The 72,089-nt window shown below is 42.6% G+C and overlaps 1 protein-coding gene across 4 annotated transcripts; it reads right to left on the bottom strand.

Annotated features, from left to right (window-relative positions):
- Nucleotides 1-34,565: 34,565 nt before the first annotated feature.
- ERG (ETS transcription factor ERG) lies at nt 34,566-68,111 on the bottom strand. 4 transcript variants are annotated; one of them, XM_086481842.1, is made up of 9 exons: nt 67,957-68,111; nt 53,672-53,823; nt 50,513-50,716; nt 49,473-49,553; nt 47,326-47,397; nt 40,146-40,214; nt 39,724-39,780; nt 37,887-37,934; nt 34,566-35,086 (listed from the first exon to the last, which is right to left on the bottom strand). In XM_086481842.1, exons 1-9 carry the CDS (start codon nt 68,094-68,096, stop codon nt 34,566-34,568), a joined length of 1,344 nt encoding a protein of 447 aa, XP_086337968.1. In that variant the 5' UTR covers nt 68,097-68,111. The 4 variants fall into 4 exon arrangements, with proteins under 4 accessions (XP_086337968.1, XP_086337974.1, XP_086337990.1 ...); XM_086481848.1 differs by lacking the exon at nt 47,326-47,397; XM_086481864.1 differs by lacking the exon at nt 49,473-49,553.
- Between the last annotated feature and the right edge of the window lie 3,978 nt (nt 68,112-72,089).

Here is a 72,089-nt window from a genome sequence, read left to right as displayed (position 1 = left end):
GAGCCCCATGTCCCTGTGTGTACTAAGTGCATGAGTGTATCCATCCATTCCAGTCACTAGATCATTCAGAAGAAAATAGTTGTAGTAAATTAAGCTTTACTTCTTTAAAATTTACTGAGGAATATGACATATTTATATTTATTTTATTCATGAGTTATCAGTGACCAGAATATTTTTAGAGTAGTTTTAATTGTTTGGCTTTGTACAATACACAGCTGAATGGGAATTTATTTCAGCTCATGACTGTTTCTGAAATATTTGCTTTGGCTTTGGCTTCAATACTTCGTTGATCTTTTTTGGATTTTTTTTTTCTGCAGAGGTAGGTGATGAAGAAGCATAATTTCACTTCTGTTGTTTCTTTGCAATGACTTAGGAAGGGAAGAAATGAACCCTCAGAGACTGCACGCTGATTGTGCCAGGGTCATATCCACCATCCTTCACAAATGTTTCACTTCATCTTCCAAAGTGATGACAATATTTGTGGAAAGCCAAGTATTTGACAGGGGAGCACAGTGGTCTGCAGAAGAATGTGGTTATCTAATTTTCTGAGTAGAGGTAGGAAAGCAAATAGCCGTTAGGTTTAAAAGATACTGGGGGAGGGGATGCAGAATGGAAAAACAGAGAGAAAAAAAAACCCAATCATGCACACTCATGCTCACCCATATGACTGAATATTTGGCACTTCCATAGGATGTCAGGTTAGAAAAAGCCAAGCAACTCTCAGATTTGCTGAGATGACGCAAAGGACTGGGAAAAGTGAATGCAAGTTTTGTATTTGAACAAATGTTCCCGATGACTTCTGATTGTGTTTGCTCAGTGTTAGTCTGATGACAGCCTGATCTTGAAAGAGAACAGGTAAGACTCTGTGATGATTCTGTTAAATCTATGCTGGAGAGAGAGAAGCTTAAAAAAGCACAGTGTATGCTCTAGCTTTTGCTTATTCGTTGCTAATATACCATTTGGCTGCAAAACAGTAATGTCCTGGTCACCTTCATGTTGTTGGGATTACCTGAATAAAGGAATGTTACCCTGAGTTGCCTGCTCAGCCTTCAGCAGATACTCACTGCAAACATTAGATTACCAGAACAGAGGTCTTTCAAGTCAATAGGTACTGGTTGAACATCCCTTACATAAATGGCTTGAAAGAGCTTTTGGAGCATTTCCAGGACATCATATATTCCCTCAGCAGAGACTGTTCAGAGCTGCCCTGTCCTGTGTTAGCACATAGCACACACAGCAGAATAGCATAATTCCACAAGTAGCATAACATACACATGCTTTTTGCATCTCCTCTTAACAATAATTTCCACAATCGTCACTGTGCACCTCACCATGATGCATGACTGTTAAACCCATTCCTTCTTTACCATCCCCTGTAAATGTTTATCCAGACAAAATATGACATGATGACTGACATTAGTGATACTGAGAGGAGGAAAGTGTTCAAGGACATAGGATTTATGTCTCTGATAGACAAGTTGCTGTGAATCTTTCACAGCGGACAAAGACTGTACTTCTCTACCTGCCTGCTCCTCTCCTTTGCTCAAAATCAGCATCCTCAGGACCAACAGCAGAATGGAGCATTGCCTGGCACTACCAAGGCTCCAGCTGAGATTCCAGTGTGTGGCGGGCTCTGATGAAACTAAATCCGGCTCATGGAGGTAAGTTGGTGTTAAGATCCTGCACTGTAGAGGTGAAAGTTGTGTGTTCTGTTCTGCTGATTTTCATGCAGAGCAAAAGTGTCCAATGGGGATAGCAACATAAAGCTATCTTGAGCAACCCTCACTGTATATCTACTCTGTCTCTCAGGAACACGCCAGCCTCAAACTAAAATGCAGCGAGTCTGAGTTGCTATATATTAAAAAGGGCTGAGGTGTCTGAGGAAAAGACTTAACAGAGATCAGATGGCTTCAGTACTCACTAATGGCTTTTGCAGTACAAATTGTTCACCTCTCATAGACCTATTTCTACATCTTTTCCCTTCTACTGCTCATATTAAGCATTTGATTACCTAGTGCTGGTTAGGATCATAATTTATTTATCTTTCCTTTGCAACAAAGATATATACTTGAATCATAAGCAGAGTAAGATTTCACTTAACAACTGCGGTTAAAAAACAATTTTCAAGTTAGGGAATTGTTATTCATTCTTTACCCAATGAAACTGGTAAAATGGTCTGTGAAATGTACCCTTTGCTGTGCTCCAAAATAAGAAATATCTCAAAATAAATATCAAAGTCCAAGATCTGGAATGAATTAGGTGATTCATGCTAAATGGACAATCTTGCTAGCTATTGGAAAAAACCAGATTCTTATTTTCAGAAAAAAGTATCATAAATGCTACCCTGATGGTAGACAAAGTTCAGAAAGAACAATACATACCATAGTAGCCTATGAAAGATTCTCATTTTAAGTCAGGATCGTTTTTCATTGTAAAGCTGCAGACGTATAGCTGCTTTCCTGTGAGAAACAAAAGTTTAGGCAATGTTCATTTCCCAAAGCGTGTCCAACTGATATTCATGTGACAGAATCACCCACTTCAGTCTCAGTGCAGTACCATCAGGTGTCTGGGGAAGGTCAGAATGCAGGTTAAGCGTAATTCCCAATGAGATCCCCACATTTCTTCCTCCCTCCCTCTCTCCTCTGCTCTCTTCCATAAATCCATTTTGAGAGGATCTGTTTTGTACACCAAGTGCCCTGAAATAGCAGTGAATAACAAATGGCATCCCTACAAGTTCTGTATGAACATGAAGCATCTCTAAAAGGTGCAGACTTGGGTGCATATTATGACGGTTTATGACTGGCAAAAAAATAGGTAAAACGCTTACCGAAAGATAGGCAAGCAAAACAGGAACAGATAAATGCCTTCCCTAAGTGTGTAGCACTTCAGAACTAAGACTTGTTTTCCTCTTCAAATAAGCTGTACCTAAGTATAAGGCAAGTTGGGATTTGTTTTTCTAGCAAATTGCCCTAAAACCGTATTTTGACTTACATCTGTGTGAATAGGATAGATGATCTTTTCTCCTTCAACCAAAGTGCTTGAAATCTAGAACTGACACTCACAACTTATGTTTTGAAAACCAGAAATGGTTGTCTTGCAGCTGATACATTGAAAAAAAAGTTTACTCAGCTGTAAAACGTCTATTAATAAAACACTGATTCCTTTATGCTGGCAATTTTATTTATACTAACCTCATAAACCTGTGCAAATCTTTTGTACTGAGAGGAAATAAACAAACTGAATTTATTCCCTGATAGACTTCTGCCTTTACCCACTCCTAGAGAAAAATGAGAGCTTGTCTGCACATGGAGTTATTCCAGCACAATCATTTAACAACTCCAAGTAACTCAGTCTGGAGTGATAGTACACGTGGATGCTGTGAGACTGGAATGCGGGTGCCTTTCCCTGCATCAACTTCACTGACTTTCATGACTGACTCCATCAGAAACAAACAAAAAAAATTGCATTGCCACATGATTTACTCCATTTTACCACACTCCCACTTTAAATTTACAACTTCTCTTATTCCAGATGCATTTATTTGCATGTGGAGACAAGACCCAGACTGCAAGGAATGGCTGAAGTTTCAGTCATGGAAGTGGTTCTTCCCAGGAATTCTTTCTGGGTGTTAATGTCACTGAAATCCAGAGGCCAAATTCTTGGCTCCACGGTTCCCATTTCTGCAGCAGCCTGGCGTTACAAAGAGGACGTAAAGTTGATCCAGGAAGCCAGCTGAACCTCTTCTTTGGCACAGCAAGAAGCATCGTCAAGACTGGTTATTTCCACTGGAAAAATGAGCCTCATTTTATTCAAGAAATGAATGTGCTGTAATGAAATTTTATAACTCCCATAATAAGCCCATTATCGAGGTTGTGACAAAACATGAAAAAGCTTTAAACTTCCAGTAGTTTCATGCTAACCCAGAAGAATTGTAGCCAGCTCTAATTCTGTTTTGTGATGATCAGTTAGTGTCAGATACAGGTTTGTTTAAACATTATATTTTACAACGATAAATTTGGCTTTTTATCTGGAATTTGAACTTAGCCTTCATTGCTAATTCATGGTCAGTGACTGAACTGCTATTTCACAAGTTCATCCGTGGACTTTCATATTCTGAAAGTGTCTATTTTAAACCTGCAGTCTGATATCACCATTCCATTACCTACTATCCGTCTCATACCTGAACACAGCTGCTAAATGATACTAACTCTGCCTATTTTGCAGTTTGTCCATTGAGATAAACACCACTGTTATTGGCACAATTTTTGTTCTCCTCCTCAATTGTCTTGGTCAGCCCGTGCTGCCATTCCTGCCTGTTAGGACAGCCTCTCTGGTTATTTTTCTATATGTCTGCTCAGGCTTTGTCTCTCCTTGACCTCTCTCAAACATTCTCTCACAAACATTTGTTGTGCTGAGATGGACAAATAAAAATCCATTTACTCCTTCAGCCTGTCAATAAGAAAGGTGTATTGGTGCTGTTGAGACCTGTGGCTCAGTCTCCAGGCCCAGGATGGACAGGACACAGGTGTGGCTGACAGCCACCCAGGTGATGCATCCTGAACCTGTCCAGAGGTGCTACCTGAGGCACCCCACCAAGTCATCGGGAAGCAGAGCCTATGAAGAGATTCGTGTTTCATTGGACTTCTGCATTTCTTTAGTTATGTGACTACTGGAGTCACTACATTGCTCACATATATCTTCTCTACCCAGACTGGACAGTATTTGACAAGAGCAAACTCTGCTACTTAATGCTACTAACTGGCGGTTAAATGCATGATCTTGCTCTCTGTCATCCTTCTCCTACCTAACTTCTGCCGGAGAGCTTTCTTGAGAAAATTATGTTCACAGCTAGGTTTAGAGAATAGACAGCTGGTGCAGGGCAAGAATATATTAGCTTATAACCACATCTTTTCTGATGAAGCTTCGTCTAAAATAGCTTCAATTTTCAGGCAGTTACTGAGTGATTTGAGGGGGTGATGGAATAACATGCTAGAAGGAATTAAACTGCAAACAAACTGAGGGGCTGGGCGCTAAGTGGAAATATTCTAAATGTGAAGAGACCAGCTCCAAATGTGGCTTGGGTTACAGAAATAGAGTATTTGCTGCTAGGGATGCATTTCCAGTCCCACTCCTGGGTCAGTACGTGTCATGACATGGAATATGTATGTACATGGTGATCTGCAGTATAACTAATTCTGTTGCTGGCAAAACACATGGTACACCAGATATGATCCAAAGTCCGTTGAAATCAAGGACCCTTTCCGCTGACTTCAAAGGACTCTGGATCCATGCTGCAGGGATGGCGAGCCAAGCTCACTGCTGGAACAAATGATGACAACTCCGTGGAAGCCAGTGTAACTCTCTTTGCTTGTGCCAACAGTGAATCTGGCCTATAAACTTTGCTCTGTAGCGATCAGAGGCTGCATAATTCATTCAGTGGTTGAGAAGGCAATTAAATTTTCATGGCCATCAGCATATCGGCCATGTTGTGTACACAATTACATTTTGACTATATGAAATAGTTCTTTTCCGCAATCATCTATTTAAATGCTCCCTCTTGTTGTTGAAACAGTCACGGTTAGCTCACTCTCTTTATCTAAAATGCTGCTTAATCTTTGAAGCCTTCCTTTTCACACAGTGGCAGTGTAATAAAATTGATTGTATGATTCTAAGTCTGGTTTTCATTTACTAGAGAGTTGATAGAGGAGAAATGAAATCACATGACTTGTAAAAGAGCAGAGTAGAAATAAATCTGGACATTACTAGCTCTAGTAAATGTAGCAGTAATTCTGAGCTGGCTCAATACTGGCCATTTTCAATTCAGGCGTTTGAATTCAGAGGAGACCTTCAAAGCATTGCATTTTGTCTTCTCTTTACTAGGAGGTCTTGGTGATAAATCCATTGCTCAGTGATATATGCAAGAAAGTCCTGTAGACTGTAATGGCAACATTTATGGTCGCAAGACCACACAGACAAAAATAATAAATAGGAGAGCATTATGGAGGAAGGCCTGGTATTTCTTCCCCTTTCTGTTGTTTTATTTAAGTTCATAAGCTGATTGCTTGTTTTATTGGATTTGTTCATCTTAGCAACCTGACAAATGACCATCATCTGTGGATTGTGACAAATGAAATGCTCCACAGATTTCCATCACTTTTTGTCCAGCCAAATTAATAACCTTAATTCAGATAACAGATGTCAAATGAGTATAACTTTTTATGAACACATAAAACATATATGAAAAAAAAAATATATTACATGTTGGCAAGGGGAGGTAATGAATATAAACAAGGCCCCAAGAGCACTTACAAGCCTTATGTTAATTTCAACCTAGGCAGGAGAAATTTTCTGGTAGTGCAGAAAAAAGGCACTTACAGGGAAGTAAAGGAATTTTGCACCATTTCATTCTTTTTTGTTCATTTGCCCTTATAAGCACCATCAGTGACCAAAGAGGAGGCAAAACCCTATTAAAAATCCTTATTGCACCTGCCTCTCCTTCAGTTTGGAGACGACTTCTCCTTCAGGCAGACAGCAGCCCTGTAAAGGGTTAATGTGGCATTTGGCACATCTAAGGGATCTGTGGTGGAGGAAGGAACAAGTTAGTGATAGGTGGAAATTTCTGATAATGCCAATAAAAAGGTAGCCCCATTACTTTTCGTAAATGTGATCGTCAGCAAGCTGGCAACAGTTTAATAGCCGTACATGGAGCTATGCTAGAGTGATTAGGTGTAATTAATACAGAGTGGTTTATCAGAAAGAAATGATTCAGCCTGGCGATTTGTCATTCATGTCTTCATGAAGGGGAAGGTGCATGCTCCAGCGTGGCTTTGTATCATTTCCTCTGCTTCCCGTTGCTTGCGCAGGAGTGAGGCCTCTCTTGCGTCGTGGTTGCTGTACTGCCCGGAACCGAGCTTGCTGGAACATCAGAATGATAAATGCTTATATTTGAAAAATGAAAATGCTTTCAGACTATTAAGGATCTTCACAATTGCATTTGTAGTAATATCAGTCTGTCCTGAAAAGGTTTTAGATCTGGGAGTTTCATAAGTCAGGATAAAATCTGTCTCACATTTCACCTATGTGGTGAACCGTGCTGTCCACATTTCTGCCACCCTCAAGGTAGGCACCTATACAGACAAGCTACTATGAGGTCGGTTTTGTGTGACCATCGCTTCTTCAGGAGCACAAAGCATGGAAACAAACGCGTGGCAATGGTTCGGACATTGTACTGAATGTCAAATGTAATTTAAAGCATGCTACTGAAGGCGGACATTTAGTCTCCCTGAACACAGGTTGGGATACAGGCAGTGACATAATCCTGCCTGCAGTCTTCTGCTGGCTGACGTCACATGGGTGGCATAAGCCCTACAAGCACATTTTGGCCTGCATGACATAGTGGCTAGGAGCACATGTGGCCTTTTGCTACCACCCCTCCATTTCACAGCCCAGTGATGGCATTAAACAGCCAGCTCGAGCCTTTGCCTCTTCAACCACAATCAGTTCTCCACTAGTCTTATTATTTTGCTCCAAGGGCAAGCATTACATCACAGTAGCTTTGACAGCAGTAATCAGTTTTTGGGCTGAATGTAGCTCTCACAAGCCTTTCTAACAGCAGTTTGATGAGACTAGTGAAGTCTCATCTGCTTAAGAAAAGCCCCCCGAGCACAGAGCGACATTGGGAAATATTTTTCGTGCCTGTGACGAGTCAGTTGGAATTTCTGATCTGCAGCTTCCCCACAGCTGCAGGCACCCCTCCAAAATGGGTCTGTCTTGAGGTATTTATAACATGTCTGTCACCAGGGTAGCCAAGCACCACATGGAAGTGTGGCACTCAGGTTTGCAGCTGATGCAGCTCGTCATCATTTTGTCTCTCTCCCAGGTTCCCCACCCTGGCATGTTTCCCACAGCGTTTGCTCCAAAAGAGCTCGTTACAAACATTCGTTCCTCTGAAAGCTCCCTCATGAGAATGGTGGGCAAGCTTAGCACCTGCTGCCCTGCCGTGCAGCATCCCCTCCACAGAGAAAAGGCTTTTAGGGCTTTAATTTTTCTGTTCAAGAGTTTGGTCTAGCATGCAACAGACTTTGGATGCTACAGCGATCAGCCACATTTAGCTGAGCAGTATTTATACTAGTTCTTCAAAATCTTTCTGAATTAACTTTCAGTGTCTAAATCTACTGAGCTTGCAGGTTAAATACTTTGCAAGGATCACAAAACAATGTAAAGTACTGCACTTGGTCCTACAAAGACATGAACTCTTTTCCCCTCTAATCTCATTTCTGATGGATTCTCAAGGAACTTCAACCTGAACGAACTACCTAATAGCTTGATCACCCATTTCCTTTTCATTTTGTCTGCAGGTTTGATCCCTTGTCTTATGCCCAATATTTACCCATAGGAGAGTAATCTTATCTGAAAGATGAAGTCTCTGCTCTTCAAAGTAAATATGCGGCTTAGACTGCTAGTAAATTATCTGTAAAGTACCTGATAAAGGAAAATCACTCCCAAGCAGTTCTGGTCTGATCCAGATCTGAAGCCAAGGTAAAGACCTGGGACTCCAGAAAGCAGCCAAGGAATTCGAACGTTTGTGCTGTCTAACTGAAATGTATGTCTGAAACAGTTGCTAGGCAAACTCACCCAATGCTTTCCAAACCAACTCCACCACTGCATTTTGCACACACTTGTGTGTCTGAAAGTTTACAGTTTTGCAAAACATGTTTGGGAGAAAACACTCTAAGTGGCATTTAGGTTACAAACAACTGAGAATTCACAGGGTAACAGGCATTCCTAGGCAGTGAGTGCCCACCCAACCAGTCACTCAGCCCACCAAGTAGGGCTCAAATCTCACTGAGCTTCAGTGGCTAGGTAAGCCTTTTGTGTAAGCCCTCTGGACAGGACAGAGTTTTCACCCACTTTGAATAGTTTGCCCCACTTTGGCCAATGTTCACAGGGCAAATTCTCCTAAAGGCAGACAATCCGAAGGATGGGAACCTCAGATAGAAATTGCTAACACGCCCTTTCTTTTTTCTTCCCTGATGTTTCAAATCTGGAGAAAACAGGTCTGCAGTGGGCTAGCAGCAGTTCCCCTGGTGCTCCCTGCTAGCTCTGCCTTTTGCACATTTGCTGAACCCTGTAGTTACAGAAGGTTATAGACACAGAGCCAGATTCTGCCATTGAATACCCATATTTTCCCTAGAGAGCAGCCTCATTGACTTCCAAGGTATTACCCACAAAGCAAACAACTGCTTCCACTCATCTGGCCCTCAATACCCATGTTACGTGCTTGCTTTGCCCACACACTGCTCCACAGAGACTATCACAAACCATGGAAAATTCCAAAATTTGCCTTTGGAATTCCTGTGTGTTTTGAACAGGGAAAGGGGCTGGGTCTGCATCCAGATTAAGTTTCGGTTTGGTTTGTGGCTCAAAACTGACCCAAGACTAGAGTTCATATTCATAATTGAGGAGTGGAAAACTCACGAATTCATCTGATGAGGATTCTTATCAAAACAGCTGCTATCATTGGAATTGGGGCACACATGAAGCAGAACAGGACACAGAGTATCCCCTTAGCATCCACTGATTTCTGTGGTACGACCAGAAGTCCTTGCGCTCAAACCCTAAAACCAGACTATGTGAGCTTTATGATTTTCTAATTCTTATACTAAACAGTATCCACTGAAGCAGGTTTGCTTGTGGGGACCTAAGTCCTTGATATTCAAAAGATACTGTGACTTCTAGCCTCCATGTGATACCTAGACTATGCCTAGGACTGAGCTTTGTCCTAATTTAGCTGGTGGGAGTGCAATTCCACTGCTATGGCTTATGGAGGTGAGCACGCTTGCTGCAGAGGCCAGGGCACTGGGATTGGACTAAGGCACTCGCACCAGCTGGCAGATTTGTACCGTAAACACAACATTGCTGCTTACTCTTTGAATTTGATTCTGCAGTAGCTTATCATCAGAGGTTTTTATTCACTTCTGGGAGACCTCCTTCCCCAGCCTCTTACAACACTACATCCGACAACACACTCAAAAAGAAGATGGAGTCTTCAAAACTACTGAGGGTGGCAGCTCCCTTAGCTTGTAGAAGGAACATACTTTTTGTCAGGAACAACACAACCTGCCCACAGACCAGCAGAGTTAGATGAAATATGTATCAGATCTTTCTAGCTGACATGCTTCTGCATCACTAGAAATGAACCTGATTGTTCTTTTATCAGTGCAGCACATAGTACCAGTTTTCCATTCATTCCATTGCTGATCCAAAAGGGAAAGAAGCCAAACCTTTCACTTTTCCACTGTTGTTAGAGCACAAGCATTTTATTTCAAGACTCTGAGAACATAATTGTTTAAAGTCTTAAATGAGATTCCTGTGCTGCCAAAGATATCCATTCAGAAACCACAAATCAGGCCACTAGAGTCCTTAAGACAGGCATAAACATCATGAGACCCTTAAAAAACCAAGAAAATATGGATTCTTTCTTTGCTTGTTTGTTTCTATCTCTTTCCCCTTCTTTCTTCCCCTCTTTCTCTCTCTCCTTCTCCCCCCTCCTATTTCTCTCTCGCTCTCCACCTCTCTCTATTCCTCCAGAATTAATATTTTAAAGCTTTTCTCTGGACCATTAGAAGTAGAAAAACTTAGTTTTCAGTGGAAGATGAGACTGAGCTGTAACTATCTACCTCTAGGACATGAAGTTTTCACAAAAACTCAAATATTGGAAAGCTTTTACTGCCATTACAAGAACCTGCCACATTGACTGGCCATAGGAGCTCCACGTAACTGAGACAACTAGCGAAGTTTTCACCGACATGGAAGCTCAGATGCCTGCCATTTATTTCACCTCTTTTTGGTTCACATCTGGTGATAGCAATTTAATGGATACTTTTATTACTATTTATTGTCTATATTAGAGTAACACCTACGGGCCCTGGCCAAACTCAGGATACTCATACAAGCTATGAGAAACAGCCATTAACCTCAGAAGCTGCAGTCTTAAAGGACAAGATGAACAAAGGGAGGAAGAGATGAGAGACTATCTCTCCCTCCCCCCTTCACAGACAGCCACTGTGTGGCTTGGCGAGATGAAGTGACTTTCCCACACTATCACAGGAAGTCCATGGCAGAGCTCGGACTGAACCTAGACATCGATTTCCAGGCAACCATCTTATTCCTTTCAACCCAGAGCCAAAGAAATGGGAGTACTAACACTCAGACAGCAACCTGAGGCGACCTGCCACCAGATGAGCTGTTATCAGGCTCCACTCTGACTACCCCACAGCTGCCACTGCTTGTGCAGGGGAGGCACCCTGGGGCAGTCGGACTCCCTGTTGGGGCGAGGGCGGGTGCCTGCTCTGGTGTCCTCAGGTGCCAAAAGGCATGTTTCTGCAGCACAGACCCTGGCAGGTGAGCTGTGACCCGAGGGTGACTTCAGGACTTGTCCTGACACACAGCATGAGGAGGCACCACCGGTGCTGATGTGCAGCATGCACTGCAGTGCTCAATCACCCCCATCCTCCTAAGGGCTTCCTGCACTGTCCGAGGTGATGGCCAGCTGCTGCCTCTTGGGTGGTCTGTTTTGGTCCAAAAGGAAAGAAAAACATGAACAGCTTCACTTACTGTAGCATGACAGGAACAAAGGAACAAAGTACACTATTCTTGAAAGTCAACTCATTACAGGGAAATATCTCAGAGCTGGCAGGAATATTACTTTGATTAAAAAGAATTGATTTGCTTGTAAACTTCCTGTATTTTAAAGAATCCATCTGACCTTATCAGAACACAGGTTGGGGGTGCTGAATTACTTTCCACACACCTGGAAAACTATCTAATGTAAACAAACTTTATGACTCCCAAGTATATATTATTAGGTAATAAACTTAATGACTTTATGAAGGTTATTAAGAGAAACTGTATAAACTGTATCAGCGTCCAGGAATAGGTGTTGTATGTTTTAATTTAAAGGAGTCTTTAAAACAAACAGGGAAGTAACCAACTGTTTTTCTGGATAAGGTGATTTAAGGTTATATCAAAAGATAGTAAGCAGTGCTGTTGGGCTCAGAGTCTCCAGTGCATTGAATATTATATATTAGTGGAGCTTAGGATCAAAAAGAGATTACAGAACTAAAAACTCTTTCTGGTGGAAGGTAAGAGGATGCGTAAGTACAAGCAAGTGACAGGTTTGCTTTTGCAAAGGAAGAGGATGAGATGGTCCTCCCCAGAATCAGGGAAGGGTCAAGCCTTAAGAAAAGGCTAGAATCAGGTTTTGTTTTTTTCTTTCCTCTGAAGTGGATCTGATGTAAGTAAAAGTCATTGGCTCTGCAGGTTGTGCCTGCTACTGAAGAGCACTGTTGCTCCAGTGTGACTGAAGTCAGAGTGGCTGACATAAAAAAGCCCAGCTGGCCGGAGTGGTGCGGGCAATGCAGCAAGTGTCTTGAACTGCAGCTGGCAGTGCCTGGGGACCTGGGGGATGCCTCCCCTAGAACAGGGAGGGCTGGGGGTCAGGGCACGGAAAAGGGGTTCTGAGAGGATGTGGTTCGCTCTGGGTCAGAGATGTTGTTCGTTTGCTAACTCTGGCAGCAATGGGGATGTACTGAAAAATATTCCTCTTCTGGGTGCATCTCGTGGAGCAAAATGAGCTCCTTGTCGCCCTACGCCCCAACACGCACCTGCCCCTGCCATGGCAGCTCCGGGGGCTGTGCTGTGACTTGTCAACACAGTGGCTATGGCTGGGTCTCGGCAGCCACATGGCTCTGCCTGCTGACCCTCTCCTCACCGCCATCCCAGGCATGAGCTGCTGCCATCACCGGTCACACAGTCACATGGCTCTGTGTCTTGAAAGAAGAGAAAAGCTTTGCTGTTTACTTTGGAAGACATTTACAGCCTCTTTTGTTATTGGAGATCACACACAAAGGACAATCTTTGTCAGTTTTTCTCTGATCCTTGCTCAGATATTTTTCCAGGGCTGATACCAATCTTGCTGGCTGCAAATGCAGGTACCCTTTCCTTCCTGCTCTGCTCTCTCCTTTCCCATGGTTACCAAAGTAAAACAAATTATTTACAACACACTTTGTCTTTGCAGCATTGTTCAATTTAGTCAGAGGGCTCCTGTTTAAAGGCCAAATCATGCTGCTCTACAGACATACTCCCTGGACTTTGATAGTAGTTACAATAATGTAACCTGTTTTGACTGTGTAAATGCACAGATACTTTAAAAGGAGTGGGCATAGGCCAGCTGATGGAGGGCAACACATCTTGCATGAACACGTGAAGAAAAAGTCTCTGCTCCAGGGCACCCTGAGCCTTGTCTGAAATGCACCCGTCTCATGGGTAAGCAGCTCACAGACTGCACCAGGCAGTGGTTCAGCCTCATACAGGGGTGTAAACACACAGGCTGCATTTGTGGGCTTTTTTTTCCCTGTGCTGAAGGTGGCACAGCTCAGCTGGGCTGGCCTGGCAGTAATTGCCTCGAGGACCTGGTGAAGATCACACACCATCCCAGGCTGAGCTCTGTGGGGATCATCTCTGTGTTGTTTCAGGGGTATCAAAGACTGAGATGACACAGGAAAAAGATGAAAAACACGTGCATCTGCAGCAATATGATGATGTGGCCTAGACCAGCAGTATCACAGAGGCTTTGTCATTCTAGTTCCCCATTCAACAGGAGAGTAATTAAACCCTTATGCTCACCGTTTCCCTTTCTGTCCTCACAGAGGAACATTAGGCCAACAAAAGGCGCCAGATTGCTGTCTGTCTTTTCTTTAGCATTTACATTTTATTTAACGGACCTTTGAGGTCCCCAGATGATGGATACACATTGCTCTTTTTCAGACCAGATGGGCAGGTATAACCAGGGAAAAGCACAATTTCTGTCCCAATGCCAAAGTGCAGGGAAAAGGTGGTGCTGGTTGGCAAAGGGCAGCAATTAGTAGAGTTTGCAGCTCTACTGCAGCTGCTTGGGGCTCAATTTGCAGAGCTGTAGCAGATTCATTTAGCCCACAGCTTTAGGAAGCTCTCAGGTCCTTCATGTGTGTTAAGTAGTGCAGGACAGTGCCAATAAACAACACTTTTGTTCAACTTCCATTGTCTAGGAACTGCCATTCTTTTCTGACATGGCCGTTTGCACTCCCTTGTCTTCCTCATCATGTAGACCACAGCAAAACCATAAAGCCATCAGCCCATGGGAACGATAACTGGAAGAGAAAGTTGTGGCAGCTCTGCTTTGCAATACCGGCTGCCACAGACATGCCACAGGCCTGAGCCCAGCATTTCTGAAAAACTGCCTCAAGTTTTGAGGCGGAGAATGACTTCTCTGCCACCAATAACTTCCCCTCATAAATTTAATATTCTTTGAAAGCTGGTCCTGAACAATTAAATCATCCGCCCACAGAAACTGTGGGCTATCTCAGCCCTTGTCTCCCCCTAATACACATACACAGAGGAATGAGGATATTAAAAAAAAGTGCATCCTAAAGCCTCTGAATTTTCCTCTGGGAGAGAAAAAACAAACCACATGCACCATATACTAATCATGTGATATAAATTACTCCTGGAATCATATACAGCTCCTCGGAATATAAAAGCAGTATAATTAAAAAAAAACCCAAACTATGGATAGTAGAACAGCCCAAACAGCACTGTTCACTAAATTCACAGAGTCATTTCCATCAAGCTGAAGTAGAGGATGGGTGAGATACACAGAGAGGCACTTCTGGTGTTTTTTTTTTCTCCAGAGTGGAATCAAACCTTCAGTCAACAGGAAAAGCTAAATAAGAAGGCTGCAGAGGGCATGGATGAGAAGCAAGTCTCACACATACACACACACACACATACACACACACACACAGAAAAACACATCTTTGAAGCAGAGGTTACAACAAAAAATCCCACAGGGGCTCGCAAGCCCCCTGAGACTTAGTGTAGCATGGGCACCAGCAGGATGGAGGGCTTGGGGATGATAACTTCCTGCTCCACCAAAGCAACAGGATGAGAGTCCCAGCATGGCCCTGTGCATGTCCCGCACTCGGGTAATGTCAATGCTGCAGCCACTGAGCCCTCCCATTTCCTTCTGTGAATAAACACCTCTGCTTCCTCTTGATTCTCCCAACAGATATTTGGCGACTGAGCTTCTCAATTTCCTCAGGAGAGATGAAGAAAAGTCTAAGCTTTTCCCAGTTGCGCAAATCCCCCTGATTGTAACCTTGGCATGCATCAAGAAATTATTTCCTCTTTCATCAGTGAAACCTTTGCATAAGCCTCCCCTGGCTTCTGAGCTGGCAGGAAAGACTTGGATTTACCTTGGCTCAAGAGAGGGCACAGCATGCTATGGGCCAGTGCAGCCTTGCCAGTGACTAAATGTGAGCCACAGGAGGACATTTCTTGGCATTTACCTCACTCACACTCTTACTCAATGGCAATACGTTTTGGCCCACCTTCACTCACCTCTGCTCTCTTTTCCAAAAGTGTTGGACAGCAGAGACATTGCCAAGGCCTTTGCCATACCAAACCTAGAGCACTACACCAGTAAAGCCACTTGCACAGTGAAGGGCAAGTGTGATTCTTTTTTTCAGAAGGTAGGCAAGGTAATGGTAGCAATCTGCCAGTAGAAATCACTATAACTCATCAGCACCTCTCTTCCTTTCAGCTTAGCAGATCATGCAGCCCTTGTGCAAGGAAATAGTTCAGCGTCTCATCTGCCTTTCTTTCCAGGAAGTGCCAGGCATGTCAGCTCTCTAACCATTGTTGTTTTCAGCATTTCTACCTTTGGTATAGGACTGAGCCTTCAGGGATGTGACTCTGCTATGACAACGGTGTTACTGGGTTAGGCACCCGCGGTTTTCTTTTTGGCTCTTCACTGGGCTGCAGAGTGAGAGAAGGACTCCACTTTATGAATAGCGAGGACAGGATGCTGTGCAGTTTTTAGCCTTTTGTATATTGAATCCATGCTCTGCACAATGGCATGTTTCAGAGCTAATAGTCCCTCAGGAGGAAAACACACCGGAGGAAGCATTTCCTGCTGTGGGCAGTTGACAGCTGGTGTTGAAAAAGGGCTTCTTGAGTGGTGGAGAGGAGGCTATTTTGGGGAAGTTTTGGTAACATTATTTTACTCTTCTTGTCAACAGCATTGGTGATTACCATAAGACAAGTACAGCAACAGATCAAAGGGAAAAGATGATGGTAGTTAAGGGTCTCAGGTCAGTATGTGTGTCCCAACATGCAAATACAGGTATCTCCACTCAACTCCGATCATCCTCAGATAGGGCCAGCTGTCCCTCACCTGACAATCATGTTTTCTGAGCAGGGATGGAGATGGTGAGCACAGAGATGCCACAAACCCTCGTGTATATAATACCACGCATGGACCATGTCTCTGAAGAGCTGTGATAGCTGGGGGGGTTGCAGTGACAATGTAGAAGAAAGAGTACAGGGTGAAGTCAAGCTATTTCAGTGGTTCAGTTACGTCTTAAAAGAGCAAGGATTTCATAGGCCATATTTTCTGCAATGAGACATGGACAAGTGGGAATATAAGGGTCAAGGTTAGGATGATTCTGGTGAAGTTCTGAAAAGACAGGACAAGTTTCAGTAGGCAGTGGGGTTCTGAGAGAAAGAAACAAAGGAGGGGTCAAAAAAACTCATCTGCTGAGCTCTGAGGCCATCAGAATTGCAACATCCAGTGTCGCAGGGGCCAGTCAGCTGGGAAACCAGATAGATGTAAAAAGAAATACTAACTTTTCCTAACTGGTAGCAAAATGTTTTATTACACTAAGCAAACCAAAAGTGAATGCAACTAGTGCCATTGCGTATTTCTAGCCAGTCGTTACCTCCACAAAACCCATGGTACAGCTAAGATTAGCAGTAACATCACTTGTCTTTGGGATAAGAAATTTAAAATAAAGGTGATACAAATATGAAAAAAAAACCAGTTTGGACAGCCGTGTAGTTTTCATGAGTGGAACTGGATGAAAATGCTTTCAACAAAAGGGTTTAAATCAGAAAAATATCTGTTTTAATTGACCAAAGATTTTGGTGAATTCCCACCAAATTCATTGAAGTACTTCAACCAGAATGGGCTGAGAAGACAATGGCTAACCATTAACATATTTAACTTCAAGATTCTCAAACAGAAATACTTGGTTTTCCACTTGGAAATTGAGTGTAGCTTTCCAAAATATGTGTCTGTATAAATATATCTTTAAGATTAAGGCAGATGGCAAGTGTTTATCTCTGTAGTCATTTATTTGCAGTTTGGGGCAGCTTTACTGGAGATGCAAAAGGACGTTGCAGAGCTCCTGCTCAAACCGCCTGGCATGTCACGCACCACATATTACAGGACAGCTGCACAGTCTTCTTTTGTCCTTCCATCCCCTGGCATTGTGACTGTCATCACTTCTCATAGCTTCAGCTGACACAATGAACTTGACAACACAGATGAGCTTGTCCTTTGTGTTGCTGCTTGGTCTCACCCGTGACTACTCCAGCATGTCCCTCATGTTACACTATTATTCCCCACGTGTATCGTTTCCCCATAACACTACTGCTGAAGCAAGGCTGGTTGACTTTTCTCCTTTTCTTCCTAACACTTCCTTTATTACAAAAGGGCTATGCAGCCTCATGGGAGAGGTGGGGGAAGGCAGCAAGCTGAATGTTTACTTAATTGTTGGTCAAGAGTTGGCTCCTGTGGAAATGTTAGCTGAAGGCAATGCTGTAAAGTGTAGCCTTTTCTACGAGAGTGCCAGAAAACCAAGGGGCAGGTGGCAGTTCTTGAACAATAGTCAATTACACTTTTTAGGCAAATATTTGCTCATGTGTCCAGACAATGATGTCTTGTGGAAATGTGTTTGCACAATGTCCTTGACAAAGGCTCCTCTATTAACCTGGACACAATTGAGTACGGCTCTGGAACAGTGTTTAACACATGAACTTCTTAGTTCAAGCAACAACAAAACATCAAACATCCAACTCTGAACAGAACAGTCACCTGAAATTACCTTCATACGGGAAATAAAAAAGGCCTCTTGAAGAGGATTTACTTTTAACCTATAAAAACATCCAACACAAATGCGTGTGCTGGGATCTGTGACTCAGCTCCTAGAGTTTCAGTGTGCTTCCAGTATAGCCTTGGCCAGGTCACTCAAGAATGCAGTTTCAAAAGCCCTTGTGGGTGCCTACTTTGTACTGTGCCGCTGCAAGTGAACCTTGCCTATGATTAGTGCTGCTGGGGCCCCAGCAGTTGCCTTAACACTACACTGCCTCCGAACTCACATGCTGAGACCCCGGTGAGTAGCTGGCTTTGCTCAGCACCATAATGATCATGCACACAGCTTCCACCTGCCCCATGCCCAGGCAGAGGATGAGTCTGCCTGAGAGTTACTGAGGATCATCCTTGTTCCTCCTCAACCTGGCTGTGGGTAGAAATTCTGAAGGAGGAGGCCCATCACAGCTCAGGAGCCTCTTCTTCTGGGGAGCCAGTGTCACTGATTCCAACCCTCTCTTGGGGATGACGGAGACAGCAGAGCCTCATTTTCAGTCCTCAAAAGGGAGTTTTGTGTGGTATATGGTGTATGACACTGTACCACTGTATTGCTAGTGCTCATATCACTAAGCAAATAATATCTTAGCCCAATAGTGCCCAAACTTGGAGTGGGGACTGCTGAGGAGAGGTTGTGGACTAGATCTAGACAAAGTTCAGTGGAATTTTCTATATTTCTCTGGTTTTGGGGTCACATAAAATGAATGGTCTGTAATGGGGGTGACAGCCACAAGCATTTGGGAATTGTTAGTTTAGCCCTTTGGGTTGTCAATAATCATTCACAAGCTGCTCCTTTTCCCCTTCCTCATGAATTCCTTAATGCGTACCAATGTTTTCTGAATGTTTTGGCTGAAAACGTTCCAGCATCCACTTTGCACACCGCATGTTCACCTCATCTTAATAGTGAGTCAGTATCCACGAGGTGTGTGAGTCACCTCAGGGATGTGGGATTATTTCTTGTTCGCTGACTGGCATGTGGGCATTTACACAGGGGAGAACATAATATTTGCTATAGACAGTAAACAAATAAAGGAACTAAAGAGCAACAAACACAGTAGTGGCTGAATGATTGGCAGAAATACTTATTTGTGCTAAAACTGATGAAAGTGACAGAATTCTTGTGGTTCCCTTGTATATTAATGAAAAATTAAGAACCTGTTCCCCTAGTGTCAAGTTCATTACAGGAACAGCTGAATGATATCATGAGGCTTCTGCTAATGAAGGAGGTCAGGCAAGATAAGCAACTGGTCCCTGCAGACCTCAAAACTGAATCCAGGAGTCACAGCAAACTAAACTTTCCTTGTTTGTTCATTAAAAATATTCCTGAGCCAATTGTTTAGGTTTTGTCCCTCTTGAGGAATGATAAAAAATCTCAAATTCCTGCTGCAGCATTCCTTATGGTGAAATCATGCTCATAACTGTTTTATTGTGATCGTTATCTTATACCTCTTTCCCTCCCCAAGCTTGTTATTTTCCTGTATCGTTTCAATGCCTATTTTTCCATAGGCTTTAAAAGCTCAAGCTTTGAAAACCTCTTTTGTGTGCTAGAAGAAACTTTATTCTTCTAGGAAGCTAAGCTCAGGTTTAAATTATGAGGGCCACAGAAAGAGACATTTAAGGAACAACAGCTAGGATGGATTGTGCTGAAAGCCTTAGTTATTACAATGTGTCCTTTTTTCTTCCTTTTCAGTTCTTCATGAGTTAAAAACCAATACCTCAACTGGAGGCACCTTTTTCTCTCTCATGATGTCCCAGTTTTGACCACTAATACATATAACTGAAGAAGGGTCTAATAAGTAGGTAAGTATAAAACACCAGGACAGGTTTAAGTTGCACTCAGAATATTTCTTGGGGTAGTGGGAGAGTGACCAAAACTGCCGAAGTAGCTCAAGACCATGGTTCAGCACAAGTCAGTGGGCTTTCATGTGCCTAATCCATGCTGTCACAAAGGAAATGCTCCCAGAAGTTGTTCTGACCCCCAGTACGCTGCTGGCATGTGTGCTGATGAAAAGAAAATCACCTCTTCAAAAGAGGAAAAAAATCACACTTTGAACAACCATACTCAATGACTTCTGAAGAAGTAACTAAAATATATCCTCTGTTAATTACCAGTCTCTAGAAGACATAATTTAACAGTGTGATTACAAAAATCGGGGCATCTACAAAGGCAAAAAATATTCATTCCCCTGGGCCAAAAGCTGCTTTCAGTTACACCCAAGAAACCACATTAAAGCCTCTTGCCTGCGAGGTGCCAAGCCATCCTCAAAGCACCAAATCCCATTTGCTGCCATTGACATCAGCGAGTGCGGCAGGCACCCACAGCTCCCCATGGCAGCTCAGCACTTGCCAGATGAAGCACCGATGCCCTAGTTCAGCAATGCACATGCACACGTGCTGACTTCTGCACCCGCAGCCAGACGTGACAGTGTCAGTATGAACAGGACTCCTCCTTACGGGCTGTGGGGAAGCAGTCCCTGCAGTGGAGCTAGATTCAATCCAGTGCTTATTTTGGCACTAAAAGTTAGCTCCTGTCCTCTTTGGGATGATTAATTTTGGTAATTAGCTTTACTTTTTCTGTAATTTCTGGGCAATGATGCTGTTAATGAAAGTGAGCAAAGGAGAAGCAGAATTGGAATCGGAGCAGGCTGGGCCAGCTGCAAACAGCTGGGCATCTCTCTGTGTCCTGACCTGAAACCACAGCTCCTTCAGACCCTGGCGCCTCTGGAGAGAGGCTGACAAACATGCACGGTCCTGCCAAACCCTAGGACTAGGCTGAAATGGACTCCAAACAGAATCTCCGGCAAAGAGGGGATTTCTCTAACCCACCGCACCATCTAGTGTCAGGACATTTTAAAACACTCAGTTCCTCCATGCCCACGGGTTTTGTTCCGAAGTATGCTAAATATATCCCCCTTACACAGGCATTTCCACAATCAGGATCTACTTCTGAAAGTCCTTTTGTTGTTATTTTTTGTTGGCTTTTGGTTGTTTTTTTTTTTTTTTTGGTCCTGGATTTACAAAAGGCAGCAAACTGCTGTCCTCCCTAAGAGCTATGGGTGAATCCAGCCATGAGCAGTTCTTTCCTCTGAGGCTGTGTTACCTCTTTACTATCTATCTCATTAGTAGTTGTGCTGTACCGATGCATGGCAATTTGTAGATCACTGAACAGACCAGCTTCCTACTCAAAGACATGAGTAGCTAAAGCATACTGCAAAGCACAATAAAAAGAGTGGGCAATGCAATAAGCAGGATACACAGATCATACTTCACACTGTTAAAAATGCTCAGGGACAGTAACGTGCTCAACAGACACCTCCAAGCTTATGTACTCAGAAGAACATCTGCATTGCAAGGACCTCACCTTCCCCAGGCTCATGTGAGCTCTTCAGCTTAGGCATAAGTAGAGTCCTCAGACAGCCTTTCACACTTATTTTTAATCGCTCTTCAGTGGCAGTAACATGCAGAGGAAAAAAGCATCTTTCTGGCTACTAGCAGTAGGAATGACTGTATGCTAACTGCTGGTCCAAAACAATTGGAAGCACATGAGAATCAGACATCTATCTTTCAGGAGACACCAGCATTTGCAAAACAAAAGACCTTCTTACAAGAAGTATCAATTGCTGAACTTGCTATTGCTAATGAACGCTATTTGCTCGGGCAATTGTGGGACCCAATAGTCCTTGGAGGCTGCTGAGCTGCCCAGGAAGGTGAACGGCTTTGACAAGGTGCTCTCTTCATTTTTAAATGTACTGAGGAAGCACTTTCAGCCTTGGAGTTCTGCTGCCTTTAGAAACCCTTCATCCACACACTTTAGCTTAATTTCATTTATAGAGCTACGATCCTATCATTTTCTTTAATGAAAAGAAAAATCCCAGCTATTCAGGTGATATCTCTATCAGAGACATTAATGAATATAAAAATTCCATTATCTTGGAATGGGGATTGTTTTTCAGGCAAAAAACTATTGCTCCACTGACAGACAAAAATCTTTCTACAATATGTTATAAAAATTGCAAGGAAAGATGATCTCACCAAAGTTATTTGCATTAGTTTTATTCTTTTAATCATGAAAATATTTCTATAATTATCATTATGTAGATATATTTGTACTAAAAAAAAATTAAAATGTGCCCTAAATTACCAGTCAGACTCTCTATTCGTAAGTTTATGGGCTGTGTTGCTCAAATGAAGAAATAATTAACTTAGTAAAAATCCTAATGATCTCAATTTTGCTACAGCAGATAATGTTAGCATACAAGATGATTAATTCCAATATTACATATTTGTTTTTCTCATTATCTTAGAAATAAACCACAGGATGTACGGGTGGGGAGTATTTTCATTCTATCAAAAGACATCCCCTCCTGCTACATAACTCTCAGCAGGTGGCAACTCATTTTTCACTCTACTGTTGTTGCCCGTAACCTAGTGGCCCCTTAGGATCTGTCCTGGGGAGGTGGTGGTTGCATGCTCCGGAGGGGCCATCCCTCGGTTATGTGGGTCGAGGCATGGGCACTGCAGTGGAGGGCCTCGCTGATATTTTTCACAGAGTAAAAATATCCGGGGTGCTGAGTGGTTCACTTTTAGTGAATCCTAGTGCCATCTTTTGGGGGAAATAGGAATATGCCTTGACCGGCAAATATGCCCTGACACATATGAGGAGAGCAGCCGTGGTTGTTCTGCTGATGGCTCCTGGCTGCCAGGGGAGCGGGACCACTGGGGCTGATGTGCCTGCAGGGCAGGGCTGGAGGTGCAGGGTCTACTGGGAACCTTGTTATTGCAGCAACTTGAGGAGACAAACCAGGGCTGGCTTTCGTGAGCAGGACCATGTCCCAGGCCAAGTAGGACAGCGTGACATTCAACAATGGCTACAGGGGGCCCTGGGTGGCATTGCAGCAAGGGGTGAGCACTGGGCTGGGGGGGCCCCTTGCCCCTGGGGTGACCACACTGTCACCCACGTCACAGGGACCTGCTGAGGAGACGGGAAATGTGCAGGCTCTTCCCAGAAGGAGCAGCAGGATTGCACCTGCGGTGCAGTACAGCAGCAGTGCAAAGTCAGGACAGGGCAGCCAAGCAGGGACAGCAGAGTCTGGAGTAACTTTCCAGCCTGCACTGCCTTCATCTCCCACTCTCATGCACTTCTGCCTCTCCTTCAGCTGCCCTAGGGGGACCAGCACCACAGCCTATACCAGGCTGGCGAAAGGGGCACAGCCCAGACCTTCAAACAGAAACTTCAGGGAGCATCTTGAAATACAGATGGCATCCAAAAATGTCCTGTGCCTTCAGCTTTCACCAGCCACCCAGCTGTAGCCAGGAGGAAAGTGAGGGGAGAAGGCAAAGCGACTGAATATGACCTGCGTTGCAAAGTGTAGCCCTCAAAAAGCCGGTTATAAACCACTTGGCAAAATCCTGCAGATCACTGAGTACTACAGGGCACTGCTCTGGGAACAATGAGATCATGGGGAGACTCTGCCAGGGAGCATTAGGGGCATGGAAACTGTGCACACGCATGTGCACACACATGCATGCACACGCTCTTCTGCTGGCATCTGAGGGAAGCCCTGACCCATGCCTGAGGGTGCTCAGCCCTCTCTCTGCAGCTGCAGGGAGAGGGGGGCCAGGGTAGGTGTGGGGCACACGGGGCTGCTTGGCAGATCACTGTCTGCAAAAGCCCCAGCCCCACAGGTTCGTGCCCCAGGATGAACCCCACCACAGGAGGAGCACAGTGGCTATGCAGGATGAGAAAGCAGGAGGTTTTGACTTGGCATCCCTCTGCCCCAGCACCCCTTGTCACAGCCTGCGCTGGCAGCAGAGATGATGAACACCAGGGCTGCCAGCGTGGCGGTGGCAGTGGGGTTGGTCCCAGCCTGGCAGCCCACTTTGTCCACTGCTCTGCAGGAACACAACCAGAGGAGCCCTGCCCCAGAGGTCCAGCCTGGGCACCCTCCTGCCGGTAACACATGGGTTTCAAATTCACCTACCAGTTACTGTATTTTTTTAAACAGAGTTTTTGGTTTTTTTGCTGAAGAGAAAAATGCCTGGTGCCTTGCTTACCCACAGCTCTGGGACTGATCAGTCGGGGTGTCCAGCTGCCACTGGAGCCATGTGTTCTGAATTGCAAAGCCTGAGCTAAGTGACAGGAGGAGTTGTAGGAGCTGACTCAGTCAGTCACTGTGCAGGATGAAGGAGGGTCAAAGTGGCGGCATGAAGTATTTGCAGGCTAAGACCAGCGTGCACTCCTGCACCTACTTACTTCAACAGTCAAGCAAACCATACCACTCCTTGAAAATGTTCAGGTCACCTCTTTCTATAGGAGGTGCTGAGGACTAAGCCTGAGAGTCTCCAGGAGCCTAATTATAAGGCTAATTGCATAAACTGTGCAAAGCCCAGCAGGTGTATGGGAGCACTGCTCCTTCCCTGTCAATTTTCCATATGGTTCACAATGAACCACAACCCTGCCCAGATGACTTAGCAATCAGACAATGCCACAAGCACCCAGACCTTCCTTAGTGTCCTACATTACACTGATGTTCAGGAAACTCGTCAGCACCTTCACAGTCTGTGAAAGTGCTTCTCCCTACAGATGGTCAGTAGCCTTGAAATAGGTGACTGCCCAGGCACTTGTTGGATGCTACTACCCTGAAGGCTGTTAAGAGGCCCCATCAGCCCCACAGAATGGGTTAGAAAATATACAGGCATTTTCCATCGGGGTCCAAGAGCCATAAGGCCTGTATTTCCATCTGTGTGGGAGAGCTTGCTTGGGAAGAGGAGGTCACATTTGTACATCAACGTTCAGGTGTCAGACCAAGACTGTACACTTCATAGTCAAGGGTACTCAAACACAATCCCTAATCTACATCATCGTCCAGCTCATTTTCTTTTAAAGACCACCCCAAGCCCCACCAGGGGGACATAAAGCTATCAATCACAGTTTTGATAAGTGCTTTGGTGAACTATTTTTTCTTTAACAGTGAACATTTTATATGGTGGCATTTTAACCCCTGGTGGCTGCCTTTGCTGGAGGGTGGTTCACCCTCAGGGCTGTGCATTCACCTTCAAGCCCTTCCAAATGAATGACTTTGTCAAACAAAAGACCAGGGAAGGACTTCTGAAGCTTCTGAGGGACACAAATCCCATCGAAAGCCTATCAGATTTGAGAGCCTAAACTACTTTAGGACTTTTGGAAACCTTATCATCAGTCAGATAACTACATTTTCCCAGATATTCTGACCAAATAAAGTTGCTATGTTGTATTGTGCCAAAATTTAAGGAAAAAAAAGCATGTTAGACCCCTGTGACTCTCTATAACATAATTATAATTACAGCAAAGCCCACCAGATTTTTTCAATAAATAGATGACTGAGCCACAAACCAAACATCTCAGCTTTTAGCCAAAGTAGGGAAATGGTAATGCAACAGTAGCTAGGAGCACCCACCATGTCTCAACTCAAGAGCTATTCCAGTAGTTACAGTGAAACATCAAAATTGTTAGTGACTGGTTTCCCACCTCACAGACTGCTATAATAAAATCTTTCACTGCATCTAGTAGGAAAAGGAGGGCATATTGGATTTCCACATAGTGAGACACACACTGTATGCATGAAACTTCACAGTTTCTTGGTATACAATTAAAATAACAAGAATGAACAAAGCTGTTTAGCGAGTGCTAAGCCAGCATTTTATACAGCTTGTGACAAAACAACAGAGATGTATCATCTGATGCTTTTATACAGTCTGGAATGATTTATTATATACTATACATTCAGCATTGCAATACATTTAATTGTTGAGGTAAGTGGTTAGAGAAATGAAAAATGCTGGTTAGTTCATTTTGTGTAGCACTCATCAGTGATTGGAACTGGATATTACATTCCCAGTGCAAATTACCACCATTGGCAAGGCTATTTTACAGCTGTTCAGTGTGCAGTCTACATTGTAATGAAGTTGTGACATGAAATGTTTGTGGAAATTGTAATGAAATGTTAGCTGAAAATACACTGAAGTGGTAAGTGTAGAAAGAAAAATGAAGTACAACATTTACAAACTCCACTGTGTCCTCGGCTCAGGCGGCTTCAGCTGTTACTTTAGCCCAGATAAGCTAACCTGCCTCTTTCTACTGAATTGCACATCACAATTGCTCTCCAGAATCTCCTTTGGGCTCAGTACTTGGAATTAAACCTGACATCATATTCTTTTTAAGCCCTTTCTTGTTCTCTTGAACGTCTAAATTCCCTAGGGTCTATGGTCTCCTTTTCTTCCACTTTCACCTCTTTTTCTGTTAACCTCTTGATATTCAGTTGTTGCTTCCTTCCCCACATCCCTCAGATCCATCCTTCATTTTCCATGCCTATACAGGAACATAATCTGTTTGGATTCCCCCAGGTATTGAAGCCTCCTTGGCATCCCCTGACTACAAGCAATTCCACTTTCCTGAAGGGGGAGAGGAGGTTGAGCTCAGTCAACTCCTCGATTGTTGCCTTCACAATGTCAGCCCGTGCTTTGATCCTCTGTTTGGCTCTGTTTACTGATGACTCAGATCTGATGTCATGTCACCATCATCAAATCAGATCTAACACTTAGCACCAAGTAATCCTTGCAAGAATGTCTTAAAGATCCACTTATACTGACATATTGGACTAGCGTTTCTGGGAACTAAACAGAACGGGGTGATTTTTCAACCAACTCAGATCTGACGTTATGTCACCATCATCAAATCAGATCTAACACTTAGCACCAAGTAATCCTTGCAAGAATGTCTTAAAGATCCACTTATATTCCCTGCCATAAATTGCTAATAAGGGGGCCAGTGTCATGACACTTTGCTACCACCTCTGACAGCATTTCTTATTTCTTTTTGTTTTTCTTGCCCTCTTGATTTTGGCCTCCTTCTCCTATCTTTCCTTCCCCTTTCCAAGCCCAACCGAGAATAGCTCTGTCATTTCCATGCATCCTTGGTTATATGGTCCCTTTCCTGCCACATTCTCCACTTTAATCTTCCAGGAACAACCAAGGTAACAACCTTTATTTTCACACCTGTTTTGAGATTCAAGCCCTCCTCTGCTCCAAAGGCTGTATGCCACTTGCTTTAGTCCTAATTTTCTGTCTTCTCCTTGGAAACTTGTGGTGGGAGGTTTACAACTTGCTTTCAACCATATGGAGCCACTTACAACTTTTCCATACTTGTAACCAGCAGTCATTCAGGGAAACAACAGACATTTCAGTCCCTTGGGGAGCCAAGCTGTGAGTTTTCTGTCTGTGTCAGAATGTGAGCCTATCGCAATGTCTAAGCACCTTCTACATGTTTCCTGGATTTAGCCTCAGAGCATGTTAGAAGAAAAAAACAAGCCTGCCCTCCCTCCTTGAAGAAAGAGCTGAAATGGAAAATGTTCAGCTAGTCTTGGTAGAAAATACAGCCTATTCCAGCATTTATTAGTCTTGTGTTTTTAAAGATATGAGCACTTCAAAGCAACATCTGTTAGTCATGATCTGTATTTACCATATCCAGCACAATAGGATCCAACTCATGGCTGGGTCATCTGAATGCCATTCTCATCCCAGGAAACTGAAATATATTGACATATTGGACTAGCGTTTCTGGGAACTAAACAGAATGGGGTGATTTTTCAACCATAAAACGAATTAATATTTTGACTTTTCCCTTTTTTTTCTTCCCTTTGTATTTTGACTACAAAACAGAGGTGAACATACCCCTCCCCAACCCACAAGGAAAAAGGCATGTTATTTTTAAAAATTACCATTTCAGTGGTCGGTGCTGTTGCAAATGTACTGGAGAGCTTCACAAGCCCTCCAGCTCTTCTCCAGGAGAGTGCAGGAAGGTAGTCTTTGAAGCTCTGTATCATTCCTGGCAGTCCTGCGCTCATGTCTCAGGTGGCCAAGGTGTCTTCACGGCTGGTTTGCTGATACAAACTGGCAATTTTGCAAATATATATGAAAGAATTGAGTGAAAGATGTCTAAAACTTAAAACTTGTCTTTCATATCCTCTTGGGACTGCTTTGAAGCCTACAAAGTCCATGGCAACCATTTAGCCAGGGTGCCTGTACTGATTTTAAGAACCCTGTAACCATTTTCTGCAGAGAAGCTTTCAAGTTTCCTGTGGAGAAGAATGACACCTTCATCATGAAGAAAATTGGAAATGTATAGGTACTTTTTTTGACAACATTACTCATGATTATTTATTGTTAAGCAACACCACACTGCTGGGTGCTCTGTGGATGTGCATTTTCTGCTTGAAGCAGCTTTCAGCCTGGCTGGGACACAGGCAGACCAGGACCAAAATAAATGCTGCACAGTTGGGTGAGATGAGCTGGTAAAATTAGTTCAGTAAGTTCACAACAACTGTTTGGAAAAACCTTCCTCATGGTCTGTTGGTGGAGAGGTCTGAAGAAGGCAAATCTTTTAGTTATTAAGAAACTGCTCCAAACAAAGAACATGGAAGTCCATTCAGAGCTGAAGGGGTGAAGGGTCTTTTAGCTGCTCAGAGAAGACCTTTCAGCCAGGTGAGGCTACAAGCACATTAGCTGCTTAACTAGCATGAGCGGCACAGACTCCAGTGGGAAGGGCATGGCAGTCAGAGAAGTTGTAGATGCAAATGGTTTAGACAGCAGGAGACATCAGGCATTAACAATTATCAGAGAAGAAGAGGGATAGGTTTGTGAAGTGGAATACGTCTAAGCTTGGCTAACATCCAGTCAAAGGGAGCCTGATAACAAACTACAAATATTTGGAAAGTTGTAAACATTGAGGCAGGCTAGGAACTCTGGAGTGTGATGCATGGGGAGCATAACCAGCAGAAATTGCGAAATACAAAAATAGCAGGAAAACAAAAAAAAACGTTGACAATGAGATGTATTAGCCTCTGTGTTAAGGGAATGGGTGGAAATATCCTGGAGTTGAGACCTTTTCAAATGAGAAGGTGGTTAAGGAAACATCAGTAAGTATACAGTAGAAATTGGTTGTGTAATAGTGAGGGGGATGGATGGGGTTTCCCAAGTAGACTTTCTCACTACTTCTTTTAGGATTGTGCATAGAAAACTATTCTGCCCCTTATTCTTCTATAAAATATAGATGGCCCAATATTCTGGTACATGATCCAAGAAATTTTCTGAGCCTGGTTTTGGGAAGTCCTCACTCCACTGATTTAAAAGTACATCTCAGTTTAACAAGCCTGGCTGTTTTATTTAACTTTCTTGAAAATTTGTGTCTTTTTAAACAATGACGGCCATTACATTTTGGAATAATTTTCCACATTCCAGTTGGCCTAATAACCTCATTAACCATCTAACCAAGTAGTTTCCCTTCTTCAAGCAAAGCTCTCATTGTAGTCTCAGCTGCCAGTGCCTTGAAAGGAGTAGTCACACTGTCGAAAGGGAAGCGGTGGAGCCAAGCCACTTTGGAGGTGGCAGCTGAAGCCTGAAAAGAAGCAGGGAGCCAGGACAGCCTTCTGAGCTGCCTCATGTGCTTCCTAAAAATGGTGTGTCTTACCCAGACTTCATTTTCATGCTTTCTCTTGCTCAAATCCTGGTGTGACCCACTCAAGTGGTCTGCACAGAGGTCAAGACATAAGCAGAAGGTGAGAGGCATGATGGAGTGCATAGCCAAGAGCTTCATGCCTTGACCAGGTGTGTGTGTACATGCAGTGCTCATTATGGAGGGAGGGCCACAGTGCTAATTAACTAAGGGGGAGGCTTCATGGGCTCCTTAGCCCTTGCCTCCCTCAGTGTAACGCCAAGTGCTGGAGGGTGGCCTCCTCTGAATCCTAAGGGCTGTGAGCTTTTAGCCAAGATCCGATGAGGAAGGGCACTCCGAACAGGCCAACACAGTGAGGGGTGTGATAACTCCAGCGAGGGAAAAAAAAGAAATATCTTTGCCAAGAAAGCACAAGGGAGCTCTGTTTTTTCCACCAGACGTTGCTGCTGCATAACTGGGTTACCTGTCACTCATCAAAGGGCTTGTCTTGTTGATGGTCAGCAAGGTCCCAGCCAAGCCCAAGGACTAACCACAATCCACTGTGAGCCTCCATAGTAGCACCTGATCTCCTTAATGTAGGTCCCAAACAAAGGCACGATCAGCTGTGAAGATATCTGAAGGCTCCCCCCACCGACCACTAAGGGAACTAAGCACTTCTGTTGCATCAGGATTGCTTCAGTAGGCAGTTAAAATTCAGGCATGAGTTAACTGAAGCCTTTGGACAGATGAGGTGCCATTCTGACTTATCAGAGATTTAGGTAAGCAGAGACTATTCTCAAGGGCGTCCCCCTGATATGCCCAAACCTTGAGAAGATGGCACAGGAAAAGATAATGGGATCATTAATCATGTAATATAGGGTAGAGTGGGTTTTTTACCTTTCTTTAATGCATCTGTAATTAAAAAAAATATTTTAAAATTAAGTCTTAGCTGGTGTAAGAAACGGTCTGAGCAAGAAGGGTTTGCAGAAGAAAGTCTAAATCACTGACGATTCCTGTGTTTCTGTGGGCAGTTTAAAAAGCATGTGGTGTTTCAGGTACTCAACATGGGCTGTTCTGAATGTGGAAAGTGTGGAGAACGAAGAAGTTCAGTACAGCTGGCACTGTGCTGTCCTAACCTCTGTCGATCTTCCCTTAAGACTCACAATACAATTGTTGTAAAATATATCCTTCAAAGGCATTTTTTATATATTCACTAAACCAAATTTAATATCAGGGGAAATACTTTGATTGAGAATGATGAAATTTGAGCTTCCTAGTTTTACTTTTCAAACTTCTCAGTATCACTTTCCATGTTACAGTGTAGCTTCTGAGACAGATGTGTATTTCTTGGTGAAAGATAAGCACACATGTATATCTCCAAATTTCAGGAAAAATAAAGCTTCTACTTTCAGAGCAGTCCTCAGAGTGCTGTAATAAGGTATGAGAATTGACTGACAACTGACTTTAAAAGAAGTCCTAATTAAACCAAAGGGGCAAAGTTATCAACACGACCAACTTGTACAAATGTGCACTCATCAAGGCCACGTTGTCCATGCATACAGGTGCTTAAATGGCAAAACAGATGGCATGTATAGCCAAGGTCTTGGGGTCTGGCTCACCTGAATATCTCTCATCGCATGGATGAAGAGTTACTCAGCTTCCCTAAGTGTATTGGCCATACTGGGCCCATCCCTTGTCATCATCTGAACTGGGAACCAACCCCTAAAACTCTGGCCTCCCCCTGGTCTTCCTGGCTCCCAGTAGCAGGGCCAGATTGGGTAGCAGGCAGTGAGCAGCAGAGACACTACCGTGGGTCCACTGCCTGTTTTGCCTCTGCCAGTGCCCTTGGACACTGGTCTGGCCCTTGCCCTCCAGCAGGAATACCCTGTGGGTGGCTGCTCCCCCTGGGGTAGGGAGGCCCTGCAAGTAGTAGAGTCACATGTCCCAATGCAGCAGCAGTGGGGTCTCTCCATCCTTCACTCCTCTTCATCCTCAGGGTTGCAAAATCAAGGTTTTCCAAGGCTCCTGGAAAGCTTTGAGCTGGTGCTGGGGAAAGGTGTAGCTCTATGATGAGTGTCCTGGGCTGGTTTGCCAGTGAGCTACCCATGGCCTACTTTTGCTTTTCATTATGAGGGGTCTCCATCATGCCATCTGCTGTGATTCCATCCCTGCCCCAGGATTTGGACCCTTTCTTTGAATGTTAGGATGTCCTTCCCATTGAACATGATAGCATCCAGGCAACACAATTGTGAAATCCTGCAGGCAGCTCTGTGAGCACTGGGGATGCTTTGGAGGCCTCCAGGCATGTCTTTGCCAATCTAAACAAAGATGGTTGTTTTATCTGGATTTTTAAGTGTTTAATTAAAAGGTGGTTCAACAATACACTCACCATTTTTTGAGTTGGAAGTGCACATGAAGTAGATAGCAAGCATCTGTAGATGTATTTCCACTGAAAGGCAAACTGTTATTCTTATAGTCAGCTTTTAGCTGTGTCTGCCATAAATTTCTGAAAGAGTGAGTGACTAACCTTTTCCAAGAGTTCAGTTTTTCTAACCTTTCTGTGTTTTTGTATTTTAAGAGATAGAGACATACAGTGCTTATTTCCCAAATGACTGCAAGGCTTATGATGCCACTGCTCAGGTCTCAAACATTAGTAGCATAATCCCCTGCTTATAAACTGCTACCAAGACACCCATAACATGAGAGTCTGGCAAGTAGGCTCCCATTGCACAGCACCGATTAATGCTCCACAAAACTGATATGCAGAACATTTGCTATAAAACTTGAAATCACACCCATTTTGTCTGAAAAAGACAAAAGAACAGCAAAAAGAGAGATACAGTTGGAAGTCTGAGCTGTCCGAGGTCTCTGCAGTAAACACTGCCTGCTGTGGAGAGCCACTCATAAATGTCAGTGCTGATTTTCCAGACCAGTTCTTTAGCTGGTATGGCAAAAAAATGGAGTCATGCCATTAGGCACCAGATGTAGTTTTGGGACCCAGGGTACAGTGTGGGAAGCCTCTAAATTTAGAAGAGAAAGAAAACATCCTGCCCTTTTTAAATAGCCAGGATGGACTACAATGACAAATTAACAAGCTCTAAAGTGAGGAATAATGGAAATTATTCATTATTCACTTTATTTACTAATAATGATACAGTATGTATTAATAGCAGTGGGGCATGGTAATTCAACATATGATTCAGTATGAAAATATATCTCAGGCTGAGATTATGCTGCATTATCTGATGGCAACAGAAGATAATTTCTGTGTATCAGCATTGTTCCTTAGAGGCCTCCTTTATATTTCATTTTTAATCTTGGCCATGAAGTTGTCAAAGAATTGGGCACAGTTGCAATCTCTGGGCAAAAGAAGATCAGGACAGGAATGGCAAAGCACTGTTAAAGAATTTTAGCAGAATTGTCTGGAAAAGAATATAGACAGCACCTGTCCACTTTGAACTCAGGCTAAGCATTGCTACTTGGTCCTACATTTTCATGATTGACAGATTTCACAAAACAAAATTTTAAACCAAAATGCCTAGCATATTTTAACATGATGAGCAGGAGATCTGATAGGCGTGTCAGGCACTAAAAATGCAAATGCAAATGCAAACTACTGTGTCAGTCTGAATTGCCATGCTAGGCCAAGCTTATTTTATTACATACATTCTGCATTCTAAGTACTAATATGTTCATAATGTAAACATTAAGCATACAGAGTTAAAATTCAAGGCCACAATATTTTTGATTGTCCCTTTTTTGTGTCTTTGGTTGGCCGAGATCAACTCGTAGTGTATAAATGCATAAGTTATATAATAATTATATAAAAAGGAAAAAATAACATTGACTTGTATACTTCATTCTGACAAACGCACAGCGTTCGCGACTCGATAAAGAAAAACTGGCGCCCGCCTAACAAAAATACTTAGATGATTTCTGATTTTGGCAGTCAGGGGTTGTCTCTTGCTTTAACCAATAGAAAACAAACTCCCTTAATAATGATGAGGTTCTAACTGGTAACTTTTAAATATCAAATACAATTCCAGTTTTACTTTTTTCTTTTTTAAAGAGATGCATATTATGATTTCTGAATTCTTCTGCTTTTCCCTTTTTTCATTTTTTTTAATTACTATAAAATCAAGTCTGTTCCTCCTGTAATACTGGGAATGGTATGATACTGAGCAATATGTTTCACAAGTCCAAACAAGTGTTTCTTCATAGTCCCAACACTAGTAAGTTTTCAGTCTTTTCAGCCTCTACTGGTAAAGAAGTTTCTTTTGTCCCATTCTCACCACCTTTGTCCTCCTCTTCCTCCTTTCTGCTTCCTCTGTCAGGTGCAGGCCTCTGATCTACAATCATACACTTGCCCTTCAGCACATTCTCATTTCCAATGTTTGGCTCAGGGTTCCTGTAATATCGTCAAGGAATCTTGAAGTTTGGGTTGTCTTCACAGTTTGAGTAGCTGATTACACTCTCATGAATGGAACGCATTTGATTTTAACTAAAACAATGCTGTTATATTCCAAATCAGCTTCCACACTAAACCAGTCTCTTTTGTTGATATGTTTCTGTTTTTAAATACAGGTAAGGTTTTTTCCTTTTTTTTTTCCCTTTTTGCCCCCTCTTTTGTAATGATTCATATATTGTATGTTAGGTCACTATAGACTTATCCTTATATTGCTGTAGTATAGTCCCAGTTTTGCACTAGCAAGATATCGAACTTTACACATAAGCTTATCAACTTTTTAAGACCACTAGCTTTCGTAGGTTTTCCTTATCATTTCATGCTTTTACCTACAATAGTCCATTGTTTTTTGGTCCACAGAGTCGATGCCCATATACATTAAATTTTAGTATCTTAATACTTCTCGAATATCTCCATTAAATCCCTACTACAAAGAGTCTTTTTGACACCTATTTTTTAATGTGTTTTTTCCCAGCCAAACCTTCACTTGTCTCTTTAGGCACTTTGAATTCATGTACTCCAATAGAGTTCATTGCAATTCATCAGGGACTGTATCCCAGCGAGAAGTGTCTTTGTTTGCTTTTTCTAGCGTTTCCTTTTTTCCCAGCTTAGTAGTAGGTGCCAAGATGAGAAGGCATATGAGCAGCTGGCAGCCTGGTATTGGGGTAGATACCTCCAGTTGGTGAATTCCAGTATGGATTAGGTGCAGCAAAAAAGCTGGACGATGTTACGGGCAAAGCAGGTGAGTGGGGAGCTACAAAGTTCATCTTCTGAGGGTGCGCATGATAGGAGCTCATGTAGGGGAGGTCTGATGGGTATTTGTACATGGATGACTCTGGGGGATGAGGTTGGAGAGCCTGAGCGATTCCATGGAAATCAAATTTGTAAGCGTAGCGCTTACCATGAACCTTAGTCATAATATTTTTATCATAGTAGTAGCGAAGCGCACGGCTAAGTTTGTCATAGTTCATGTTAGGCTTGCTTTTCCGCTCCCCCCAGCGCCGAGCCACTTCATCAGGGTCGGTCATCTTGAACTCCCCGTTGGTGCCCTCCCAGGTGATGCAGTTGGAGTTGGAGCTGTCCGAGAGGAGCTCCAGCAGGAACTGCCATAGCTGTATCTGCCCACTCCCTGTGGGGGGAAATGAAATAGAAATGTCAGGACTAGTGACTAATAATGTTAAGACATCAATTCTTCCAGTCCCCCACATAGGACCCTATTAGGAAATGTTGCAATGTAGGTTCCTACTTCTTACTCTTAACAAGTCCCTTTTCTCCTAGCCTGGTCTCATGAAATCCTAAAGTGCAGAGATAATGGTAATGTGTCATGTTTTCCCTCATCTGAGTGGCAGAATGCCATTACATGGAGATTTAATAGTTACCTAATGTCATTCAGTGTAGACAATTGATGAGGAAATAATACAACACTCATTTAGGAAACTAATCTCTAAAGTTCAGGACAAACAGCTTTCACTTGCGTAACATTTTGCTTGTTCTCACAGCATTATGTTGCAACTAAATGTTCTCTTCTGTGGAATAAGCCTACACAAAATGGAGAAGTCTAGAGAAAGCTGGGCTCCTGCCAAACCATATCATCCATTTGCAGCATTTGGGGAAACGCAGAACGGAAACTTATTAGCTTGCTGTTGCATTGCATACAACCATAGGGCAAAACATTTGCAAGAACAGTGAAAAGATCCATAAAATACATTCTTGTCATCGTTCTGTGTCAAACGAGTGTAAATGATTATTGAAGTTAAGACTTAAAACGCTGTTGTTTATTTTCTCACTCTTCTGCCAATTTAATCTTAAAAAGAAAATAATTAGTCCACTGTCAACTTTGCAGACGTGTGTTGCCCAGAGTTATAGGAAGAAAATTTGACCATTTTAGGTAATTGAAAGTAGACTTCAGAGGGCCTTGCCACTGATATTCATGTTAAAAGCTTAGCATTTCTTAATAAAGCAGCACTGGAATGATGCAAAATACAGCTGAAGCAGCTTGCAAGGCAATCTGTTTCACAAGCACAATGTCAGCAGAATTTGCCAACCAGCTTGTATGTGCTAACTTCTAAGTACATCTCTGACCAGGAATCAGTTGGGTTTCTTTTTTTTTTCTAAGCCAGATATGTGGGTATAATAAACAAGCTTTTCTTTAGAAAGCTTATAGTAGTGAATTATAACATCAAGCTAGAGTAGCATCTGAAATCCATTAGCAGTTTATACTTCAGTGCAACTGAAACACATATTCATTTAAATGATATTTATCCAAAATGTCCTTAATGAATTTCTTCTGTTCCATTAACATGCATTAGGTAAACAAACAAACAAAGGAATCCATGGTATGAGCAAGGCATGCAAGTTTTAATACACAGAAACATAACAAGAGGATTAGCCTTTGAAAATCAATAAACAGTTCAGCACTGGACAAAACAGAATTTTTTGAATAAGCAATCCAACATATGTTCTAACATAAACACTTGCCTTCCAAATGTAATATATAGTCCTATGAAAATAAATGGTTGCTGTCAATTTCCTTTTAATGAGAGAGTAATTCCATCAATTTATAAACACACAGAACATGTTAAAGCACAGGAATGATGGTGTGTAGGAATTCCATACGCAAATGTTAAAAAAGTATTCCAATCCAGATCATGTTAGTGTCTCCCATGTTAATGAAGTCTACAAAATGGACGCTTGACAAAATTGTAAAAGCCGGGGTTTACGAACAAATTGAAGGGATGTAGGCCCCCAATTCCAGTTAAGATCAGTGACATCTGGAAACCCACCGCCTTAGGCCATTTAGAAAATCCTGTTCTTAATACTTACTTAACTGCTTTCCTATGCCACGAAAAACTTTAGAAAGTAAGCTAATATAGAACTGTGCTCGATGTCACTTGGGATAAAGTGAAAGGAAATGGATTAGTATTTTGGCAATTTCATGCCTTGAAAAGCCATACAATGGCTGGAAGAAAAAACATCATTACTGGGGGTTGAGGAGACCTGCAATGTGGAACAAGGAACACTGTGCCCTGTGGATGTTAAAGCAAGGGAAATAGGAAGTGGCATATACAATGTCAATCCATTGTGGCAGATTGTGATCTTGATTATGGCGGCATACGGCCACAGTGTGTCCTGTGGACTCAGAGCAGCAACAGCGAAATCTTCACAGTTCACAATCAGTGTTATTAACTAACCAAGAAGGTTCCTGTCTTTAGCTAAAATATGGTACAAGCCCCTGTCCACATGCAGTCCATTGCCACCTTCTTAAAGTGGGAGAACACTTCTGAAGTGTTTAACCGAATTAGTCTTTGCAAACAGATTATGCTTTCCTGTTTTTTCCCTATATATTTTTGACGGTTTGGGTTATTTATCCCAAAATTTTGTATTTGTCAAGGTCAGTATGGCACTGTATTGTGGCTTAAAAGAATCTGGGACACACATGATGCAGATTTGTAAGAGACTCATGCCCTTCTGGAGGGGTACCTGGTGGCCAGATGGGATATCATACAGCACTTAACAAAATCCCTGTGTTTAGGCAACTGAAGTGAACTCCTGTTGATAAGTGGAGTTCAAAGAGCTTTAATGAGGTATTTGACTGACTGAATGTAACTATCTACTCTAGGATGATTTGAATAGCTCTCTACAGAGAGCTATATTCACTATGTCTCCAATGAATACCATGGGAAATGAGGCATCTAGCTCATATGTAGACACCTACATAAGTTTATGTGTCTTAACCTGTGACCTCAGTCCCACCCTTGTGCAATTTAGAAACCTAATCATGCAGCACATCGGGTATCATCAGCTCCCACTGAGTCATACTGAAGAGCGGTAAAATTGGTCACATCACCTCCCAGATCTGGCTTTAAAGCTGAAGCGGGGACACTAGCAGTGAAGAGAAATCCTCCTAAATCAGCAAAATCCCTTCTCACCTGGATTTGCAAGTCGGCTGCTGGTCGGTCCAAGTATCTGATACGGATCTACAGATCGTGAAAGAAAGATTTTAAGTCATGTAATAATGATGTCAAGTAATTTAAGTGTTCCCTTTTAACCTTGTAAGGGGCAGCGTATACTGCCCAATGGGACAGCAGGTCCAACACTGGGGAAAGCAGTTCCTTTCTCTGCATCACAATATTTGCATGATTACCCTTAAAATGCGGTGTGCAAGTGAACAATTGCAAGGATACACATTTGCCTTTTGTACTGTATTAGTGTGCACAAGCATATATGCAGGCACACTGTAAATCTGGCCCAGAAGTATTCTGATTCCTACTTAAATTAAGTCCACATACACGCAGACATCCTTTGGTACTATTGACCCATGCAGTGTGCCAGGGCCCACAGGTAGAGGCACATAATGGGATGAAAGTCCCCTCCACAAAGGATAGCTGCCTCTTTTCTTGTGAGGCCACATTTGTTTTCCCCGCATCACTGCTAAAGCTTTCTGTGCCAAAAAAGCGTCCAGAAGTGGGCTGAGAGTGCACGGCTGAACCCAGGCAATGTGGCTGAGTTGATTCTTCTTCGTCACTGGAGGCCAGTGAGGGATCCCCTGTATTAACCTTGTAACTAGTGTTTTCGGAAGAGCCTGTGTCAGCCACACAATGCCCGTAGCATCACAATGTTTTCCTCAAGGGATTCACTCTGGAAATGAAAACTTATTTTGGCCTGAATTGAATACAACAGGAAAAAGCTAAGGCTGTGATGGAAGTACAAAAACCGAAAAGTGATGGGCTGCAAGCACAGCCTGGCAGAATGAGTCTGTCGCTGGGCTGCCTCGTCTCTGGACAGCTGCTCTCAAACAGCCGCCAGTTTTAAAGCCAAGAAAATAATCAGGTTACATTCCTTATACATTTAAATAATCTGTGCAGCTCACACACGGCCATTAAATGCTCCTAAGGTCCTACATAAATCATCAGTATATTTCTTGAAAGATTCTCATGGTTGGAAGGCCAGATTAGATAAAACGCTATTTGGGCAAAAAGCAGTATAATACTTCCCAGGCAGGATGCATATGAGTTAATGAGATGTAGTCATGCACACAGCCTCATTCAGCTATAACAAAAAACAGAATAATCATTTGAAATCCATGTGACAAAAACAGGCTCAGAGTCTTCTGTGTTAAGAATATCCTCCAAATTTCTTTTTTTCCTACTTTTACCCTTTTGCTGTTAACAAAAGCCATAACTGACTCAGAATCTCTGTAGTGCTTTCTAGCTACCTGTCCAAAACACAGTCGAATTCACAATAAGGGATTAGGTCCTACCCTATGGATTGAAAACAGATAACGCACCCATTTTGCGAAACAACTAGTCTACAAACTCATAAACCTCTTTCTCCTCAGTTTCCCAATAGACTGAGAATCCCTCTAATTTTAATTTCAGGGGCCCAATTCAAATAGGTTTTTGTATGCTGTAATCCATTTCAATTTCTTTGCTCATGCACATTTTACAGCTGCTAGTACTTCAACTACTGTGGAGTATATGGTCTTTTGATGTTCTTACCTTCCACCTTTGCACCGAAACTGTACATATGTACATAGGTACTTTGTTCAACAGCTTTTTCACTCTGCAAGGTTGTCACTGCCATTAAACATTGCTAAAAGCATTTTTTAGTGGCCATGGGATTTAGTGGTCACCAGCTGGAGATATTGTTCGTGGTCTGAATCAGATGTTGCAATTTGCTTCTGGTTGGTAGGTGAGAGCTGTCCTTCTCATCATGTTCAACAAATCCCACCACACCCAGGCATAATTCAAACAAAATGACACCCACCTAACTGAGGACGCTGGTCTTCTGTTTTGGGAACTGTTGAGGATGATGGCTGAGTAGCTGAAAATGGAAAAAACCATGTAGTTATTTTTCCAGTTTGGAAGTTGGTCACCAAACCTGTGGTAGATCACAGGCCTGGGAATCCTGCTGCTCACCACTTAATGATGGTCACAATACGATTTAGCTTTGTAAGACCATATGGTCATGGACTTGATAAAGCCTGAGTTCAAGGAAGGATGTGGTTGCCCCAGTGACTCCACCCAGTATTGCCTATAGACAGCTAACACTCTTCCCAGCCAAGGCACAGGTAGAAATCCTCCAGAGCTGAATGTTGAAATAGCTCCTACCAGTTCATTTCAGAATCTATCCAGGTTGCACCGTATGTGCGTTAGGCCCACAGGTTAGACATATGTAGATGCTTTTACCTTTTGACTGAGGACTAGGGTGGGTGTGACTTGACCATGCTGATCTCCTGGCTTGCTCATAAGGCAAATCTGCAAAGGAAAAACACACTGATTCATGCAGCTATGGCATAAAGTATTTATGTCTGTAAGGGGCACATTTCTAGAGGACTCATTGGATTGGAAAAATTACTGAAATAGGAAGGCTACTCCTTGTTAAAACCTTTATCATCTTTATTGTCTCTAAAAATAACAGTACCACATTGCCCTCTGCATCTCTCTTTAGAGGTGCCTATTCTTGTTAGATGTCTGAACTGCACTGAAATGGATGGTACAAATATTCTATAGAGTCACTAATTTTCAAAGGCTTGGAGTACTCCCTTTGGTCCCCTTCATCAGCCCAGGACACCAAGGAATGACACACACTCTGCGTAATGGACAATTTATGCTAAAGTCTTGGAGGAAAAGTCCCCCAAGAGGTCAGAGGTCAGAGTAAGAATAAACTCTGCACCATTCCCTCTCAATCTCAGCATGTAATGGCATTTTCTCCAAAGTTAGACTTTAGTTGATTTAATGTGCCATTCTTTGCTAGTCTGTTGCTGTCATCCCTTGAGATTAATCAAACGTTATAGGTTGAGTTTGAGAGTTCTCTTTTCTGCCACCTGGTCATAGGCAGAGATATGTGAGACAATGAAGTCTTGGTTTTGTCTGTTGGAGATTCCTCGAAACCACTGTTGTATGCTTGCGTTTGCACTAGCTCTCACTGCCTTCACGCACTTTATTATGCTCTCCCCGTAATATTATTCCTCAGGCTTGCAAGCACTCAGTTCCTCAGATGCACCCTCTCGTCTCACTCTCATCATTCAGAATCCAGCCTATTGGGATAATTGATTGTTGCAGTCTGCCAATCTCATTGGTTTCTCTTCTACCAGCAATTTCAAACTATTAATAAGTCCTTTTCCTTCACTCTCCCTTCCACACCCCAATATCCTCACAGATCTTAAGAAACATAACATGTGAAAACAGTGAACATACTTAAATGTTAAACATATATATGTATACACATTATATTTCTTCCAAAAAGTGGATAGCTTTTTTCCTGCTTCATCTCTTTAAATATGGCTTTCTGCTTCTTGGGACAAGCTCCTTAACTTTACTTATCTAAATTTTTGTTTGCCTTTTCTTTCATTGACCCATTGCTTCTATTTAATTTATAGGCTTTAGCATATAAAAATGAAGAAACTAGAACACAAAATCTTTCTTCACAAAGAATATGTAGTAAATTCAAATGTTTAGTTCCCCCTTTGAAATCTTTTGCAGTTGCCTGTGCTATTCTATGGCTGGCTTTAACACATTAGCTAAAATTGCTGCCAAAATCAGAGACTTATGTATTCCCGGGATCTCAAGAAAGTAGCAGTAACCACCTGGTCAAACTAAGTTGGTGCGGATGATCTGAGTCTTAACAGTGCTTGTGCTTTATTTTAGAAATCATGTTTGGAAATGAAACCAGTTAGGAAATAAAGAGACAGTCACAGACTGGCTTTGTGCAAAACAGATGTATCTCTGCCCATTTCCAAGCACTATAAGCAGAATTATTGAATGGAAATAGAGTGTAATGTGAAACTCACAACCAAATTACGTCTAATTTATTTAGTCTGTTTGGCCTAAGGAGCAGACTGGCACTACCAGCACTGTCGTATCCCAGAATTTTACACTTCAAAAACTCTGCTTTTGCTGAGATATGCAATTTATCTTTGTATTGCATTTGAATAACTAGTGATCTTTCATCCTTGATTTCTTGAAAACTACTCCATGGTCTTGTCCTTCAGAAACTTGGAGAAAATAACATGGATTGCACAAGTGCTCATCTCTGAGCAGAGTACTGGTGTGCAAGTGAATCTTTTTAACATGCAGATGTCCTGACAAGGCTGAGATCCACACTGATATTAACTGTTGTAGTTAGGGACACCTCATGGCTTGAAGACTTTATCATCTGACAAAAAAATTCAGAAGGACTCTGGTCATGTTTCCAGGGGGTTCTGAGTTCCGTCTGTATAGAGGGGGACAGGGCTCAGCTATGGCCTGCCTCCATGTATCTTGTCCAGACCTGCCTTGCCTAGTCAGTTCTGTACCTCTATGGCAGCCTTGCCAGGGACATTCTGGTGACATAAGGAGCCTATTTCCCCCCCGCCCCCCCCCCCCCCCCCCTTCCCCCAGTTCTTCCATTCCCTGTCCAGAAAGACTATAGACAAATAGGGCAGAAAGATCACATAGAAGGTATGTGCTTGTCATTAGGCTGTGCAACTCCTCCTACAGTCTCTCCTCTCCTCTCCTCTCCTCTCCTCTCCTCTCCTCTCCTCTCCTCTCCTCTCCTCTCCTCTCCTCTCCTCTCCTCTCCTCTCCTCTCCTCTCCTCTCCTCTCCTCTCCTCTCCTCTCCTCTCCTCTCCTCTCCTCTCCTCTCCTCTCCTCTCCTCTCCTCTCCTCTCCTCTCCTCTCCTCTCCTCTCCTTTCCCTCTCTTATTTGTGGGTGTCCAAATTATTAGACATCTGTACATTCAGAGGGCTGTGTGATGCTGTGTGTCTGTACTTGGTGGCACTTGCAGCCTTGAAATATATTTGGTATAAATTTAGTACTGTGAGAAAACTGTTTTGCCTTTTAACTCAACACATCATAAGATAGTTTTCTGACTACACCCTCTCTATGAAAAGGAAAATCCAATTATCAGCCTTTCTTGAAATAGCGCAAAATTCCAACTTCATTCTTAGTTCAGTATTGTGCCTTGATAAACATGTTGCTATCCTAGATAAGCCGATCTATTCTTATTCATGATAGTACAACATGTTCTTATCTTGGACAGATCTTTGATGGGAATGCTCCCGTTTGATGAGACATGTAGAAAACCCCACATTAGGTCTTCCCGAGCTCCTGATAGCTTCATTGTATTACTCCAGCTTGCTGAAACCTCATGTTCTGTTGTAAAGGTGACTGAAGAAATTATGCCTTTGTCATTCCAGTTCATTACAAGCCCTGCTCATTTCCTATTTTCTATTGTAGTGCCTTAACAATGGCAATGCTTAATTACTTTGTCCAGAATTGCACACCAGGATTTGGCTAATTCCCATTTAACATTATTTATTCTGCCCTGCCCCCGCCGCCCCCCCCCCCCCCCCCCCCCAGCTTTTTGACCTTTTTCATGTCATCAAGTGATTGTCTCCAGGGTCTGGTATTGCTCTCACATGAAGGGCACTTTGTTATGGAAAAGCTTCTTTGCAGTCTAGTTGAAATGTGACATTTAACTAAGAGGAAAGCCACAAAATAGGCCAACAAAATATTTCTTGAAAGAAAACTAAATATCTGCAAAAAAATATTTTTTCTTTCCAAATAAAAATTCTGACTTTAAATAAGTTTGTCAACTTTCAATTGTAAAAGATAAAATAAAATAATACTTTCAAAGTCACATGGTAGCTTGTTGTAGGAAATGTTGATTAGGATGCACTGGTTTACACTGAAGAATAGAGACACCCTATACCAAACTATAACTCCCCCAAGCAATTGTGTAAACACAGGAAGATGCTGACATTTTGTTTTGTAAGTGTCATTGTAAATGTGATTTAGACAAAAATGCTGAAATGAAGGAGTTCACTATGTCCGATATGTGGTTCTTTTAGAACCTTTTACTTTCAGAGAAGCTAGTATTTTATTTTTCCATCATAAGTCAGGATGAAACAAATATTGAAATAATAGAATTTCTTATAGGATAAAAACCCCCAGTTTTTGTTTAAGTCCAGTGGAAACATAACCATAAAATAGTTTTCTTTCACAGCAGACTCATTCTAGCCTTTGCCTGAAATCCTCTCAATTGGTATATTTCCTGCAGGACACCCAGGTCCCTCTGGTCTTACATTATATGTTCATTTTCGTTGGAAACTACTGAAGAGTTTTGGCCAGCCAGTTTTACATTGCATAGTTGGTAAATGTTTCTAAACTTTGTCTTCTCATCCATATTCATCTCTACATTCCTCCATGCCATTCAAAGCTCCTGGGTGCTACTATAACCTGTGATCACAAGGGCCACAGTCTGCTTTAATATTTCGTGAAAATGTCTAACTTTTTTTTAAATTTCCTTTCTTCTAATATTGAGACTAAGCAGGTACACTGTGTCAGTCTTTATTTTGATGATTATATCACATTTCCTCATCCCCAGACCCTGAGTTGAACAATTTCAAACTTTTATATCTTTCAACATTCTTGAAAGATTTTTCATATTCCCATAGCTTGCTCTAAGTGCCTTCTAATTCTGTAAATAGCTTTTTTGATAAGGGATGATTCACATCACTTTCTATACAAGGCCACACTGCTGATTTATTTAACGGCACAGTCAGATTTCCCATATGGTCCCCCACTGTGTTTATTTGTTTGTTTACTTTCTTTTCACTTCGGCCAACAGCTAGAGCAGTAGGTTTCATTGTACTATAAATAAAGATGCCTACATTAAGTTCTTCTGTCATGAGTGAAGAGGGTTAATTTGAAATCAGCAAGATATGAAAATAATCTGCATTTTACACTGCATTTATCAACTTGTATTTTCAGTTGTTAACATACTGTCAGTTCATTTCTCTCTAATAAGGCTTCTGGTCACCTCTACAGGAATTCTTTAGAGGAATTTCTGGGTTTAAGTAATGATCAAATCATATGTCATCTTTAAGTTTTATAGCAAATTTTATTGTGTCTTTGTAACGAGTCTGCATGGCAAGGTTTTGGTACTGGGGGGGTTACAGGGGTGGCTTCTGTATGAAGTTGCTAGAAGTTTCCCCTATGTCAGATGCAGCCAATGCCAGCCGGCTTTAAGACGGACCCGCCGCTGGCCAAGGCTGAGCCAATCAGCGACAGCGTTTTTCGCCTCTGTTATAACGTATTTAAGAGAGCGAAAAAGTTGTTGCGCAGCAGTAATTGCAGCGAGTGAGGGGAGTGAGAATATGTGAGAGAAACATCCTGCAGACACCAAGGTCAGTGAAGAAGGAGGGGGAGGAGATGCTCCAGGCGCCGGAGCAGCGATTCCCCTGCGGCCTGTGGTGAAGACCACGGTGAGGCAGGCTGTCCCCCTGCAGCCCATGGGCGGTGGAGCAGATGACTGCCTACACCCCGTGGAGGGCCCCCACGCCGGAGTAGGCGGATGCCTGAAGAAAGCTGTGACCCCATGGGAAGCCTGCACCGGAGCAGGCTCCTGGCAGGACCTGTGGCCCGTGGAGAGAGAGAAGCCCACGATGGAGCAGGTTTGCTGCCAGAGACCCCATGAGGGGGGCTCACGCTGGGGCAGTTGGTTCCTGAAGGACTGCACCCCATGGAGGAGACCCACACTGGAGCAGTCCACGAAGAACTGAATCCGTGGGAAGACTCAAGCTGGAGAAGTCATGGAGGACTTTCTCCCGTGAGGGGGACCCCACATTGGAGCAGGGGAAACGTGTGAGGAGTCCTCCCCCTGAGGAGGAAGGAGCGGCAGAAAACAACAGTGTGATGAACTGACCCCAACCCCCATTCCCTGTATTCCCCCTGTGCTGCTGCGGGGGAGAAGGGAGAAAAATTGGGATCAAAGTTAAGCCCGGGAAAGGAGGGAGGGGTGGAGGGAAGGTGTTTTAAGATTTGGTTTTATTTCTCATTACTCCTCTCTGAGTTAATTGGTAATAAATTACACTTCCCTTCAGTAGAGTCTGTTTTGCCCGTGACGGTAAATGTTGAGTGATCTCCCTGTCTTTATCTCAACCCCACAAGCCTGTTGTTATTTTTTTTTCTCTCCCCTGACCAGTTAAGGAGGGGAGTGTTAGAGTGGCTTTAGTGGGCACCTGGCATTTTGGCCAGGGCCAACCCACCACAGTCTTTTTTCCAATTATTAATAACTATAGATCACAGTAGAGAATTCTAAAGCACCCATGACTTAAGATGTCCATTATTTACTCTTGGTAACAGGTTAATTAGACTGTTCTTGATCTGTTTCTTATGATATGCTGATAGTTGTGGGGCACTTTGGCAAATGCCTTATGAAAGCCAAATGCCAAATGTATGCAATGGATCAGTAGTTTCCTTTTAATTTGCTATCATAGAGAAATAAAGCTAGCAAAAGATTTTGTTTTCCGAGAAACTGAGCAGGGTAGATTTGATCACATAATGGCCCAGTAGCTGTTTCCCTATCTACCTTTTTAATTATCAATTCACAAATCTGCAGACGTGCACATATACACATATACAAGTGTACATAAAAGTTGCTTGTATGTACTGTCCTGAATTATGCCTGAAAGCATTGATAAAAGATAGATAAAATATTTGCTCACCAAAACCCCCCTGTTTTCACCGACAGAATATATCTTTTCACAAGAGCTCAGTCAATTCCAAGTTTATGTCCCTTCAGAACACTTGGATGTCTGCCTCTAGCTCAGTAATGGATTTTCTTTAAATTTAATATTTTGATGCAACACCTTTTGATGTCTCACAGTACTTTGCACGTATTACCAGAACAGCAAATGTCCCTATTAGGCATTTTTCCATCATCTTTAGTGGTTAAGTGTGATATGAAGAAAATTTCTGGCTTCATAGCAATGTCCTAATCTTCTTTAATTATTCCCTTTAGCCTTTCATAAACCAGCACATCCACGATAATTCCATGCACTTCAAACTTTTGAAAGTAAGAACTTTCTTATGTTTTGATTTTATTTATTTAGTCTCTTAAACTCACAATCAGATATTGTGGGGTTTGTTTGCCTCAAACACAAATAAAAAGTAGATAACAGGAGAAACATCTATCCTGCATTTTTATAGTACTTTTTCCCAATATACCTCAAATAGCATTATAAAAGAGAGCATTTTGCCGCATTTTACAGACAGAGAGCTGAAGCACATTGAAAAGTGACTGTGCTGGGACAACACAACAGAACCAGTGAATAGAGCTCAGGTCTTCTGATTCCCTGGTGCTTCAAAGACAGAGATATATGGAAGAAACAGAGTTATTAAGCTGCTCTACTGAACCGTCTCACACTACACAACGATATATACACACACATATATATAAAGTATATGTATATAATATGTCTGTGTATTCAAAATATAGCCTAATATTTATGAAAAGAGAGTTGAAGGAGAAAAAGAACGAGATACTTCAATAGATGAAATTAGTAAGATCGTAGCATAGAAAAGGCGGTCATTGTTCATACCTGGCCTGGTTGTAATTCTTTGTGTCGCTTCTGGATAAACTGATGTATTTGGAAAAATAAAAGTGGCACCTCCTAAAGAGAAAGAAGAAGACATAACACCTAAAGATTCATTTTCACAGTCCCTAAGCCCACTGATATTTTCCCTCTCGTAGTGTGTCTGAATGACTAATTTCTATCTTAGGATATTCATAAACGTTAATTCTGATAGCCTTTGCACCTGTGTAAATCTGTTCAAATTACTGGATAAAAGTCTGTGCAAAATCCATGTTAAGAGAGGAGACAGACAAATTCAAGATAGCCCTTCTACCCTGATCGCAATCATCTCCACCTGGGCAGGTGGTTTTGTATCTTCTGAAATAAAACTTCTTTACCTTCTTTTCATTAGAGCATGCACTTCCCAAACAAGTCCATATTTTCAACAGAGACTGTAGGCCTGGGCCAAAGCCTATTGGTGTCTGTGGGAATCTTCTCACAGACTTTGGTCAGCTTTGGTTCAGGCTCTCAGAAATCTCATTCTCTTCACAGAGTGAAAAAATTAAAAATATTAGGCTTGATATAGAAAATGGTATCTCACTTATCTCAGGCATTGAAATTGCTCTAACTACGTCAACAGACTTCTAATGACCATCTCTAGGAACATGAAAATTAGGGTCATAAGGATTTGTGCAATTACTGCTGACTTCAAGAAGAGCTTGTTTCTAACTCTTTTGGAGTCCTTTGAAAATCCCACTTCAAAGTTCTTATGCCAACAGAATAACTAATTTTCCTTATTCTGATGATCAGCATGATATTATTCACACTCCCAATGACAGAAATGCAGACAATCTCATGCTGGTGAAATGAATTTCAAAATATTGTCAGTGCACACACGTAGAAAAAGATAACACACAGAACTGCTGAACAACACTTGGATAACTGTATGCAGAAACTGCTTGGCAAATTAGAATCTGGAAAGCCAGAGATGGAAAAGACCATTGAGTCCATCTATTTTTAAAAAGGGCTTAAGGCTTGTTCCAAACACCATCAAAGTCAATGGAAAAATTTTTGTTGCTTTTGGTGGGGTTTGTAGCAGGCCTACAGCCCACAGTAGAACTTTATGTAACGTGGCAGACATCTAATCTCAGGGAGAGATCTTCTAATCTAGTTAATTTTGCTAGGAAACCCACTGCTATTTACCACAGTGAAAAACTAAATGAAAAATGAAAGAGGCATCACAATCCAAGGTTTTGTTGTGTTTTTTTTTTTTTTTTTCCTTTGCATTATCCTTTGTATTATCTTTTTCATTTCTCACAAATAATTGTTATTTCTGGTCACTGTAGGTAACTAACACCCTCAGGCATGATCATGCAATATTCCAAACATCTTTAATCAGTATGTTCACCATACTATATGTACAGTTCCATGCCATCCTCTGTTGCACAACTGCTAGAGCAAGGTAAAATTTATTCTGAATTATTTTCATAAACATTTTAAGCAACATCCTGAAAGACAGATGCTTTTGAGGCATGTACTGTATCATCCTCCTACCTACACTCAATACTTTTCTGGGCCAAAATAACAGAAGGGTGAATATTAACAAAAGTCATTTTACATTCAGATCAGTCTTAGTGGAGATTGCAACATCAAAATTAGTGGAGTTTCCAGTTCAAGTCCCATATAGCTGACAAATGAGATGAGTTAACTGCCTAAATAGCAATTTTATTGAATTACACCACATATACTGCATGTGTGGGGAGGCAGTCGCCATTCACCAGAGCCCATAGCACTGAGACAAGCACTGAAGCACTTTTGAACAACACCAACCTTCTAGGGATCTGTGGAGCAGATCTGACAGTACAATGAGACAGAATGAGAAAAAATGTCCTCAGAGACAAAGGCCCCGAGCCTGCCATTTATTGTGTGCCAGGGACACCACTCTGTTGTAGGACACGAGAAATTACCAGTAAGGAGACCATTTTTGAACCATCTGGCCCTGCGTCATCTCACCTTTTTTCTGTGTGTCTGTGCACAAAACTCACACACAGCAAGGAGAGGATACACTTGTCTCCCTTCTGATTCACCATTTCCATTTTTAGCAGCAACCCATAAAAAGGAATCCTGTGCTTTTAGAAGATGACCTATAGCAATGGGAGCAGTGCCAGCATTACCTGTGTTTCTAGCATGCATTAACCGTGGAGAGTTTTGTAAGGCCTTATCAACATCATCTGAAGTCAAATGTGGAAGAGGAGCTACAAAACAAAACAAAAAGCAACACCAAAATGAAAAAAAATTGTGAATTATCTTTTTAAACCATATTTTCCCCTGACAGGATTGTTTGAATGCGAGCCTACCGACAGTCAGTTTCACTCTGCAGTTTGGAGGGAGGTGTGTGTGCTACAACTTGAACTCAGGCATTCATTTATTCAACATTATGAATGCATAATATTTCTGACTGATTATTGACAGTTTGCGTGCGGAGAAGACTGCACCGCACTGGTGTTGCAATTCTTGTTTTTTTCTCTAAAAACCGTGTTCACCTTAGCTTCCTTAAAATGAGGCAAACCTGCAAAATTTCCTCAAGCTCAGATGAAAGCCCTCAAGCCAAGAATTCACTAGTCCCTTCTTTCCCTTTGAAATGCTAGCCATGCACTACAAGTAATTTGCATTTGGACTTCAGGGACTCTTCCTTTTTTCCACAAATTTACAGAACTTTTATTCAATTCAGTGAAATCTTCCTGATCCTATTCAGAGTCGAGCAAACTGCTGTCAGACCTTAGAATCATGCCTGGAATTCACTTTATGAATCAATGTTTGCACTCTTGTTTAGCATTCTCATCATTAAAATGGAAAGAAATGAGCATGTGACCAGAAAAAACATTAGCACTGAACCCCGTATGAGTTTCTTCCTACAGTATGCTGATGAATATGCTGGGTTTCAATTTGGTTTTTCTCTGAGATGGACATGTAGAAATATTCCCTAACCCTTTTCTTTGATGAACATGAGTGAAAGCCACCTGAAATCAGTGGGAATCTTTTCATCAAAATCAAAAGGCTTTGGATCAGGCTCCCTGCTACGTTCTTGGGAACAGCAACATTTGCAACAGACATTCGAAAACCCAGCTGAGTGTATCCACACCATTAAATCTAAGACTGATACCAACCACAAATTGACTGTATACAGTATCATAATGACAGAAAACTAGCTTACTCTCTCTGAGGTAGTGTAGGTGTGACAGGAGGATATCTGCATTATAGCTTGGGGTGAGTCTCTGGAAGTCATCTTTGGTCATTTTACACAGCTCCTTCCCATCGATGTTCTGGAACAACAAGATGTCCACATCCGGGAGACCATACTCCTTCACTGCCCATTCCAGCCACTGGCGAACGTGGTCTGTGCTCCATAACGTAGGATCTGGTGGTAGCACAAAGCATAAAATTAGGCAGAGAGGGGAGAGTGCTGGGTCACTACAAAATAAACATAGACCACAGTCAAACTGGAGAGCCCTTAATCCCCTGTTTACTGACAGCTGGAGACGCATGAGGAATTTGGCCTGTTGAGTGCAACGGAGAATAACTGTCTGTGAAAAACTATTAGGGAAAGCTGTGAGCTCTGATTATTAACAACAAACCCTCTGCTGTTGAGCTCCTTCTCCCATTCAGTTCTTTTGTCTTGTTATTTTTTCTGCATTATTATCCACATGGGTTCCTGTCCTCATGCAGAGAACACTCTTTATAAAAGTATTTAAGAGAGCCCACTAATAGCACTGTGACTTGTATCTGAACAATTTTCAAAGCTTTCTGTTGAATATGTATCTTTGCTCAAGTGAAATTTCCACTCAAGTCAGAAGTACTGTTTCTGGGGCATAGGCTAGGGAAGCACTCACAGATTTGGCTAGTTATTTCATAAACTAGAGTGGGTCGTATTAAAATATTCTGCACTTTTTTCCCTAGAGTGCTGTGTTGTACTGGTATATGTTGCTACACCTGCATGGGTTTTTACTTACTACCTGAAGTGTTGGCAAAATCACCTGGGTCAAAAAACAGTAGTCCAGATTTTTAGCAAAACATAAGGCCAAATACCTTGTGTTTTTTTAATTAATCCTTGATTTCAGCTTAAGCTTATTTTTTTGCCTCTGAACTCCTCCTTATCTATTTTTCTTCCATTCTACTTTTCCCTATTCTTGAATTACAGTAAGCACACATCAACATGAAGGTCTCTAAGGACCTGCAGTGTACATCTCCATAATGGAAGACCGCTCCTACCATGAAGAATTTATACTTTGCAGAGAAAAGATTAAAACCAAGGGGAAAAAAAATCCTCAAGAGTTTATGCCTTCCAACCTAAAAGACACTGTGATTCTGTGATATCCTGACGACTGAGAACGGGGCACACAGAGGTCAAATGGCTGTAGTCCATCACATGCAAGTCTGTAGAAGGGCTGAGACTTGAATGACAGACGAGATAGCTTTTCCGTGGCTTAACTTCAGTGCCATTCCCTCTCTTTTGACTGTTGTTCAAGCTGGTCTGAAAGAGGCAGGGACCTCTTTCCACAGGCTAGGAACTATTCAAAATCTGTCATGCTGTTGCTCGCTCCCAATCCTTCACCCATTAGGGCCACCCCTTTTCTGATGCTTCTCTTGGCATTTTAAGCCCTTGCAAGTCAGAATATTTAATCTTCTGAAGATTCAAAGGGCTTCTCTGCTCTCTGAAGTGCACCAAAAAACACTTAAAAGAACCCTTCCATCTGGTGTGAAATATGCAGCAAACTAGAGGGATGCAAGTCTGGTGGTAAACCTAGAGTCTGGATGAGATTGCCCACACCTACAGCAGAGAACTCCAACAACTACATTCAGTTTGATTTGAAGTAAATGACCAAATAACAGGAAGTTTACCAAAAAATTTTGAATATGCCTATAATTTTTAAATGCTTCTTATTTATGGTAACTAGGAAAGTTACCACAGCTGGAAATGTGAATTTTGCTTTTTTTATTCCTAAACATTGACACATGAGCTGCACACTGCCTATGCGGCAGCCAGACAAAATCAACTGATTTTTACCCATACATTTCTTCTAGGGACCTCAAAACAGCAAGGCTGTAACTGTGACCATCTAATTCCCTGAATGTCACTCAAATCCACCTCAAAACACACCTCCAGGAACACACTGAGAACAAAGGATCTTGCTGAGCTAACCATGCTAAAGGTTACTAAAAGACTAAAAAAGTGCCAAACACCAAGAAGACAAATGTTTTAGAAGAACATTCAAATGTTGTGAATGTCAGTGTAGTCTGCCTCCAGTTGACAGGACACTTCATTATTCAGTGCGTCACTCCTCTGTCTTCAGAACAGAACTCTCAATAACATTGCAGAGGATACTGCAACATATTTGTCCACATGTATCTTGACAAATAACTGAAATAATCACAGCTTGCAAAATTTGCCACAGTTAGTACTCTTGCATATCTTAGCAACTGAAAAACTGTAAGAATATTAAGCAATATAGCAGTAGCAGAAATGTTTCAGATAGGCACAGCTCTGCTAGAGAGGAACTAGCAACAAAACATTCCCTTCTGTTTGCAGGTTGCAGGTGTTGTGTCTCTGCTGAGCATATCCAGTGGTTAATGAACACCCACATGTGTCATGATGGTCTAAAGGTTTGACTTCAGAAATAGGGATGCTAATTATTTTGCAAACCGAGGCAACAAACCTCCCAGTAGAGGTTTGTTTGGAGGACAAGGCACACAGGAGTGAATGCCTCCTTGTTCAATTAACTGCTGAATCCCACAACCAAGCTTGCCAAGACTAACCAAGAATTTCTCAATTGTGCTCTTACATTGCAGTGGAGCTGTCAGTTTGCTTATTAAAATGTTTTACACCACCCAAACTCAGGGGATAACCTAGCTAAATGCTTTTCATGCACTGTCAGACTTCACAGAAGCTATTGTTTTTTCAGCATGCTGAGGGCCAGACTGCATTTGGCATATGCAGGGTTAACATGTGGTACAGTGATCCTTTTCCTTTCTCTCTCCCACACACTCAGCACCCAGCTAGTCCATGGTGTTAGGAAATGAAAGTGGCTCTTCATTTTGTCCACTTTAGGGTGAAACTCTCTGAAAGGAGCTAGAGAAGTCAGAAAAGATCTGAGTGCCTGTAACTGTCCAGTCCTGCTGCTGAAACAGGTAGAGAAGGCGGCTTCACTACGGTATTTCTCAGCTCGTTCTTTTAACAACCCTGGGAAATTGCTGCTCTTTTCTTCCTGATCGCATGTATCACATTGCCACTTTTCTCCAAATACTCTTAAATAATGTTAGTAGACTTAGGGGAAATGCATTTTTTTGCTTGAAATTTTTGTGTAGAGGGTCTAACCTGCTGGTACAATGACTCTTCGTTCATTGGTAGTCATATTTGGGGGTGGAACGTGCTTCTCTTCCATGTAGTTTCCATAGTTCATCCCAACATTGTCTGAGCCGCTAACCATTTTCCCTCCTTTTGCCACGCTGCAGTCATCAGGAGAATTCCTAGACACAGAAGAGAGGTGTGCTTCTATGATTATTCCAGTCCCTACTAATATCCTTAGCAAAGAATTATGCTGAATGAAATGGAAAAAATGAGACTCAAGCACCAGAGTTGGGCTGTCACTGGAAAACTCAATACCTACCACCCAATGACTCTGCTGATTCCTTCAGTTGCCTCAGAAAAAATGACTAGCCTCAATGGACCATATATTTTATTTTTATTTTCAAAGTATCAGGCTCTTATATGTCTCCAAACATATAAGCACTAACGATTTATTTCCAGAGACCCAGCTAAAATGGAAGCTTATTCATGAGGTTGCTGAGCGTGATGGTTGCAAGTAGCTGCACTTCTCTCTCCAAACATCTCACAGACAACTCGGCAAACATAGAGATGCACTTAATGCAAATTTGCTGAGGGAAAAGCATTATTAGTTGTCATTGTCCAAGCCTTGGAAAGCTTCCCATCTCCACTGTTGTAATTGCTTCATGTGGGCCACGCTCAGTTGCACTTTATGTCATGCAATGTAGACACGCTTCTATGTATGGCTTACAGAAAAGGAACATTTGCCAAAGCCATGATTCAAAATACCACACACATGACTGGAAAAACCTTTCAGCTCCTGACTAGCACAGTCTCCATGGTACTGTAGTCAAGAAATGGAAATCTGCAGAGGATCTGCAACTAGACACGTCTTTAATTTTGGCTTTGCTTTCTGAATAGAGTCTTTAGGTTTAACATCCCACAGGGGGTTCCCTAATGGCATTTTAATTGCATCACAGTTTTCTTTCTGGCAGACACAGACATATTTGTCCCTTAATTTAATGTCTACAACGTGTTTCATCAGAGAGAGAAAAAATGTTACAAAAATCAAAATAAAGAACAGAGCCACAGGGAATACCTTTAAATGTAAAGAGGCTGTTTGGCAAGGGAAGGAGGGTGTTAGATGGGTTTTGGTTTCTTTAGTGATACTACATTACTAACAAACTTTCTTTTAGTCCTACCATTTAACTCCTGAACTGTACTGCAGTCTTACTAAACAAGCAGCAGGTCAGGCTGTGATGCTTCATTTTGGTTCCTTGCAAACCAACTAATTTTCAGCCCAGAGAATCTAGAGACGCTCCAACACCCACACTCCTGGAAGCATGTTTCAGAATCTGCCCCCTGCCCTCCAGAATATGTTTCACTCAGAGCCTCTTGCTCTCCCCAGCTCAGAAATCCCAGCTCTTGCTGTGAGTGTTGAGCAGCAACGTCACTGTAAATCCACCAGTGTCAGAATACGGGTGCTTTCCCAGATGAGTTTTGCTACTTTTTTGAGGACAAAAGAGGAAAAATAATGTACAGTTTGGACCACTGTCTGTTCAACATACATCAAAAGGATGTGGCAGATATTTTATCCAATTCCCAAGTGACTCAGTTACATTGACTTCTCAGCACTACCATGGGTCAGGAACTAATGGAGTCATAATTCTCATACGCGTGTTTTAAAAAATAACGAGCACTTGGAAAGCTGAAAAGATTTAGTATATATCAGGTTTTTTATATGCAGTGTTACAACTAATTTTACCGTGTTGTGTTAATGTATATATTAAAAAAAATAAAATAACTGCTGATGGCTTTCGGTTTAAAAATAAAATATATCACAGAAACCATTCAATGGGTACTGTCATCTTCTTTAGGAGAAGGAACAGGATCTTGAATGTTGCCTGGGAAATGCTGGCTTCACATACCTTTTTCAGGTATAATATATCTTGGGTGCCGTGTGACATACTACATATGAAATCTGTCTTGTGTAAGGGTCCTACAGCTGCTTTCTCAACCACAGGACTGAATAATAACCACAAGGGAAGACATAGTCAGCATATGGTCTTGCCTGTCATTAAGCGGTGGTGAATTTAGCCTTTCCTCTCAGAATCAGAATACTTGGGCATTATTCTCTCTCGGGTTTAACTTTTCTATCCCACTATATAGCTCTAAATATAATTCTGGGATGCAACTTATTTCTGTTTGAACAGAGCTAAGGAAAACAAAGTAACTTTTTCTTTCAGGCATAAACATGTTGAAAAAGAGCTTTTGTGATGATTGCTTGTGACTAAAATGTTGGCTTTTTCTGTTTACCTTTAACAAATACAAATGGCATATATTTATAAGTGAGTACGCATATTAAATCATGTATATTTGGAAACATCATCCAACTCCTGCCCTTATACCTGTGCAGATACCCAACCTGCCACCCAAGGTTAGTTATGCTACAAAGACAAAAGGAAGAACCATTTGGCCCATTCACTGACTTCCTAGGGATGGTTTGGGGAAACAGGGAACTAGCAGCATCCTTTGGCCTAACTGGCACACTTACTTTATTTGGGTTTTCTGTGAAAAGGTACTTGGGATATAGGGACATAAAAATCTTGCTGCTGACATGAAATATCACATCAGTATTAGCCTACACCACTTCTAGGGGCAATAGTGCATTAAAAACACTGAATAGTAAATGATGTGAAAGATCCAGTAGTAGCACACAGCTTTTGGCAATCTGACAGGGCTTCTGAGCTGCTTTTCTGATCTGAATATAAACAGATGGGGGTGGGAAAGAAGATCATAAATAAGTCATAACTTTTCATTAAAATCCAGAAAGAGATGGTCAAGGGTTTTGTCCTGTTAGCTTTCTGGGTGGACAAGTAAATACCCAGTTCCGCAAATCCTCGAAGACCACCCTTAACTTCAAACATGTAAGCAGCTCCATGGGAGCTTACAGGACTACTCAGGTACTTCAAATTGAGCGTGTGCTTACGCATACCACTGAACCAAGGCTTAATTCAAATGGCTGGAACAGACTTCTACGGTATAGAAAGCAAAACTGAAAGCAGACGCTAGAAAATGGTACTTCTAGTGCCCAGAACAACAAGAGAGTGATTGTCTGCAAAGGCTTTTTTAGGACTTTCTGTGAGTCTGCTTTATTTCTGAACCACTGGGGGAGCAGGGGCAGTGGAAAAGACGCTTTCAGAGTGTGCCCAATGTAAAGGGTGCAGCTTTGCAGTGATTCATCCGCAGCTCCAGGTCTGAAATGAAACCCGAGATGGTTTTCTTCACAGCTGAATGGTTTTTTCTCCCCTTTGTAAATATACTGTGTTACACCTGGAATTTACAAAAAAGAAAAAAAAAGTGGAAAGACTACAGTCATGCTACCCAAGAGCACTTTGTCCAGTCCTGAGCTGATTCAGCTCTGATTGCTGATAAACGATTGTTGAAGAAAGTATTTCTCCATGGATCCTTGGACCTGGAAGCCCTGCCTTTATTCAGGGTTTCTTAGAATCAAGCTGATTTGATGCTTAATTTTAGCACCCGCTCCTACTGAAGCTGACTGGAGTTTTGCCAACCATTGACTCTGATGAAAGCAGATGTAAGTTCATAAATAAGTGTATGAAACACATTTTTTCCTCTTCACTGTGCTACTATTTTCCCCATGTGACATAAAACACCTGTGTTCCGTTAAAATGCAAGGTGTCAGAGAAACACAGATTAGGAATCAGCAAAATTTTACATGATCTCTGCGACATTCCTATAATATGAACCCCTCTGTTTAATATTTCTGAATTTCAGAGGGAAATAAATGAGAAAAAAATGGTGTTGTTCAAATATCTACATATCTTTATAAGTTTATTTAATAACCACAGCTTGGATAACTTCCTTACAGAGGCTACTTATAGAACAGGGGTCTCAGGAGAGTACAGCAGTTTAACTCTTTGAAGAGTTCCATGCATGGTCACCATGCAGCCTGTGGCTGGTCAGGTCAGAGGACACGCTGAGCTACCAATACACTGTCCTACAGGATACAGATTCCTCTCCTCACCTCTCTCCGATTTTGTAATGCCAGTGATCTGAGAAAGAGGGAAATGGCCTCAGGAGGGCTGCGATGTCCCCACCCCGTTCTTACATAAAAGAAGAGCTCCGAAAAGCCAGCTCCCTCAGATAATTTAGACCAACACATGTAAATTTGTATTTATCCAAAATGACATCATGTAAAGGTCAGCTCATACTGAGTGTATTGCAAAGCAAGCTGAAGCTCATTTCCATTCACTGTAACTACTCAAGTTGTATTGGATGCGGTCAGCACTTCCCCCCCCAAAATGGTCTGTCACTGAAAAAGTGGCCCATGAAGAAAACCCCAAAACTTCCCTAAGATTTCTTACTTTGAGATACATCGCTGTCTCTTAAAGCTCACCTGAAACACTTTAGTACACAATATCAATTCAAAAGGTTACACAGCTGCAGACTTAAACTTTCTTCCCTGTCCCTCTCTACACCCTCTTCCTCTTCACGAATCAGTGGGATTCACACCTGCTGAGACTTGCCACAGCAGTGACATGCAAAAAGGAGTCCTGCAGGTCCCTCTTTGGGTTCCCCTTTGGCAGCAAGCACTGGGGACGGCCAGACACTCCCTGGTGAGACAAAGCCCACACTCTGCAGCTGCCAGAGCAGGAGTGTGGCTGCACCAGCAGCTTTGCAGAGCCCTGGGGGCTGCTTCCCTGGCACCAATGGTGATCCCCATGGGTGCTAAGTGAGACTCTGAAGAGCACTTTCAGTGGTGATATCAGAGACCCCAACACTTGCTTTGACAGAGCTCGGTTCCCACCGTGGACACTCGTTGCCCAGCACCACAGCTAGACACAGCTGCCCAGCTGCTTCTGTGTGTACACCAGGCCAAGCCCTGCAAGCGCACAAAGCCCTCTGCTCCTGTGTAGGCACCTGCCCTTAAATCTGCTGTGTGAGCACCACCACACTTAACCTGGTGAAAGGAAAACAGAGGTTTTATTTTCCCTTCTTGTGAAAGCAGTGCAAAATTCCCCACAGAGTACTCCAGCATAACAGAGGCATTAAAATGCCAGAAAATGCATGTAGGTCAAAAAATCCCTGGAGTGCTCACACAGGCTCTCTCACAACTGCTCAGCAAAATGGGCTGGGTGAGCTGCTTCCCCTGCAAGTACGCAAATAAGTAAATAAATGGGTGGGTGGGTAACTCAGTGCTTAGCTATAACTTGAGTCGTTCCCCTCTCCACGTGGGGCGGCTGCGTGAAGGCTATGCTCACCCACAGGAAAGGGGGAACAGCCAGGGTGGGAGTGAGCTGCTGAGGTCTGTGGAAGGGAGGGAAGCCCCTTGGGACCTGTGCTGCCGGCTAAAGCTGGTTTAAGCTGATGCTGAAGCCATGGTGACAGTCTGTTTATCTTTGCTAGAAGGTAAGTGTCAAAAGCAGTCCTAAGACGACAAAAGAAAAGAAACAAAAAAAAAAGGAAAACCAAAATCCTCACTGGGCCACACAGTCATGGAAGTGCACTGCTTTATGCAGGGCTACAGAGGAGTGACCAAGATGGTCTTCACTAGCCCCAGTGGGCCAGGGCTGTGCAGAGGCTGGGACTGGGGCAGGCCCATGCTAACATACCCCCGCAGCACCCAAAACAGGGGAAGACACCACTGTGTGGGCTGCCCTGGGCTCAGTAGGTGCTCAGGGTTGCATGGGGCTGGCCCCAGGGTCATTCAAAGATGTCACAGAATGTCACATAAAGGTCCCTGCGGTTCCCTCCTCCTGCAAAAGGAGAAAGCAAACACCACATGCCAACACATGGATTGTTGTTGGCTTTCTGTAAGCAAAATAAAAGATGTATGTTTATTGAGTTGTATGTGCAGCAGCCATTCATTTTCAATCAAACAATAACTTTTGCTAATTGAAACAATCTTTTCTTTTCTTTTTTTTTTTTTTTTTTTTTTTTTCTTCCCCGCTTAACCTTCCCCTGCTATCTTGCAGTCCACAGCTGCTTCAAGCCTTAAGGCCATCATGGCAAATTAAGGCAGTCAGCGTCTGGCTCACTAGAGGCCAGTCAAGCTATAAATATTACCAGCCTGGCTCTTTGTGTTCACAGTGTGGGGAAACAGCTGGTTTAAGTTTGACTGCACGTTGTCATTTCTCCATTAGTGCAAACACTTCAATATTTCTTATGTGTGAGGTTGGAGTGAAGAAAGGGAAAGAAGGGAAGGGGGTCGCTAAAAGCCGAACCTAAGAAAGATCTGTATATACATAATTTACAATTAGATTGCTGCCTGGGAGAAGGCTGAAGCCTGACATGGTGATAGCTAGGCCAAAGCCACAATGACTTCCCAGTTGGCCTATAACTTTCAGGACCTATTTTCTCTTGTTTTTCTTTTATTATTTTTATAGACATGCTATTATAATGGTAATAGATTACATTTCTCAAATTGTATTTCATTTCAAGAGCTTGTAAGACTGTTGTATTTGTGGCTTCATGAAATATGAAATACCGGGAGACAGGGTCCTTCCCAAACCACATATGACTTCTTTTGTGGGCAGGGTTCATATAGAAAGTTAGCAAAGTAGAGCATGCCAGGCATAAACAGAAGTGACATCTTGTATGGAAACCATGATCCTCTGTGTCTGTGGAATGTCTGCTGATTTTCATGATTAGCACTATCGGGCTGTGAGGCTGATGGGTGCAAAATGGTTTAAGCCAACGCTTAACTACTTTTCTCTTTCTTACCCACCTTCTTCTTTGTCTTAAAATACTATTCCCAAACTTTAAATACTGAACACCCTCACTGATACTACCCAGATCAAAATAAAACACCTACTAATGAAGGGGAAGAGGAGAAGACTCATCTCCAAACATGCTGGGTCAGAGACAACCTACCTACTCACAGTGCCTGTGCCGTGCCAGCCTAGGGGAATACCATAACCACCAGCTTTAAGGGCTCTAGACACAGTGAATACTACACTGGAAATAAAGCAGTAATGATGGCAATAGTCATAAATAATGACAGCAATCATAACTTTTGTGGGGTCCTACGTCATTATTCAAAAACTAATTTTATATTTCGTAACTCATATGAGAGCTTTTGGTTGGCTAGCGCTTTTGAACTTCTGTCTATCCTCATCTTCCTCTTAAACTTCTAAAGTTAAGCATGCAATTTAAGCATCAGTGGTCAATCCAAAATGTAACCATGCCAATTATGAATGAACACATTATCCCAGAGTGGAAAGCTTCTCAGCTAGCACCTGCCAGCCCAGCACCCCCCAAAAAGCTGCAAAAAAAGAAACCATAGTAGCGGTGAGCTGGTTTTTCTCCTTGGCAACATGTTTGCCTCAAGAACAGAGCCAAACTGCGCGCGCACACACACACGCTAATGTTAAGCTGATGGATTTTCAGAGCAAAGAGGAACTTCTTGAAGTAGTCACACATAAAGCCCTACATGGAGAAGATTCTGAATTTGCAGTTTTTCCAGTTTGGGAGGCAGTCACTCCACCAACTACCCAGTCAGTGGGAAAAAAGATTACCAGTCTGAGATAACTAATACCACATCTTTTTACCCAAGATTAATGTTACTTTATATAGGCAGCTGAAGTAAATGCATTAGGAAAGTCACCCTCTTTAAGACAGATCTCCCAGCTTTGCTATTGACTGACATAAGGGCTGAGTCAAGCCCTGTTGGAGACAGAGGAGAGAGTCCCATTGACCACCACAGGTTTTAAACCACACTTGTTGTTTAGTCTGAGCTGAGGTTTACCAAGAATACCAGGGCTGCATGCCGGTGGTAGGACACCAGATGTGGAAGGGATGGCATTGAGCCTCAGCTGCAGGGTTGTGCTCCAGCAATGGAAAAAGCCATGCCCTTGAAAAACAAGTGATGTCAAGGTGATTACTGCAGACCAACTCTGTCTCTGTATGTGTTGGATGCAAGTAAGATGTGCAAATGCCCTAACTAGATCAACCAGTATCATACCACAGACTGCAGCATAATGCAGAGGTGCCTCATCTAGCTTAAAGCGCATCAGCCTGGATCCTAGGAGCATGGTGGCATGATGGTCCTGTCCTGGTGGCAATACAGAGCTCCATATGGATGAATGCACCCTCTTTAATGGCTGGGCACATAAGCTGGCACATGGCTAGACTGTGAAGGTACCTCAAGTGCTACTCATTCAAATTTGCTGGTTTGTAGAGCACAAAATAGCTATCACTTAGGAGACTTTATATCGAGGGGAAAATAAAATAAACAAATAAAAAAACCCCAACAAAACCAACCAAACAAACAAAAACTTGAAGTCACTCTGGACTCTGAAAATTCTTCCTGTGTGTCATATGCACTCAACCCAACTAATACAGAGGCTCTTTGATGAAAATTTAGAACAGTAACATGCAAAGAAAAATTGTATTTCCCAAAAGAGCCAGCACAAAAGATGTATTAAGTGGTAATTTAATCCTCAAATGGTTTTCGAGCAACAATTGGTAGCGCTTAAATCAACATTTTGCACATGATTAAATCTTAATGACAACTAATTATTTCTGGCATTTCTTTAAAACTTCTGTATCAGCCAAGCTGATGTTGGAAAAATTCTGCTGTACTTTCACTGCAGCTAACTTTCAAAATGCTTTTTCAATGAAATCATACACTGCTCACTGAAAGTGAAATTTATCTGTGGCCTGAATAAGACTCTATGTTCCACTTCAGCCTCCCTTAAGAAGACTGATTACTTACCAGTAAATGTAGTTCTTCCAGGCTACTTTTGTATAACCCCACCCATGGGAATGGTGGAGTCGCATGGGTGTGTGTATTCAGAGGCCATTGAGCAATCCACGGATGTAAATGTTCCTTAAGCAGCACCTAGGGCCTCACGAGGGCATTTTCACAGGAGTGAATTTCACCCTAAATGCATAACATGAATTGGATCCATTCACTCTAATAGAATTGCTCATACTTAATTTGATAAAATACGTAAAGAACAATAAACAGAAAAGTAAGTAACAGCATGACATATGCAATCTCCAGATTTATATTATGGTGCTTTGCTATAACAGGGTGCATCTTTTGGTCTGACTTAAGAGCAACAAATACCAGGAAACAATATTATTACATTCAGGTGAAAGATTGACTATAAGGTCTCATTAGATTTATTTACTTGGAAGAAATATAATGGCTGTACCAACATAATGGATTTGAAGAAACTCAAATTGATATGCAACAACAGCAATGTAAATGACAGCTTTAATTTAAACTTTTCTTACTTTATTTAATTTAAGGTGGGCCCTTAGGCTATATTTTCTGGTGCTGTGCAGCAGGGTTTAGCTTTAAAAATACTGTTATTGTTAAAGAAAACTGTGTAGCTAATCCCTCTGCAGCACACTGAAAATAGCCCTTTAATTTCATTCTAATGTTATTTCTTTGGTATTCACAGGAATGCCAGTTCTGAGACTGTTATGTTTTGAGATTTAATGTAGGGCAATTACAGCCAAAGTATATCTGGGGAAAGTCCTAGCAGAGTGAGTACATTTCTGCTTTGAGTGGGTACTTAATTGTTGATGTGTAAGGGGTTCAGTATGCTCCTAAAACTTTATACCCCCTTCCAGACAACAGAATATATGGCCAGGAAGCAGTCTAACACAGTGAGAAGGGAATGCTAACTATTCTCTAGTTACCACTTTGTGGGGCCTGGTACCCTGTTTTGCATCCTCTTTACATCATATTATTCAGACCCAGGCTCCCACGTAGGAAGACAATTACAGAGGATATTCCAGAGATCCTAGAGGTAGCACTTCCACAGATCTGCAATGTGGCTGTGGTATTTTAGACTGCTTTAGGACAACGCAGATTTTAAAATGGATGTAACAGAGCAGGTACAGTTTTACTAAAAATGAAAAGCAGCTCCAAGCTCTCTAGCTACTGCACGTGTTAATTTTTAACGTATGAAGCATTTTTAAGAACTGAGCATTTCATTTAAGGAAATAAATTTATGGCGGGCAAATGAGCAGGGTGGGGAAGGTTTCTGCAGAAAAGAAAATGCAAAGTAACCTACAGAATGGTGGGGTACCACTAATCTGTGCATATAAAGTGTGGCCAATATTTCGCATGTGATGAAGAGCAGATAATCTGTCAGGAAACCAGTGAAACACCAACATATAAATGGCAAAAGCCTAGCGGGACTTGAGGAAGGAATGACCGGTTTTCAGATTTGTAGGAGACGCATACATTGCACTGACCCGTAGTGACTTCCATATTGACAGTACTGATCAGTATCATATCAGAATATTTGATATAATTATTTAGGAATAATTTCTGATTGGTAAGTAATTTCATTTTTTGCAAGTCTTGAGTGATAAACTTTTTTCTACAACGGCAGGAACGTCACACACTAGGAAGCATTCCAATTCCCAAAGTGTAATAACACTATATATATTACATGCACACATGTATGTGAGTTTTAGAAATGCCACAACATATTTATATGTGTTACTTGGCAATGTTAGTTCTCCATTAAAACTGTAATACTAAGATCTATTTTTTCAGGCATGTGTGAGGCCTTATAAAACAATAGTTTGTGATGAAATAAACAGCCTATTTTAATTACAATAATATTTTTTTATCTTTGTGTTAAGTATAGGCATGCAATATATGCATGTTTGGCTTTTCTTGTTCTGTTAATCAATTCTTTTTTTGGTAGTATATAAGTGATTTTTTTTATTGTTTATTTTTCAGCATGTTGTGTATTAGGAATTGCAGTGAAGTATGAATTTTCCCTGTTTTCTCCAGTTAGCAACTCTGCATTGCTCTGTCAATAGGGGAGGCTGTCAAATCCAGGATTAATACATAAAATTTGCTTTCAATGCTGCAGGTTATTTATAATTCAATATAGAAAGAATTACATTTCTTCCCATTATATTTGCAGCCAGAATGTACCCTTTAGAAAACCAGTGTTCTGATCAGAAACATCTTCCAGTTCAGAGCAGTAACTTGTACAGATTTTTCCAGCAGCATAGCTCATGTGCCAGCTCACATGCTGGTTCACATTGGGGAAGAATGGCCACCGCTGAGCTCTTAATTTTTAATGATGGCCACATTAAGCACCTCTGAGTGATACTGTCCAGAGAAAAATTAAGAACTTAGTCTTCATGTGCTGCTCAGCTTATTTTCACTAAACTCCAACTCCAAATGATGGATTAGGTAGACCTAATGCTATTTTTTTAGAGAAGAGGCACACAAAATTGCTTCTTTTCATCTCTTTACTTTCGCAGTGGTGGTCAGGATGGTGCAAAAGTTTGTTGCTGGGATTCCAGATGCCTTGGCAACTCCTGGGTGTCACATCTTTAAAATAATGAACAGTTCCATTGGGAAAGTATGAATCAAAATTATGCCTCATGACTAATCAAAAAAGATTGATTTAAAGATAATTCCCCAATGCTCAGATTAGACATCCTTGCAAAAGCAGATGCCTGTTCTGCTAGTAAGAGTGCAGAATTTACGCACAGACATTTTACGCAGATAGTGCAGAGACCAGGATACTTTTGAATGAAAGGCTCTCTTCACAAAGGGCAACTCAGGCAGCCTAAAATAGCAGCCAGTTCCTATCTATTGATTGTGCAGGTAGCCAGAGTATCAACCTAAAAGTGATTCAATGCATGCACACACTAATAGAAAATAGCACAAAGGAAGGAGAAATTATAGGCATTACAAAGATATGTCCAAACAGCCCGTTTAATTCAGGGCTTCTCAATGCTTATTGATCCCTGGAAAGTATTTTGAGTTCACATAAACAAGGTGAACATACTTAGATGGGCAGCAAGACCCACCCCCCAAACTGAATGCATGCCCCCAGCCACCACACTGTAAAATACGCTGCACGGGAGCTGCCCTACCCTGCCTGCTGGAGTTGGGTTGCCAGGCAGGCAGCAAGACGTGAACTGTGGGTTCAGGAGAGAGACAGGGAGCTTAACTCCAGCCCTGCAACTGAGACCTCTGCTCTCGTGGCTGCACTGCAGTTCCTCACTCCTTGGGTTACTTCTGTTCTTATCCAACGATGGCACAGCCCCCGGGAGAGAAGCAAAGGCACTGAGCACAGGATCCCTCCCAGCTGCATGCCTAAATACACATCCATTCACAACAACACTTTCAGGCCTCTGGATAGCAAGGTAGGGCTTGTTTGCCTTCCCAGGTACCCCACAATATCAGCAGTGCCTCAGGGACCAAGACAGCCCCTGCAGAAGCCAGGTGCTTTAGTGCCTGGGGGTGTCTGTGTTCCCAAATCAGGGCTCCCACCAGTCTCTACTGGTTTGGGGCATGCTGGAGTGTGACAGCACATTTTCTACACCGTGGTCTCACCCACAGGCTATATGGGTTTGCATGGAGATCCAGTTTAGCTGATCTGACTGTGGGCACATATTTTGTTCTTGATAAGGATCTGACCTCCTAAATTGGAGTATAATCCTTACCAGGGTTGCTAACAAGGATTAGACAGGACAAGGTTTCAGCTAATAAAAGATGGTATTACTGTCTACAGTTTTGTCCTTAAACCATCATGGCAAGAGCCAAATACTTGTGAGCTCTAATATTCAGGCTAGTTACATATTTGAGGAATCCAAGACGTCAAATTCAAGATTCTGGCTTATTTTAAAAATGTGATTGACCAACAATTTCAAATGGATCTCTATCATCCAGACCCTTCCTTAAGATCTGGAAGTGTGTCAGAGTAGGAGTCTGTGTAGGACTGACTTTAGCTATGTACGACATTACAAATTGTTACCACTGATCTCAGTAACAATTAACACTAATTAGCTATTCTAAAGCACTTTATGGAATTTACACTGAGAAAAACCGTGATCAGTTCTCTTACAGAAATGCCAGCACAAATACTTACAGGTAATTTTAGGAAGCAGGTGAAACTGCTTTGAAATCAATACTCCATTTGTGATTATATCTGTGCCTTTGCTTAGCCCCCCAAAAAAGAAAAAAAAACCTCATAGAAATTGATTGTGAGTAAGTTCTGAATAAGTAGATTACAAGAAGTTTTCTGCTAATTCTTTGTAACTTCAGTTCACTGTTTATTTCTACGTATCTCAACTCTTTGACTATTCATTGGAAATTCTGCTTTGATTTCAGCACAATTTCCATCCTTACCAATGAAAACTGTAGGCGTGATATGCTGTCAAACCACTTTACCCCATGTGTGGTGCTCATCACATTAGCACAGCAAGTGTGAACAGTAATCACAGTGACCATGGCTGAGGTTTTTCTAAACAACTGATGCTGGGAGACGAGATTAGTAGACAGGTGTTTGTGACAGAGATATGAAGCATAGTCTTCACTGATACATCACCAACAATTGTGAGCAACCTACTCTCTGGACCTCTGCCCTTCAGCAACACCAAAGGAAAACTGTTTTGACAGTCAGGCATTTCAAACAGGAAAGTACTTGTTTGGATAGTTTCCTTGAAAAAAAAAATCTTCATTGTGCTTTTTCAGATAGAAGAAATCCCATAAAGTGCTCTTATGCTTAGGAAAGCTACCAGTCAATATCCACAAATCCACTGCATTATTCTTCCAGCTTAATTGACACAATTCTTCTTCATAGAGACATTCATAAAAAAAGTCCAGAGACAACAATTAATGCACTGACATACTGTGGCTACTGCCTGTTGAGCCGAGTAATTTCTTCTCCTGTTCCCTTCCACTCCCCTACTTGCCTGCGTACATATGCTGTTTCTTCAGCGTGAGCTCTTCTTAAATCCAACTTCACAGTTATGCTTTTTGGCAATATGCTTACAGTAAATGTAAAAGTAAAGATCAATAGTTCACACCTTCTGCCACTACAAGAATTAACTTCCTATGCTTCTCTGGTTATATTTAGAGCAAAGGGAACTGCTCAAATTACTCTATTTTGACAAATCCCATTGAGTGTTATAACACACACGTCACGCCCTTAGATGGCTTAATGATGCTGCTCAAGACTATAGCAAATTCACATTTTGCTAACTTTAATATGTGCTCTTTCACCTATTGTGCAATGCAAGCTCACATCCAAAATTATCCGCAGTCAGAGGAAACACAGAAAGGCATTGCACAAGCTCATGAGAAGACTGTGCCTGTAGCACCATTTGAGACCCTCTGTAACACCTGAACGGGGCTGGCAGGTGTGACCCACAATGTACAGGAGACCTGTAGGCTTCTGGGACAGCAGCCGGTGGCTAGGTGGGATACCTTGGGGTATCTAAAATGCTGGCAGAGACTCACAGATTTAGAGAACAGAGCTATACCCGTCACAAGCAAAAGTCTACTTGAGCCACAGTAACACTGGCCTTATTACCTTGACCCGTTAACCTGGTTTGGGTTACATTCCATCTTGATGGTGACTCTGGCTGGGGGCTGCGATAACCAGTCTTGCTGGGGAACACGCGGACTCATCTTTGACGTCTGCCCATATTCACTGGAGGAGGAGGCCGTCATCTCTGTCTTCGCGAGGTGGGGCGATCCGTAGGCACACTCGAACAAGGACTGGTCTTCACTCACCACTGATAACGCTTCCTGCAAACCACAGAAGAGAAGCCAGTGCAACCACATTTCAGAGCAGATATTACAATATCCTCCAAATGAAAAAGGGCTTGTCTGTCTCATGAAAGGACGAACAGCCAGTCATTTGCTTAAATGCTCATTACTTTTTAGGCACACCACTGCTGTTGGTGGAGGACTCACGGTGCCAAACATGCTGTCAGCATATCACGGGAGGACAACCTCTCCCCTGGGGAGACCTTTCCCACCAGCGGGTGAGAAGATGCACAAACACACACTACCAAACATTTAGGAATAGTGGCCAGAAGCTGAGAGGGAGGAGAGGGCAGAATGAGCAGTGAAGCTCAGGCCTCCAGTGTCACAGGCAGGGATGCAGAGGGCCACATCTGCTGGGGGCGTAAGCAAACTGCCATCGCTGCTTTAACTGCTCCTGCAAGGAGCGACCAAAAGCCAGGCCTTGCTGACTCACTGGGAGCTCCTCTTCCTTCCTCTGGGACACAGGCCAAATCCCTTCCGGACAGGGAGCTGAGACAGCTGGGCGCAACCTCCAACCCAGGGACCCTGCTTTTTCTGCCAGCATCCGCTGCCACCTTCGGCAGAGGTGCTTGCCACCAGCCCTGAGAGGACACCATGCCCACCAGCCGCCTTTCTCTCTCTCTCTCTCTCTCTCTCACGGCAACCCTCCCTGGCCAGCCACCTGGCTGGGGCATCCCACTCTGGTGCTGTGGGAAGGGCAACCCCAGCCACCTTCCCTGACCGTGGCAGCACTGAGGTTATGGCCCTCAAGGGCAGCAAGGTTCACCAGGCCCCTCGGTGGCGGGACAGCTGCCATCGTGGCTGGCTGGAGACCAGACAGACACCAGACCAAGTGAAGGCCAACCTCTCTCCCCACTGCCGTGCATTTGTGTTGGCACCAATTCCTTCCCCACGTTATCTGGAGCTGAGTCATGGGAGCAAGGCGGTGCCCAGGCCCGGCTTGCGCAGGCAGTGTGCCCACCGGGCCCATCAGGAAGCTGCGGGAAGGGCTGATGCTGTCAAAGGGACCCATCCTGCCTGAGCCAAGGCTCCCCATCCATGGGATCCAGTCTGGGCTCCCACCCTCCTGCTGGCCCCCAGCACCACACAGGTTCAGGGGACAACCTCTGCAAAAGCAGCCTTCCAAGGAATAAAACCCCTCTCAGGGTGAACGTGGGGCATAAAGCGTGTAAATGGACAGTAACCCAAAGCACAACTCCCCCCTCCCACCCTGGTGCTATGGCTCTGCCCTGAGACGAAATGGAACAGGGGTGCAGCCCGGCATCTCCCTCCCCACCATGTGGCCCCTGCCAGCAGCCAGGGAGCAAGCTCCAGCACCAGGCCGGCAGAGGAGGCTCGGCGTGCAGCACACCAGATGACAGCAGCCATGGAGGCGGCCAGCTGGCGATGGCTGGAGATGCAGGGGCCAAGGATGGGGGTGCGGTGGGGGGAACCCAAGCCAGATTCAGGGCAGGGTGCTCCGCATGCGACCACACCCTCACGAGGCAGCGTGTGTGGGCCCACGCTGCTGCCAGCCCTGCTGTTGACGGCCGACAGGAGGACAATAAAACCGTGTGGCCCTGTCAGCAGAGGAGGACGCGGTAGAGAGGGGAGAGAGAAAAGAGACAAAGTAGTGGGAGTCCTCCAGCATCGGGAAGCCGGGCAGCTGCCTGCAGGATCCTACCTTCCCTGGCTGCTGAAAAAGGGCTTTGCACAAGCTCCAGCAGTCACATGCTGCCCTAAAAATCGACAGTTGTATTTGTTCATTTTAAGGGGGTCTGCATTTATCATTCTTTTTATTTGCCCAGTTTGTGAGCCCTCAGGGTGCATTCTATTAATATTCATAGTTTTCTCTGTAACCACAAGGGTTGGAACATCACTTTCTTATTATTACTTCTCATGAAAATTGAGATCACCCCTTAATCTTTGGACTTGGGGAATGAGATCTCAAGCAGCTGTCCAAATGCCATGAGAGTCATGATTGAATCACTAACACTAACGTTTCCCACCACAGGCCAGGACGCAAAATTCAGACAGGGATGTTCACCATTTCATTAATGCTTTTCGGATGCTGTTTGAGTCCAAAGGTCACCACCAGGCTATCACCATTAATATTAACTAACTCCCCAGTTAGCATCCCTGCTTTGCATGCTCTTCTGCCAACCTGTGACCAGCTACTGAACTGCTGCCTCTTGGGTCTCTGGGGGTGTGAAAGTGCTTCTACGAGACAGAAGGGATGCCAGAATAACACCTCTCCTCTTTGCCGTGCCTCTCAGACTCCTGTGGGTCTCTGGCCTGCTAAAAACTACTGCTGTCAGTGGTCTCAAGCTTTTCTGATGAGCCATTTCTGGGAAAGCCTGCAGACAGCTCTTGCTTTTCAAGAAGGTGTCGGTGGAGAAGGCTTTTGGTCCCTCGCTCCCCAGAGATTGCTCCCTGGCTACACTGTGCTGAGTGACAGCAGAGGCACTTGATGTGCTTGGATAGTAAAGTAGTAGGGATCATATCACAAGAACTAAAGAAAGAAAATTTTACACTGGAAAGAAAATAAAAAGTTCTTTCTCAGCAGTCTGAAAAAAGAAGGAAAAAATATATGTACACACACACACACAGCAGCCTGGCCAGGCAATCACAATGCATCCCACGCCTGAGACTATTTACAGCACAGTTCCCTCTTGTCTGCCCCACTGTAGAGCTAATATATGAGCCAAACCCCATGCAATTAAATGTTAATTTTGGAAGAGCTAGCTCCAATAAATACATGAAACTGTGAATTACACAGGAGAAAGCAGACACAAGGTTGCAAATACAAAAGGGAGAAAAGTATTTTACTCTGCAAACCATTTAGTAATAGACCTTTTCAAAACAGGCATCAAACACTATATAATGGATATATTTCTCATCCTCCTCCACAGAAGTGAAATAAAGCAAATTTATTGTGCTTCCTATTAAACTTGACTCCACTTAATATAAGTTAATTTATGAATACTTAAGGTAAGTATAAATGTAAACAAAAAATACGCTTTTTCTATTTATTTGCATTACTAATGATAGCAAATATTGCTTGTGCTATGGATGTCTATCATGTTGCATGCACAAAGAGGGAAAGTACACACAACTTCCTGAGGAGGACAGTAAACGCTGGAAATATAAGCCAAATTAATGAGAGTTGTATGAATATCTAAAAGACCATGGCAAAACCAAGACAAACATAAATGAACCCAAGAAACAGACTCAGACTTCACATTTCAGGAAAAAATGTATACTTTTCATGGACAAATATTCAAGCTCAATTTGCTAGCTAGTTTTGTTCTGATTTAACAGCAAACACTCATCTACACTCCATCCTGCTAGTATCACCCCTCAAGCACATTACAAATGCTGAACTGGACATCTAAGCTTTTGCATAATTTTGAGGAGTCAGCATAACTAGAGAACATGGTCTAAACTAGAATTAGCCTTACTTCCTCTTTAACCATCTTTTATCTCTTCTTGCACATAAAGTAAGATTGAGGTTTCAGTGTGGGAAGCACGGAAACTATGTTTAGCATCTGTTCTGCTAGTCCTCCTGTCAGCCAGGATTCAAGCAGTCATACTGACTGTCCTCTCCTTCAAAGACAGCTAGGACCATTGATGACAATTTATCAGCAATCTCTACAGGTGATATATACGGTCCTTGCATATTGGAGTTGTGTGTTCAGGGTTGGCAACTGCTGCCTTTCTTCCTCTCAGTGACCTTAAAAGGTGAGGATTTCTGGCCCAGGCTTTGCTGAATCCACTGACCTTGCAAGACATAGTGATGCTGAACAATCAAAGCTCATACAACCTGATATAACCTCATGTGAAACTCATACTGTGGGAAAGCGCAGAAATAGCATCAAGAAATATGAAGCATTTTCAGCTATACAAGAATGTCCA

The sequence above is a fragment of the Leptosomus discolor genome, chromosome 1 (assembly GCF_034619465.1).
Source record: "Leptosomus discolor isolate bLepDis1 chromosome 1, bLepDis1.hap2, whole genome shotgun sequence".
Lineage (NCBI taxonomy): Eukaryota > Metazoa > Chordata > Aves > Leptosomiformes > Leptosomidae > Leptosomus > Leptosomus discolor.
Note: the sequence above shows the minus strand (reverse complement) of the source record. Positions and strands in the feature narration are given on the sequence as shown.

Excerpts from the sequence above, each read along its gene's own strand:
- ERG (XM_086481842.1), bottom strand. The coding sequence starts at position 68,096 with ATGACGGCCTCCTCCTCCAGTGAATATGGGCAGACGTCAAAGATGAGT. Across the intron at positions 47,398-49,472 it reads AATGCATGCTAGAAACACAG|GAGGTGCCACTTTTATTTTT; the intron begins GTAATGCTGGCA and ends CTTTCTCTTTAG. Across the intron at positions 40,215-47,325 it reads AAGAATTACAACCAGGCCAG|ATTTGCCTTATGAGCAAGCC; the intron begins GTATGAACAATG and ends TTTCCTTTGCAG.